Source organism: Tasmannia lanceolata, unplaced genomic scaffold (genome assembly GCF_043159265.1).
Source record: "Tasmannia lanceolata isolate RefF3 unplaced genomic scaffold, GAP_Taslan_0.1 ptg000006l, whole genome shotgun sequence".
Lineage (NCBI taxonomy): Eukaryota > Viridiplantae > Streptophyta > Magnoliopsida > Canellales > Winteraceae > Tasmannia > Tasmannia lanceolata.
In genome coordinates, this window is record NW_027518683.1 from 20,297,066 (window position 1) to 20,369,154 (window position 72,089).

Genomic DNA, 72,089 nt, shown 5'->3' on the forward strand with positions numbered 1-72,089 from the left:
CAAATCAAATAACTCAAACCAAAGTGGAATTCATCCCAACATCCTCTATTATGGAAGGGAGTAGAATTGTTTCTATCCTAGATGAAGAGGATGAAAAAACTCAAAGAATTGGGACAATTGTCCTCCTCTATTATGGAAGGGAGAAGAATTGTTTCTATCCTAGATGCAGAGGATGAAAGAAACTTAGAGAATTGGGACACTTGCCTTATGGGCTCCTTTCCAGGGAAAAAGTCATACAGTTCTACTTTTACAACTAAAAAATCTTCTCTAGAAGAAAGATGGAAGCAAAGGATCCTTCTATTTATTCTCCCTTGACAGAGACTTTCTTCCTTTTCAAATTCTCTTAAACTTTTATGATTGTTCTCTGGTGATTGAAACAAACCACCACTTCAGTGGGCCCTTATCCTCTGTAGGTGGACACCTGATACCAGTCTAGAAAAACTCGTAACTCACCACCATCCCTATACGGATTGAACTTCCTTTTCATCACCTGAAATATTGGTCTACCAACTCTCTAAGAAGAATTGCAACGTCCATTGGAACCTCTCTATGCAAGGACTGACAAACTTCAGACCAAACTCATCTATCTCATGCTCATGTGTTCATTCATATCAATGCTTTTGATGGTCTCCCAATCCAAATTGATATAAACACTCAAAATATAATACAAACTCTGCCATTCAAAAAAAAAATGGAACAAAAACCCATAAAATTGAAAACTCGTGTCTTGTTCTGAATGCTGTGTTTGGCCACTCTAAAGATACTTGCCCAGCTTTTCTTGAGAAAAATGGAACCTTCTTACCAAGAATAGGTCGATACCAACAAGAAAGGATAAAAGAGCTCCCAAGATCAACCTACAATCAACAATTATTTGGGAAATACTACTACCCAGAGGCCTCCTACTAAAGTTTTGAACCATTTGGATCCTATGGTTGATGAAACTTTGGTCAAAACCTGAAGTGGACACTGCTCTAGATGAAAAACTTCTCTCAAATGTCCCAGCTGGAATCACTACCAATTAGCTTGCCTCCATAGATAGGGAGAAAGCTTCCTAAAAAATCGAGGAACAAGAGCCCCCCCAACCCAAAAGTCAACCGTTAGATGATAATGATGAACTCTGCTCATTGGAAAGTGAATATATGGAGATATATGAACAAACAAGCTTATCCCCTGACCTCCTTCATGTCTCTGCTTCAAAAGGCTCTGGCAGAAACCCAAAGATCAAGGTCCTTAATGAGCTGACAGATGACTCTGATGAGAAATCCAATGCATCAAATACCCATACTGTTGGGAATAGCAGAACCAAAATTCCAGCTCCAATTCAGTCTCATGATTATCCCCTTCAGTGCGTGGAACATTAGAGACCTTCAATCAAGCCTCAAATGTGATGAGGTGCAAATCCTTATGAACCAAAATCACTTCCTTCTTGTTTGTCTGTATGAAATGAGAATCAGGGCCCTAAACCTTCATAATTTGTTGCAAACAATTCAGGTTGACTAGAATGTTTTGTCAACTGTGATCAGGTTCCTAAAGGAAACATTAGGGTGATATGGGAACCTTCTGTCATTAACTTAGTAATTTCTTATTGAAACCAGTCATATGGTGCATAATCTAGTCTCTATTTGAGCAACCAACAACACCTACCTCACTGTTATCTGTGAGGTAAAAGGAGGCGAAAGAAGAATCACATGGAAGTATGGAACAATATCATACATCTATCTGACAGAATCTCAGACCTTGGATCATAGCAAGGGACCTCAATATGATTATATATAACAATGAAAAATGTAGTGGAGCTGCCCTCAATAGAATTGATGTCAATGATCTCAATCAATGCGTCGGAGACAGTTTCCTTTGGATCTTAGATTCATTGAGAATATGTACTCGTAGGCCAGCAAAGGGCTGCCCAACACCAAGATCTGCGCTAGAATTGACCGTGTCCTCATCAATCTCCCTTGGATCCAAGATTACCCCACACCTTTCATTGAATTTCAGAATCAAAACCTCTCTAATCACACATCCGTAGTGATAAAATCGGGTGCCTCTTGTAATAGGGACCTCAAGCCCTTTACCTGGCGGGAAGATGTTTCCCTTTTTGAAGTGATCGAGCGATCTTGGAGCCTCAGAGTTCATGGAAATACCAAGTTCTTCCTTGCTTAGAAACCCAATGAAACGAAGAACCAAATCAAGAAGGGGAACAAAAATGCTTTTGGGCCGATTGACATCCAACTTTGCCTCATCCTGTGCCAACTTGATGACATTGAAAAGAGTTCCTATTTCAGGAATGCACCTCGAAGAAATTGAGGCCTCTCAACATAAAAGAGTTCATATTTCAAGCATGGACCTCAACTTAAATGGATGAAGGAAATAGAAATTGAGAGAGAGAAACAAGCATTAAAAGAATAAGAAAGAAATTGTGAGAAGGGATGATTTGCTACTAAGAAGGGTGATGACAACTTTCAACTGGAAAATACGACGACCTTATAGATTGATTTTCTTTGATGTGGCTAAATCCAATGATAGAAAGCACTAGTTGTTTTTATTATGTATGTTTTGGCTAAATTTGGTTTCAACTTTGAGTGGAAGAAGATAATACTAAAAATGCTTGATAACAGCTAGTTCTTATCAATAGTGAGCTGAATGGTTAGTTTAGATATACGGATCTAGGTGACCCTCTATCGCCATACCTATTCATTTTGGTAGAAGTCTTAAGCAAAGGCATCCATAACGTTTTGAAAAAAAAAAAAAACTAATTTCTTCCACGTTGCTAGAGGTTGTGTTCACATCAGAAAAAAGGAAAGCTAATTTCTCCCACGTTGCTAGAGGGCGAGCCTTGGCGCAACGGTAAGATTGCTCCATTGTGACATGGTGGTCACGGGTTCGAGTCACGGAAACAGCCTCTCTGTAAAGCAGGGGTAAGGCTGAGTACATCTAGGCCTCCCCAGACCCTACAATAGCGGGAGCCTCGTGCACTGGGCCGTCTTTTTTTTTTTTTTTTTATTTGATGCTACCAACTGTTTTGGTTTCTCGAGGATGGGGTGCACTATTTGGGACCTATCAGAGATTCTTGCACTATCTTTTTAGCCTTTCAGGCTCCGTGTATCATTCCCCACACATCTAAAGAATTAACGATTTTCTCTAGACTCAAAAGAGGAATGCTATTTCCACCCCTTTCATTATTTGTCTTTACTTGGAAATGGCATGGCTTCATTAAGTGCTTCAAATTGTGAAACTGAAATTGTTGTAGTCACTTCTACTCTTGGATTTAGTTAAGTATCATAGAAAGATTGCATCAGCAACATACAAAGCAGAATCTATGATTTCCATGATGTTCATTTGCATCTGAGAATATCACAATTTAGATTAGAAATGAGTTGCCTATATAGCTATTGTAATTGCAATTGCAAACTCTTGAGGGTGTGGTGTGATGATAAAAGGGTGACACTCCTCTTAATTGTCTTTAGACTATTAAAGCCCTGAAATCATAGTTTCAAAATCCCTCATATCATCAGCGACTCGTCCAAGTCGACTCTCTTTTACCTTGGCTGCGTTATTGTTTCCACATTTCCCCCTACAAGGTCAATCAAAACTCCTTTGTCTCTCCTGAATTATGATCATGTCAATAGAGTACTTAACCGTGTCCACTGAGTACTCGATCACATTGTGACGAGTCAAATAGGGTTTGTTCTGGACATGTTTTGGCCCACAACCACATTTTGAAATGCTGCTTGAAATTATATGGGCACAAAAATAGCCTTCATAACATACTCTCTTCTCTCTCGAGGAGAAAACAAAATGTGGGATACAAAATATATCTCAATCATCGTTGATATAGATGGTTTCTTGCGTAAAGAGACCACCAAAGACCTTTCTCACCTCCGGCTTTGGCTTCGGCTCTGCTGGTGGTGTCTGTTTTGGTTTTGGCTTCGGTTTCGAGACTGGTTGTTTGATGACAGCCTTCAAGGACGGCAATGTTCGAGCCTTTGCTTGACCTCGTACTGTTGCAATCTCTGCTTTCGGTTTCTCGTCTGTCTTCTGAGAAACAGCAGTTGTAATCTGAGAACTAAACTTATCCCAAGAGAACCCTTCTCTCAATCCTTTAGCCTTACTCAACAGACTCTCCAGAGAAGTCCCAGCGGCCTCCGCTCTCTCGCGGGCTTCTTTGGCAAGGCTGGAAGCTAGCGCTTCTTGGTCTGATAGTTTCTTCACCTCTACTTCTAGCTTCTGCGTGGCATCTGCTGCTTCACGGGCTTTCTCGGAAGCTCTTAATGCTTCTTCCTCTGCTTTTGCCTGTGCTACAGATTCTGCGTATGCTTTCCTTCTACCGTCCTCAGGAATGGCACTGAAAATAGTGACATTAAACATCATTTAAAAAACACAGTAGCACTATGTTTTTAATGAATGCTTGAGGATAAATGACAATTTCAAAAGATTGATTACCTGAAAAGCTCGTTCATGGGCTTTGAAGGCGCCGATGGATCCGTAGAAACTTCAACAACCTGAAGAAAATTCATGATGCATACAAGTTGAGTACATTCACTTCTAAGAAGCCATGGACCCAGCTCATTATTAGGAATGCAGAATTTTAACTGCTATTTTCATATTTTGATCAACCTAAATACAAATTTGACTATTGGGTAGAAGGACAAGACCCAAGTGGGTTTTGGAAAATACTTCAGGTTTTAGACATCCTATTTTTTTACTGAGTTTTAGTATTTAGATACAAAAATACAAGAGTATTCCCTTGTCTAATGATATTTGCACTACCATGGTTTGATAATGAGACAAACTCACCATGTCTTTTCTTTTTTAATTGACTGCAGAGAGCTTTTTAGGAATTGTAATAACTTTTGACAGCTGGTTAAGTAATAAAAGACAAGGTGAGTTTGTCTCATTTATAAACATGGTAATGGGAATATTAGTAAACTCTTTCTTTTTCCTTTTCTTTTATCTTTTTTATTAGGAATTTGCTAGGGACCATGGAAGAAAGGCATTTCACAGCTGGTTGGTGCATGTGAGGGCAGCCACACAGGCTCACTTTTCAGCAGATGTTGTCTTATTCAATAATTCATTTGAGGTGGCTACTCTCACATGCAACAGCCAGCTACAAAATGCCTTTCTGCTGTGGTCCCTAGCAAATCCCTTTTTATTATTTATTTACCATACATCTTCAATGAATATCATATGGAAAATGCTAAAAAGAATGTGTTGTTATGCTCCTTCCTAAACGACAATTTTTGGAGCTACTTTTATTTTGTGTACATCATGATCAAATCCATTGATCAGAATGGCAACCCTAAATCCAGCCAAATGGCGCTGAAAGGAGCTTGGAGGATGACACTCGGCCCCTAAGCTATCAAGCATCATTTAGGGGCCGTTTGGATATGCGGATTTTAGAATCCAGGTTTTTAGTTTTTAAACAGTGTCAAAGAGGGTTCATGATCAAGCAGCTGATGTCCTGATAGCGTTTCTTGGATTTTAGGTGAGAGATTCAGGCTTTAAAGTTCTCTCCTGCATTCTGAGATTTCTAAAACCTAGAAATATGGGAGGATCTGCTACTCTATTGCTGATGGAAAGAAGGGCGCGAAGTAAAAAACCAGTCAAAAATCTCGGATTCTAAAATCCGCATATCTAAACGGCCCCTTAGTCTATCGGACCTAAAGATTGCCTTTTAGCATTAATTGATTATTAAGTGCATTCAATGGTAAAAAGCAATATCTAGGATATACAAGAAAACCTGTATGTAAAATCAAGACAGTAGATCTTGTAGAACATCACCACCAGGCGACCCCACATGGTTTTGGTCTCATTCAAAACAGACAACCTAAGCATAAGATTCATAGGGGCCTACAAAAATCTAAGGGTTTAGCATTTTTTGGTGGAATTGGATGCACGCCATAAGCTCGGAGAGAAGTCAAAAAGTAAGAAGTCAACAAGGAGGAGACAAGCATTGGATTTATCAACAACTAAAATTCTCTCATTATCAACAACTAAAATTCTCTCATTCCGGTAGAATTTGGTTTGAAAGTGAGGAGATAATATGAATGCCACTAAATAAAACAATTATTATGTAAGAAACATGTTGGGTGGGAGTCGAGTCTCCTGAAATTTCAATGCAATATTGGCAAACCCAAACACTGCCTAGGTTTGAAGGATCAAGGACTCAGATCATACCATCAAAGGTGATCCGATCTGGTAATGACTAATGAGGCAAAAGTGGGGCCCAAAATCAGAAAGAGAAAATACCTTGTTTTCCGCAATCGATGTGTTGGAAAAAACATCAGCAATCAGTGACGCTATCTGTGATTTCGACACCTGAATAACAGAAAGAAAATATCAGAAACTGAAATTCAAGAGAGACTCAAAAATAAATCCTCTCGAAGGACCCAAAAAAAAATAAATGACATAGGCACCGTCATATTTTAATAATTGCACAAACTAAACTTGTCTTTTCTTTTTTAAATAACTTATGAGAGCTGTTGGGAACTGGAATAACCTTAGACCCCTGTTTAAATAATAAAAGACAAGACGAGTTAGTGCAATTATCAAAACATGGCAGTGCCAATATCAGTTTCCTTTTTTCAAATTCTTTTAAAAAAGAAAGAAACACGCATTCAAAATCGCACCCCCATTTACATTACTTTGTAGTCGTAAACGGCGGAATTCCCTTCCGGCAATACCACGACGTTAGTGGAATATTCCGTCGAGAAATCCTCCGTCAAGCTTGCCTTTATCAGTGTGTACCTAACGTCCGTCTCAACCACTTTAGCCAAGAATTCCGTCAAAGTTAACGGCTGGGAACGGGAGAAGAGGTTTGAAAAGAATGAGGTGATTCCGCCAAGGACATTGTAGGTGGAGTTGCCAGAGATGAACCCGTTTTCGTAGATGACCGCCACGTGGCTCACGCCAGCCAGCTGTGCGGCCTGGATTACTTGGAGGGCGTCAGTGGTTGTTACTTCGGAAGTGGGCCCGTTCTCCGATGGCCCGATCGTCACGACCACTTTCCCGGCGTTTCCGATCGCTTTGGCGATGGATTCCGGGTCTTGGAATGTGGATTCCACGGCGTTTAGGCGCTTTGATTCTTGGGAAGAGATTATCTGTGTGTAAGAAATTGAATATTTGAAGACAGAAGATAATTTGATAAATGAGAAAAGAGTAGGTACTAACTTATCTACTCCCTAGGTTAAAATAACAGTTTGGGCCACATTATTTGAGTGATCCAAAGCATTCATTTGATGGCCCCTCACATAGATAGAGTGTGCCCAAAAAATCAACTCGATATGTCTTGTGGAGGCAAAAATAAACATGTATAAACGTACACAAATCTGTCCAGAGAAACGCGTTTATTTATCTTTTATACTTTAACACTCCCCCGCACGTATGGCCCATTTGGCAAACACGTGGCACATGTGAGTCCCACTTTGGGCTGATCATGGATTTTTGCTATCAGTGAGAAAGGCGTTATTTATCTTTTATACTTTAACAATCAATACTTTAATGAGGGAAAATCAAGAGGAAATTAATGACTTTTCAAAACAAATTGAAGATTTTGAAGGTGACAAGATTGCGCTAGTTGAGATTCTTTGAAATTATTGAAGAACCATTTATTACCAAAAATTAGTAATGAAAGTTGGAAAAAAAAAACACTGATATTGATCCAATGGACAAACTTGGGTCTAGCTTATGTGCCCAAATAATGTCCAACAACATTGGAATTCTTTGGACCCATGGGTCCATGGATAACCTATGCAGTGGGTCCCACTTAACGATGATCTGAGCAGTCTATCTGATAGGCCTTTCTTTGTATAACTTATGACCCAACAATGAATTCACTCATCCAACTTTTAACATAAAAACTGTACATATTCTGTTGTTGAATATGGATGGGCAAAAACTAATATAGCCAAATGATTCACATTTTTAGCATATTTTGTGTTATATGAGATCCAAGTCATGCTCTATCAGATGGACGGTTCTGATTAGTTTATTGTGGGACCCACAGTGTCGCCTCCTTGTTTTATGAAGCATTCCTCAGTAGAAAATGACCAAAATAACCTCAATAAACCCTGCATTGTGGTGACCAGTAAGGCCACTTTTGGATACACACAAGATTTAGATTTGGATTTCTCATATTTGCAGTTGAGATTTGGAACTGGTTCGGATCCTTCGATTTCCAAATCAGCTACAACAGTGAAAAAAATCCGATTTCCAAATCTTTTATGAGAGACATTAATTGGAAATCCATATTTGTGTGCAATTACCTTCACCTCGCTGCTCCTCGACCTTGCTGCAGTAACAGCAAGACATCCCTCCCTCTGTCGCTCCCTCTCTTGTACAACATGAGCGTGAGGATGATTGACGTATTTTGTATCCAAAACTCAAATCCAAGTGAAAAGCATGAGGTATCCAAACGTGGCCTAACAGCTGGTAAAAGGATTTTTAGGCAAAGGAGGAAAATTTTCCTCTTTGAATTCTACCACATTTGACCCACGTTGTATGTTAATTTTCCAAGCAATTCACCAAACCTGACCCACATTGTTTCAGATACTAACCTTGTATGCTACAGCAAGACGAGCCAGCTCTTGTGCGGCGCCAATTTCCGGCACACCGGCCCTGACGGAAAAACCTTGCCGGAGGAGCGTCTGGGCGATTCGAATTCCAGACAATCCAGAAGCCCCTGCCACAAATACTGTTTGAGGATCCTTTCGCCGAGGATTCGCAAACGATAAGGCCGAAGATGGCTGGCTTACGACCGGCACAAGAGAATTCACATCTGGGATCTTTCCAAAGTCGAAAAAGAAGCGATTTGGCTTGCTTGATTCATTGGATTGGTTTTCATCATCGCCTGAAGAGCTGACCCGTTTTGCATAAACAATCAAAGAGGGTTTTGGGTTTTTGAAGGCGCGTTTGGAAAGAGGTGGGGTGGTGTGGAGAATGGAATTGGAGGTGAGGATGGAAGCCATGAGAAGGAAACAGATGAGCTTCCTTCAAGTCTAGTCTAATACTCTTTGTTTTTAAGTTTTTGGAACGTTAGCAGGTGTGGAGGAAGGATGGATGGTTTTGCTTATCTGGATCGGGATCTTCACCATGTTGGACCAATGGCGTTGTGCCATGTCAAATCTGGTTATCTACAGAGAGGGCTTGGACACCAGACATTTTAGTGATACTTTTGGGGGCATTGGCCCCATTAGAGAATGAGACTCAGATGTTTATGACGATAGAGGGCGAGTGGCTCCCATTGGTGCAAATATTATGAAGCAAGCCTTGGAAATAATTGGAAAATGTCTGCGAAAACTTAAGAAAAATCTAGAGAAAAAGGAAGCATGTATTTATATTTACAGCATCTATACTGTGCAAATCTACATATCTTCTAAAAAAGACACACCAGAAAGTATAGAATCAAAGAATGATGGGCTAAGTACACATCTAATTTCAGTTTTCACTTTTCAATATGATGACTTCTTCAGTAAGTTTTTTTCTACAACTAACAAAATGAAAGAGAAATGGACAAATAATCCATGAAAAAACATGTTTAATATGAGAAATTGAGGTTTGATTCAGAAAAACCCACATTTGATTAAAAAAATTAGTTTTTTCGAGTTCTTGAGAAATTTAAAGAGTTGAGAACAAGACGCAATTTTGTAATTTTTATATTGATGGGAGAATCTTGAAAAAGCGATCCTTCTGACTCAACAACATTCTTCAATGGAAATGTTCTTTGTTGGCTTTCATACCACAACTCAGCTCCGCACTGTCATAAACCCAATTTGCTAGGAGGAGCCTTCTTTATGCCTTGCTCGAATTGCATGAGTTTTCTAAAAATGTTAGCGAAAGAATAACTTTTTTAGAAGTTAATAATTTTTTCCAATGTTTGATAATAAATAATTTTAACAGGCGGAAGGTTTTTCCAAGCAAAAACTTTAATTTATGATGATATCCCTGACGTTATAACCTTATCATCATCTTATAAATTCTGGAAAGCAAAAGAAAATCCTAGAAAAATAGTTACTCCTAGAAATATTTTTTCTGGCAATCCAAACATGGCCTTAGTTTGGTTTAATTTGCCATGTTGGTTCATTGTCCCACAGTTTATTTGTCAAACTTGGGGAAAACATGTTGGCACGGGTTTGGATTGCATGAATTTTTAGGAAAATTGTTAAAAAAGAAACCATCCCAAAAATTCCAATTCTCAACCATCTGTTCACCCACAAGATAGATAGGTTGAACCAACGCAGTTCAAGTTTTATTTAGAGGGAGGGTATACCATATCTCCAATTCCCTCTAAATTGTAGAGAGGAACACTTTTGTCACGATAAAAAAAATCGGCCATGAATGACTGTTTCAGCAAAATCCAAACAGGGCCATGTTGTCTAACATCTGAATGAGAAATAATGTCATAAGATAAAACCATTTCATAAAATAAAACCAGCACTAGCAATCATAACTAATAAGCCAGCAGAAGAAAACCACAGAACCAACTTCAGCTTTTCTTTTTGTTACCAAAGAACTGTTCAATTGATTTCATTATCGTATCAACACTGGTTTAATCTCTCCGGAAGGGCCCAATGCTTCCATTGAAACCCACAAAAGCGGCCGAGCCCTCGTAGACTAAACCCAACAAGAATTTTAGTTTTCTGGGTCCAAATCCCAGTTTATAGGTCTATCCATGATGAAGTTTTCTTCTACTATAGTTCGATTTTCCATAACTAGTACGAGTTGTAACCCAAAGCAAGCACTCAAGTAGGCTTTGATTAAGAAAGCTGATATTGCAACAAGAGAACATGCAAATCCGGCAAGATGAGAAAACATTGCAGCACTCACATCAGGACTAGGAAGCAATGCAAACTACATTTACATTATCCTTTCCTTCAGAAATAATGCTAGCCCAATTTACCAAACAATTTGGGGCTCAAACCCAACAGCCATAATGTAACCATCTTAGATTTTTTTTTTTTTTCCGGATGGCAATGTACGCATGTTAGATGTTAAAAGTCAAAAATTTAAAAACTTACAAACTACATCTGAATTGAAGTGGGATGTCAGATCAGCATGGGACCAATAATACCCCGTAACTCTGTGGTATTGATGGAGACTTGGGTTCCTCCGAAGGGAGACTGGTCATTGTACTTTCTTATACTTGATTACATTCTACTTCTTTATTGACTTTACTATTCCAGACATGTGCGACAACACATGTCACTAGGCGTTCGATGTATTAAGCCATCAATGATGGCTTTCTTGCTTATATGATGGTTTTCAGTTACATATTTGTGCTTATTCTAGCATTTCCCAAAATTTCATCATTTGCATATTTTTTTTAAAGATTAAATTTTTTTATCATCTGCATATGTTTCCATACGGTTCTGTGATTTTACAAGATTTCCACCGAAACCAAAATGTTTCCATTTGTGCCGGCCGAAACCGAAACCGAAATTTAAAACCTCGATGCCAAAAGTTCTGCTTCATTAGCATCGGTTCTTCTCATAGTTGTCAAAGTAGGAAGCGGGTGTGAGAAGGAATCAAAAGTAGGAAGCCTAATAAAAGAGAAACTGTGGGAAGCAAAAAGCAATAAAGAGAATAAAGACAATGTGGGAAGAATCAATGAAAGTCAGCATTAAGCATTTAATAAGCCTCATTAGAAGTAAACAAGAAGTAAATAGAAAGAAAAGGGTTGTAGTTGGTTGGGGAGGAAGCGTTAATAACAAGTAGAAAGAAATTTTCAAGACAGATTAGAATAACAAGTCTTAGGAATTTCATTTATACTAAAATGTAACTTTTTCAAAAAAGATAAACTTTCATTTGAAACTTCAGATGAGTGATCAATTTGAAACTTCAGATGGGTGATATATGCCCATCTAATAGGATACTAAGGGATAAAATGCCGGCTTCTTTTAGTTTATGTCCAAACACTAATGACCACACGACACCAAAACACACTCAATTTATGCTGGATGGAGCATATGGAACAGGATCACAACCACATCTATAGCGATCCATAGGTTATAATGGAGGATATGGACAGTTCCTTAACTAGTTTTCATAGAATGCCTACACACCATCTGGCTCCCATTTTTTTAATGGAAACATGATTTCAATAAAAGATAGACGCATGAATCACATATCTATGGAACTAGATGAACCAAAAAAGAAAATACTCCCCACTACAGACAACAAGTATATCTAGCTAGTAAAACCAAAAGACCATATCCACCCCATCTCTAGCAGAACAAACAAACAAAAAAGGCTAACAGACACTCCCTATGGAAAAACAACAGATTCAAAAAAGCACTGCAGGACAGAGATGATCTCTGCTATACATGATGCTCCAGAAACAGAAAAATGCCTCATAGCCCCTGTAGTGGGACTCAATTACTGCGAGGAGAGTGATTCTCCAATTTCTAGAAAGGAGCACTCCCATAATCACGCTGTCACGAGCCTCTCTGAAATATCATTTGCACATCTTCAAATGTGACCTCACTCGAGGATTCTGATATCCAATCCATCGATAAGGTGCTCCATCGCTTGACTTTCTCCATTCCGGGGAAGCTACCTACCGATGGGACCTTAAACCAGACATTACCCATGTCCTAAAAGATGCTGGAATAATTCCGCATAAGTCAACTCTTTTAACCATCATGCTTAGTCTCCAAGGATCTGGGGAAAGTCTCTTAGCCAAGCTGAACGCAAATCGCCCTCAACGATTAGATTGCCTGATACGTCTTCCTTGAAGATTTGAAGACCCACCAGCAGTGCCAAAAGTCACGCTTCATTAGCATCGTTTCTTCCTGCTGAACCAGGAAATACCTTAATACTCACCACCGCTGTGTTTCTAAAGACCACACCTAGGCCAGCAGGGCCCATGTTTCCTCTCGAGCTTCCGTCGGAGTTCAATTTTGAAGTGTTAGGGGGACAGGGAGACCATCAGGGTGCTCTAAGTCGTGGGGCTCTATTGTAGGCTCTCTTTTTTTTTTTGAAAATTGACAAAAAAATTCATTGATACTGTGAAAAGGTACATTGGGGACCAGAGGTCTCATCTACGATTACATAGTATCAATAAAGCATGGCCAGAAGCATACTTCTAAACCATGGAGATAAAAGATAGCAAATAAGCAAAAAAATGCAGCATTGCATCAATCAGCACTGTGCCCACTTCAATTCCCCTCTTTTCACTAATCTTCTCAACCAACAAACTTCTAACATCAACCATTTCACTCCTACTTGGTGTACAAAACCTCCAACACAACAAACAGCTATAAAAGGCTTCCAGGAAAAAATGCCTCACAAAGCGAAAGACAGTGGTCTCTCAAGCCATTATGGGTCTCTATCAAATGATTCTCCCCACCTGGAATACATTGAAGCTCACCGACTGGACCATTGTGCAGGAAAAACATAAAGGCATCCCGCCCAAGGTTACATGGAACGTGGTTCATTCCGGTACGCGGTACGGAACGGGTACAAGGTACGTTGGTAGCCCGGTACGCGGTACGATGAGGGTAGGCTAAGTCGGTTCGCTATTTCAGCTCGCGGGTCAATTTGGATCGCAAATATGGGTCGCTCCGGTACTCTATATATATAATTTCATATATTTTTACAAGAATATCATTCTATAGTCCACACTATATACAATTAATAAACAAAATCAAAAACCTCGCGTATGCCATTCATATATATATATTCAAAATGAAAATTTCAGTTTCAATCCAATCCATAATATATAAAATTTGAATATCTCCAGATATCACTAAATCTGGGTCAATTTGGATCGCAAACAATTTCAATCCAATCCATAATATATAAATTTTGAATATCTCCAGATAACTACCCAATTCTGAAATAAAAACATAAAAGCATGAACAAACTAATAAACTAATGTGCAGCTCTCTTTTCCTAATCCATCGAAGTGTTCCCTCTCTATGCATCTCTCTGTTTCCCACAGGTTGCCATTTTTGGCGATCTGGGTCGCAAACGACCCAAGTTTCGGGTCGGCGACCCCGAATTGCGGGTTTGAGGGTGGGAGGGGGATCCCGGTAACATTGATCCCGCCTAAGAAAACAACTTCTTAATATCAGATTCCCAACAATATAATTAAACTGCTTCAAGGAAACAATCGAAAGACCATGGTCTCTCAAGGCAATGTGGCCTCTTTCAATTGATCCACCTGGAAAGCAATGGAGATCACCAACTGGACCATTGTGATGGAAAACATACAGGCATCCCGCCTTAAAGAACAACTTCTGAACCTCAAAATTCCAAACTAGAACAGAAAACTACCACACACCATCAAGCACCAATTCTAGACAATTGTTACTTTATGATCCACCTGAAAGCAATGTGGCCTCTTTCAATTGATCCACCTGGAAAGCAATGGAGATCACCAACTGGACCATTGTGATGGAAAACATACAGGCATCCCACCAATTCTACAATCCTCTCCTTCTAGACAATTGTTACTTTATGAAACTGGCCACCACTAATTCTTCCACCCGAAATTCCGAAAAACCAAACTAACCAGAGGTCCAGAGCCCTCCAACAACCCTAAACACCTAAAGACAGACCTTCCAAAACCTAACTTTACAACCAAAGACATTACCCAACCAACCAGATATGGCAAAGTACAGAAAAACGGCACAAAAAGACCCCTAATAAAAAAACTATTTACATAGGGGGATTAGACTTTTTAATTAATGGGATCAGAAGGATCTCCCTTGCCCCCACGCCCGACATTTACTAACTTCCTCTTCCTTGCTCTGAACTTTAGCCCCCTCTTCCATGAGCCTCCTCTTTTCCTTTTCTGATTGCTCGTCAACTCCAGTTCCAAAGACATCGCCTATAGCAAGAATTTCCTGAGCAGTAATAATGTCTTCCTCAGCTTGAAGGCTCCCAGCCTCCCCTTTTTCTTCAGCTCAGATTCTCATCGCATTCTCCTTTCCTTCCTTTCTTCTTCTAAAGCCTTTTGAAAATGCGGGAGTTTATAAATTGGAATACAAGCTTTCTTAACATCTCTTTTTCGTGTTAGACGAAAAAATTCTTCTGCATTCTCTCTAGCCGTTTTTTTAAACTCGTTCCACTCTTGCTTTAGGATTTCTATCATAGGCTATTTCTTTCCATGTACTTAAGTCATTTCTTTGAAGCCCCCAAAATGTTGTGATTCTTCCAAGAGATTTTAGTCTTCATAATAATTATTCCAATCGATCTCTTCTTGTCTTTGAAAATCCTGCCAATTCATTCCTCATAAATATGCCAAATATATGGAGCCACCCTACAAAGAAGATCCCTTTTTAGACCAAGAGCTATGAGCTTCCAGCTTCTCCATATTTCTAGTAGTGAAGACTGGAAAACCAAAGAGACTCAAAAACATGAACCTTGTAACCAAGAGAGCATCTACTTCGAAAAGAAAACCATTTCTTTTCTATCATATCATTGGGATTAATCATCTCCCAATAGCTATACAACAAATTGTCTCTCTTCATGGAGGAACCGGAGCCTTCCAAACACAACATAGTGAAGACACCGACCCCACTTCTATTAAGAACCCAAGCAATGATTCGAAAGAAAATAATCCATTAGCATCTGGGGTCCAAATATGCCTATTGGGTTCTATGGGGGGAATGTGTACAATCTTACAGGATCCTAAGAAGGGGTAAAATTCCAGCTTCGTTTAGTTTATGTCCAGACACGAGTGACCACACAACAACAAAGCACACTCAACACCACCCCACCCCCAACCAAAAGCATTCCTTAATTCTCAAGTATCAATGGCTAACTAGACGGCATGGACTCAAGAAAGTATGGCAAAGACTTGACTTCCCACCCAAAGATCTTCGCATAATATTTTCCCACCTGAATTAAATGTTTGTCAGAGTGTTGAAAGACTCCACCATACTCTCGAGCCTTTTCCTATAAAGGGTTCATATACTCCCACTCGGCCCCCCCATCTCCATATTTGAAACCAATGATTATATGCCATAAAGCTTCTTCTTCACCAGATCTACAAAACTATTTTCCCATTAAGGCCAGCCCCGGCTGCATTAGCATACAGAAAGAGGCTATCTATCGGTGGAGAACTGCTAGCAGATCCAATAACCAAAACCGATCATTTAACAACTTTGCCGTCTTGTATGGAATTTTGAAAAAACTCAACGGCCGCCTTCTCCGCACCACCCTTAGCCAATAGATCAGCTTTATATTTTTGCTGATCTCCTCATATGCTGAATTTGGGGCCCAACTTTGCGCACAAGATCTCTAATTTTTGCATTGATGTCTTCTAGCTTCCACTGTCCCTTGACTTTGTTTGTGGCCCAAGCCAAAGCATCTGTGGAGCCGCCTCGATGATTAAAGGTCCCATCCTACGATTCACATACCATCGTAGACCCCAAAGTAAAAAGCTCTTCCTTCTGCCTCAGTCACATCACACATACCCGCAGGGCCCATATAGGGCATAAATACTCTTTCACTAGAGTCACGAATCAAACCTCCAATACCGGTTTGTCCTGGATTTCCTCCAGGGCTCCCGTCAAAGTTCACTTTTCCAATCCCACCGGAGGCGGAGACCACTTATGAGTAATTTTCTCCTTCATTTTGCTTTCAGACATAACTGTAGTTGTATGCCAATTCCTTAGTATGTCTCCTACACTATAGTTAGGATCCACCTTTTCTCTTCCCCAAGCTATCATATCTATTCTGACTTCAAGACCTACTCTTTTTTTTTAATGGTACTTCTCTTTCCCACCCTTTCTTTTTTTCTTTGAATATCCAATTGTTTCTTTCCTTCCATAAGTGTCAAATGAGTGCACAAGACTAATTTCCACATGGTCAAGCATGCACTACCAAAAGGTCCGCCCACCCACTGGAGTAGGACCATCTAGATAGATCTCTGAAACACCCATGAGAAACTGAAGAGTTTTATCACAGCCTGCCAAAGTCTAAGAGAGAATGGTGAATGTGGCAATGTAGCAATAAATGATCTAACCATTCAAAAAAAAAGCAATAAATGATCTAAAGAGTAAAGACTCCTCCCTCCTATAGAAGATGTACCAGCTCACTAACTGGAGTTTTCTTTTCTTGAGGCGATCACATGTGTTGATTCTCTTATGGACGACTACGCAAGCGAAAGCCACTACCCTTGGCGAGGCAATGAACTTACATATTCTAGCTCAACGGGATTCTTACCTCATGTCTTCGTTCAAACTGTAGAAAAATGATGTCACAGAAAAACACCTTGTGAATCCAAGGTCCACACTCTACGGTGCGACTCATTGGGGGAACCAATAACAAGAATTTACCCTTGGCGAGGCAATGAACTTACATATTCAAGCTCAACGGGATTCTTACCTCATGTCTTCGTTCAAGCTGTAGAAAAATGATGTCACAGAAAAACACCTTGCGAGTCCAGGGTGCACACTCTACGGTATGACTCATGGGGGGAACCAATAACAAGAATTAAGAAGACTCAAAAAGCTAGAGAGGCTGGCAATCTCATCATCATTGAGATTTCTTCTAAGCCTAATGTCCCATGACACATTCCCCTTTCCCCTCCCACTATACAGGTAGTCGCAAACTCAAGACTCCCAATTGGCCGCTAACCGGTATAAGTTCGGAAATGCATGGCACAAACGGGATTCACCAAACCATAGATCTACCCAAAACCCAGTCCCATCCCCTCCCCACTCTAAATCTAACAAGAGACCCAAGCTGGACACGAGGGACACAAATAGACTTCCATGCACCAAACCTTTTCCTATGACAGGGTTCCTACTTTCCCAATCCTGCCCCACCCCCCCAAAAAAAAAAAAAACACCCGCCCATATTTGTTGCCAATTATTTTATGCCATAAAGCTTCCTTTTCTTCGCCATATCTCCACAACCACTTCCCCAAGAATGCCTTGCTCCACAATCTTCCCAATTCCTAATCCATCGTGCTTGTTCAAATTACACACATTCTCCCATTTCATTAGATGCCTTGTTCCTTTATTGCCCCCAACCCCCTCCCCAAAGATTGTATCTTTGCAATTTCTCTATTCGCTCCGCCACCTTTACCTGTACTTTATAAGGGGACATAAAGTATACCGGCATATTTGACAGAGCCGCCTTGATCAGGGTAATTCTCCCACCAAACGATAGGTATTTCTTCTTCCATGACGCAAGCTTTCTCTCAACAATGGGGTACCAAAGGGCTGCCTTTGTTACATTGAAGTCCAAAGGTAAGCCTAAATAGTTATTGGCAGGTTTTCTTCCCTGCAACACAAAATCTTGGCACGGTTCCCCACAATTTCTGGTTCCAAATTAATACCAGCTCACACTCTTTTAGAAGTTTATCTTCAATCCCGATGATGCAGATATTAGGATTTATTTCCGCATTATTTAGTTTCTAGTATTTTTATTTCCATGTTATTAGTTTCTAGGATTTTATTTTCCATGTTATTTTTAGGAATTCTTATTTTAGTAGGTTTCTATCTTTAGGTTGTTTATTTGCCTATTTATAGGCCTCTTTATAGCTTAATTTGTGAACTTTGATGATTAATAAAAATTGATTGGCTTCTCCCCCTAAAGGTTTCTTTTCTTCCCTCTATTTCCCTCTAATTTCCCTCTAAAGACACATACTGGTTAACTAGGGTTAATTTAGGGCAGAATTAATTGGCAAACAGCAGCAATATTGAGGCTTAAATTTGCATTAAAAAATGAGAAATAACACAATTAGCATGAAATAAACCTTAAACAAATTAGTCGACAGTCCTTCGGGTAACTAGTTAAGGGCAAGATTGGGCTAAAACGGAGTTTTAAACATGCGACCAAGTAGAATAATTAAAACGGTACCAAAACCTATGAATTAAACCTTATTTTGATGAGAAATCAGCAATAATCCAATGAAAAACAGTAATAAACTTCTGCAGCAACAAAATGGGGTCAAATCGGTCCAATTTAGGCCAAAAGGGTATTTTGGTAATTTGGATAGATCTAGAAATTCTGGGTAAACTGCTGTGGGTTGAAAGATAATAGGTTTAAACGATGAAAGAAATTAGATTTAGGAGGCTGCTACGTTGGCCGATTACGCTGTCAATCTCCAAAAGCAAGTTTTGGGGCTTGAAAGGTGTGAAAAATTGATTGGCCTCGAAAGGGGTTGTAAAACTATGAATTTTGATTGCTATGGCTAAGGTTTAATCCCAAAATAAGTCCTTCAAAGTTTCAAGAAGAGATCTTAAACGATGTAGGAGATATTTGGATTTTGGGTTTTTGTATTTTAGGGTTCAAGAACACACAAAAATTGAAGAACTAATGACTTACTTGTTTATGGCTCATTTGAGAGGAGAATAGAAGTGAGAAGATGAGAGGGGATTGAGAAGAATGGCTCCAAGCCACCAAGAAGAGAGACGAAAAGAAGTTCCAAGCTTCAATAGCTTCTTTTGCAAAAAAAAAATTAATTTCTTATTCAATATTCAAAAGTCCATTACAATGCTTACATAACATATATTTATAAGAAAATAAACCCTAAAACTAACTTAATACCCAAGCAACTAATCATAGCCGTCCATCTAAAACAACATTAATAAAACCTTGACTAAAACTTACCTAAAATAGTAAATCCCGTAATAGACCCTTACCATATTCTAAAACTGCCTATAACTTAGCCAAATCAAGTCCAAATCGCGTAATCTTGGGCTCTTTAGATAGGTAATCGAAAAACCTTTCTAAAAATGCCAAAATCAACCCAAAAGAACAAAAGTTGATGCCCTTAAAAAGTACAGCAGATAAAATGACGAAAATATAAAGTAATTAAAAAAAACAACTAAAAAAAAAACGTCAACATAGAGTGGATGCGCCATGTGGCATGTGGCACAACACATGTGGTATATGTAGCATATGTGAACGTCCATCTCTCATGCAAAAATTAGTCATTCTCCTTCCCACGATTCTTTCTTCGCTTGTAAACTTTAAATCCTCCCCCGTTGATGTCCCAAACACATAGTATTAATTGACGAAACCAAAGCAGTAGTTAATGTTAAGTTAGAGTTATGGAGAACTACTTTGGAATCCAAAGGTTTTAGAGTGAGTAGGACTAAAACAGGTATATGGAGTGCAACTTTAGTAATGTAAGGAGGCTGGGCGAGGATGTAGTAAATATGACTGGACAGGAGGTACCTAAGAGGGATATCTTTCGCTATCTTGGTTCAATCCTACATAAGGAAGGATTGAAGAGGATGCTAACCACGGAATAAGAGCAGGTTGGTTGAAGTGGAAGCATGCTTCAGGAATTCTGTGCGACCGTAAAATACCTACCAAGTTGAAGGGAAAGTTTTATATGACAGTTGTGAGGCCAGCCATGTTGTACGGCTCAGAATGTTGGGCCACCAAGAAGCAGCATGTGCATAAGATGAGTGTAGCGGAGATGCGAATACTTAGAGATGGATGTGCGGCCATAAAAGGTTAGGTAGAATTAAAAATGAAGACATCCGTAAAAAGGTGGGGTGGCACCAATTGAGGAGAAGATGAGAGAGCACCGCTTAAGATGGTTTGGGCATATCCAATGTAGGCCTTTGAATGCTCCAATGAGAAGAAGTGACTCGTGCCAAGTTGATGTAGCAAAAAGAGGAAGGGGCAGACCGAAAACAACTTGGGTAGAAACAGTGAGGTAAGACTCGGCGGCTAGGAACATAACAAAGAACATGACCTTGGATAAGAGAGAATGGAAGAAAATGACCCATTTAGACGAACCCAACTAGTGCCAAGATTAAACTTAGTCAATTTGAGCCAGGTAGACTCTTTCACCTTCTTCATGAAAATTTTCTAAAGAATTCATTAGCCGGCCCCAGCTAGTTTGGGACAAAGGTTTAGTTGAGTTGAGTTGAATTGAGTTATTTAATTTTCAAGGATTCTTAATTCCATGTTATTTAGTTTCTAGGATTTTTTAGTTTTAGGGCTTTTATTTTCCATGGATTTTTATTTCCATTGCCTATATATAGGAATCATATATTAGGGATTTTTAGATTTGATGATTAATTGATTTGATTGAGATTTCTCCCCTCTGCATATTATTCTTCCTCTTTCTCCTCTACTCTCTTCCTCTATTCTTCACTTCTCTTATCATACTCTTCTTCTTCTTCTCTCTCCCGATCTCTTCTTCTAATTCTCTTTCCCAACCTACATCAAATTTGGAATTAGAGCGAAGGATCCATGTCTCTAAAGTCTCCGATCAAGCCACGAAGCCTCCAAAGATCTGTCCAAGTTTTGCCTAAGGATTTCCTTGCCAAAATCAGTTGCAAAGCCACCAACACATTACCTCTAACACAGCCCATCACCACCATCCAAAACTAATCCACTTTATTGAATCTGTTACGAAACCATAGACACCTCTTATTACCTTGTGCAGACATGAAGATTTACGGAAACCCAACAGTCCACACGACCCTTCTATCCTACTCAAATCCTCCACCATCCTACATCCCTAACCATAGCCCTAACCCAACCCTAGAAGAACCGAAATCCTCATCCCTTTCCACCACCATCTAACCCTAACAAAACCCTAAGCCCTATCTCATCTCCCTTCCACTTCAATCCATGCTACACTCTTCCATTGGCCAACCCACAACCTTCAGTTTCATGTCCAGAAACCCCTCTCCTAAATCTCTTTGCTTCTCAGTCCCTTTAACCATGTTTCTCCAGCCAAACTGATTTGCAAGCCCTTGGAAATCAACTTCCCGGTTGTTACCTGTGCCGCAAACCCTTGGAAAAGCAAGTTGCCTTCAGCAAATCTCCTCATTGGAAAATCCCCTGGAATCTCCTCTCCTTTTTCAGCACAGGACCCTATTCTCGTAGCCTTCCTCTTTGGCACTTCCGTAGGGAAGAGGGGACTCCACCGAGTTGTTCATAGCTTCCGGGAAAAAAAAAAGGCAAGTTGCCTAGGGCTTACCAACTTTTAGCTTCCTTGGAGACGAAACGTAACTCAACACATTTCCAATAATAAAAGCAGTCAAAGGTAAGCACGTTTCCACTAATAAAGGCTGTCAAAGGTGAGTGTTGTGAGACTTTTTTATAAAATAAAAGTTACTTATGGTGAAATAAAGCTGAAGTGCTGGTTGTTGGGGTAGGAGACGTGTCCGTCTCGTCTATATAAGCATAAGGTATAGTTTCTAGGTTACCTAACATTATTTTGCATATAAGATAAGAGATAAAGCTTGACTACCTTATCTCTATTTAAACGGGTAACCCAGTGTAGTAGGTCACAAAGGCAAGAGTTAATAATTACCCCCCCCGCCCCACCTTATATTATTTGGGCAATATAGATTCTGACCTCTCTTTTTTCTCCCCTTGGGCACCTCCTTTCATTAGGTATTCACTTTGGTGAATACTCTCCACCCCCTTCACTTAAGTGACTCACATTAGCAGCTCACGTGAGTGAGAAAAGAAACAAAAAAGAAAATGAGAAAAAGGGAGAAAAAGAAAAATAGGATTTCTCTCTCCACATTTTCCCATTCCTCTCTCCATCACATTTTCCCTATCTTCATTCGGGCCTTTTCTACTCGAAATTTAGCCTCATCGTTAACACAAAAGTTGTTCGGAACAACTTGAAGAGTCTATTTAGCCCACTTTCAGCAGACGACAATGAGCACAAGCACTACTTCGAGCAACTTTCATCGTCCGTCCGATTTGGTCCGATCGTTGATCCGAGCCATCCGGGAGTCCATTTAAGATCCGTGAAAAGCATTGAGTTTCTTTCGACATGACAGATCAGATGGTTGACTTCATTTTCTGACCCCGATCCCAATAGTTCTACCATTTGTTCCATATTTTGATAGGTACGACAAATGATATTTGCAAGGCCACACTCACTATAGCTATTATGAGGATGCATGTCTGCGGTGGATCTATGCTTCGGATGCATATTATGAGTGTTACGATTATGATCACCGAGCGCCCATCTGCCGAGCCAGAGAAACTGCAAGACGACAAGCCCAATCATTCTGGATATACATGGTGGCGCAGCACCGTAACTTAGGTGAACCCCCATTCCATTGACGGGAAGAGGTCATTTATGAGTTTATGAGAGCTTATGCGCCAATGGCTCTTCATCAGTATGAGCAAAGGTTGTTACGTGAGGAGGAAGTTCGTAAACGAAAAGCTGCAGCCCGACGTGAACGAGAAGTCGAAATTGATGCAGCAAATAGATATCTAGAGCGTCGCAAGCTTTAGTGGATTTGCAGATTTACTTAACTACTTCTTCTCCCCTACCACAAGTTGAAGATATTAGTTCTCAAGAAGGGAAGAATGAATTTGATAACACTACTGAGGAGCCGCATGATGATCCAGCTGACATTGTGAATGAGACCATTATAGTTGTTGAGCCCAAGATTATGTCAAATACAGAGTCCATGATGGCAAATACAGAATCAGAGATGGAAGATATAGAGCTAGAGTCCAATGACTGATGAGGCATTGCCAGAGGATGCAGAGCACAGGGAGTTCATTGAGGATGCTGATTCCATATCAGAACGTGAGCACAGTAATGAGTGATTTTACAGTCGATGTTCCGATTGAGATGATTGTGGAGGTTGAGACAGAGGGTTTCAGTGCACATGATGATCATCGGGAAGATTGTTAGACTCGCATCATTGAACCATATATGGATCCAGCGGATGACTTTATTGTTGATTTCATTGAGCCAGATGAGATACCAGCGGATGATGACTTTATTGAGGCTGGTTATGGATTGGTACTGCTCATAGCTATCATGCAGATCCAGGAGGAGTACGTTGCTATCTTCCCAGCCAGTTTATTTCTCCAAAGTGGTTTATGTTCTTATGATTCTACAAGGGCGATTCCTTCCCTCTTGCTCCGCCGACATTTCAGACGCTTCTCACGGTTGTTACGAGCATTAGACATCAAGAGTGCCTCCATCGGATTACGACTTCTACTTCTTCAGTGGATCGTCTACATATTTGATCCAGGCGGACTAGAACTCGATGCCGAATTATTTTCAAGAGGGGGAGAATGATGCAGATTGTAGGCCCAATAAGAGGCATATTTGCCCATTAGGATTTATTTCCATGTTATTTAGTTTCTAGGATTCTTATTTCCATGTTATTTATTTTCTAGGATTTTATTTTCATGTTTTTAGTTTTAGGGCTTTTATTTTCCATAGATTTTTATTTCCATTGCCGATATATAGGCATCATGTATTAGGGATTTTTAGTTTTGATGATTAATTGAATTGACTGATATTTCTCCCCTCTACATATTATTCTTCCTCTTTCTCCCCTATTCTCTTCTTCCCCAATTCTTCACTTCTCTTTTTATACTCTTCTTCTTCTCTCTTCCATTCTCTTCTTCTTCCTCTTCTAATTCTCTTTCCCAGAGGAGAAAGAGGAACAATAATATGCAGAGGGGAGAAATCTCATTCTGAATTTTCTAGTTTGGTTCTAGTTTCTGCTAGGGTATTTTTCTTTCGATTCATTCGGCTTTTCCATTCCCCAATCCTGGATGGCTTTGGGAGTTGCGTTCTCCAACAACGTTGAAAGGGAGGACATCTACACACAAGAGCTCAATACTATTCAGCAAGGCATCCTGCGTGGTGGAATTAGTTTGACACTTTGACCACTACTGAATAAAACAAACTAAAAAAATGGCCCCTGGCATGTTCCTCTCAAGCCCACTTCAACCTTAGTATGTTGCAGATCATGTACTATAGCTAGGATCTTCTTGTTGTCTTTTTATTTTAATGGTAAGGATCTTCTTGTTGTCTCACACAAGAATATTAGAAAAGGCTTGTACCAGATTGAGATATTTTGAATGACATCTTATGATGCAGCCTGATAAAATGTCGGTCGTGGCTAGCTCTATGCCACAGTTTGGAGCAAAGACCTCAGTGGTATCGTCTTCTAGTAGTTAAACCCCAAAAAAGCCTCCAAACCACAACTTAATTAATGCTATCCCCTATCAAAGATTCTTGAAAGGATTTCAAATACATCTTGCTCACATTCATTCTATAGAAAACATCAAAACCATTTGACAAATGTATCTCATCACCAATTGAATCTATAAAGATCTAAAGCATGATCAAAGATTACCTACAAGGAGCTTGGTTTGAGAAGTACCCACTTAGATATAAAAGCAACTTCAATTTAACCCCCACCCCACCCCCACGGGCGCCTTCCTTTCGCCAAATGTAAGATAACCACTACAATTGTAAATACCTCTACAAGTTAAGCTAGGAATCAAGGTCTACAAGATTAAGTGACGTAGTCTAAAAAGTCAAAACCCTAGATCCTAACCAGATGAACGTGATTGGGAGAAAAATTCTTGGAAGGACAAACTTTCCAGTTAGCCCTAACTTTCTCTAGTTGCTGCTAACTATAAAGATCGCATTGACCTTATGAAGTATATGGCACCCACTCACGAATGATATTCATCATTCAAGCATCGCAACTGTAGTCCAGTTTGAAAGCTCTTTTCTTTTAAAGTTTTCGAGCCACCCTCAAACAAGGGACCCATTCCATACCTCGCTAAATGCTTATAAAAATACGGAGTAAAGTTCATGTCTTAGATCTTTCTTTTAAGATATGAAAATTTCAATAAAAACGTGTTGAGCATATCTGCAGATGTAATGGACTTTGGATTGAACAAAGATGTGATGGTCATATCAACCCCACAAAATGTAAACAACTCTAATCTTTCCTTTCGGCTCGGTGATCTAAGCGCAATTTATGTTGCTACTGTGAGCTCATATTTGGTTAATTAGTTTCAAACAATAATTGGGCTTGGGTTATGTGGCCAGCGGTGAACAAAGCTCCAGACACAAAATGTTGGGAAATGTATTTGTCAATTTCCTCTAATGATATGGAATATGTTAATTCACATCGGGGGTGATAACTAGGCACCCATAGACGAGGAAGGGTATAGCAAGCGATAAAATGCTTCGGGAAGTTGAAAATAAGTACAGATTCGAAGATTCCGAAAAGGGCAACCTTTCGAACTGCTGTTGAATCCATGGGTAGGCAAGAGACAATGAATCCTTTCAAGGAGGTTGACTCAGAGAGAGGAGGGAGGGGCTGATGTAGCCAAGTGGATCAAGTTGGGGAATTTTGAATCCATAAAGCACAGGTTGAATTCCCGTCGTTCGCTCACCAATTACGTATTCAAATTTCAATATTCCTGAAGTCAATAATATGCACATTTGAACAAAGATTTGCATGGTAGTTATAATTAACTAATTAAGTAACCTAGAATTAATGTCACCTCTTACAAGCGGAGTCTAATGTGTCTGTGCATCCACTTGGTGCAAACAATTATTGCACAAAACTATTCAGCGGAGATCAAAACAGACTTTTAGGGACGCATGGTGTATAGGAAGGGTACTCTTATTTGGATTGGATATCTCACAAGAAAATAATGAGTTAGACATCCACAAAGCATGACTTTTCAGCAAGGCTCTATTAGAGAAATTGTAGTGACCAAAGGAAAAGGTTATAAACAATGAAAAACAAAATACTGCAGCCATTGCAAATATAGAATTGGTGTTGCACGTGTGAAAGGATACGACACATGCAGGTGGTCACATCTCTAATTGAAGGGTTAAAATGACAGGTACAATAACAGCATCCCGAGTCTTAAGTAGACGAAAACAATAACAAACATCTCAGGCATGGCCAAGAGATAAATTACAAGAGGTTAAAATGACAGGTACATTCTAGTTTTGCATCTTCCTAAATCTTAAACAGCATCCCGAGTCTTACTCTACTAAAGAGGAAATTGAATTTGGAATCCCAACATTGGAGTCTTGAGAGTTCCCCTTGAGTTTAACGAGAGCATCTCCAATAAGATTGATGCCATGCAATGAATGAGCAATGGACCAATAGATATAAAATATATGTTGCAGCTCTAATTCTGATTCGATAAGTTTCCCTAAGGCTGAGTTTGGATGTTTGATATAGTGTGGTCTTCCCGCATAGAGGCAAAAAACTCCATTGCATCTGTTTAATTCATTTGAGTCAGCGACGGCTCCAATCTCGTGGTCAGAGAGCCCTCATCGTTGTAAGCACTCCGTGCCTAAAAGCAATCTAAGCAACGTAAGGAACTCTCCAAGAGAAATTGTGGTGCGCATGGAGGTGAAGAGCTTGGCACAAGAGTATGGAATGAAGCCCCGGTTCAGGAGGATGGAATGAACCAGCAAACTAATGGAGAAAGTAGCTTTTCTATATAGAGAGCTATGTCACAAATATCCCTGATATTTTCAAAATATCATGTTTTTATGGCGACATTTTGATAAAATGACAAAATCCCGAAGTAATCCTGAGATTTTAAAAATATAGCGATATTTTCATTTTTATCATAAATATCGTGATAATATCACGATATTATCCCGATATTTATATTTTATATTTTTCCTTAAATTTTATAATATATATAGAGAAAAAAAAAAGATTTATATACCCCGAAATTTTCTCTTGCCAAGAAATTCTGGAGAATGATATTTGTGACAGAGATAGAGAGGATAGGACAAGAATGGCTGTGAATGGGCATCTGCTAATGAAAAAAAGAATGAATTGGTGGAAGCTATTGTACATAAAGTCACAAAGGAGAATCAAAATTCTAAGCTTCTTGGAAAGGAGATGGAAGATATGCAAATCAATAGTCTGATACAGAGTAGTAAAAGAAGGAATATTAGGGGGGTAAAGCCCAGGTGGGCAATTCTTTTGGGTATGTTTCTCAATGAATAAAGTTCTGATATAGAATATAAGAGTGAAAAAACAAGCTCTTTGCGCAAAGACTCAAGTTCATGGTCAAGACTCAAAATATCTCTTTAGAAGTTGTTTGACTTGTTTCTAAACCTATGACAAGTACGGAGGGTATCAATGAAATTGCCACTACGATTGGTATGGACAACTCGGTGGTTGACGATGAGTGTCGTAAGATTTGGATAATGTGAAAAGGCTACATATCTATCTCTTGTGTCAGTTTGATAGGCCGGGCAGTAATTTTCCCAGCTTATAATGGAGGCACAATCTTCTTTTTTTGAGAAAGGTGACAATTTATTGCTAAAGATCAAATTTACAAGGGGACAAGCAGTCCCCAAGAGGCGGAGGGCAGCCAGCCAACCATGATCAAAACAAGAAAAACAGAAATTACAGATTCAAATCACCATAAACAGAAATACATAACTCCTCCCGATCCACTCCCTCCTTCCCCAGAGAATCAGCACAGTCGTTCGCTGTTCGCCTCCTATGTTGGAGGTACAATCTCTCTAGTTTTCTCACCTTTGTTTATGCTAGCTGTGATGTTGTAGGAAGTAGACTACTTTCGGAATACCTTCCTGAGATTAGTATTAGAATCAATGACAAATAGATTCTAGGAGTCGAGGATACTTCACAGCTATCCTTAATCGAGATGAGAAGTCTGGAGGGAGAGCTCCCTCCCTCATTTCCATTCATGATTTTCAAGACGTTCTTGATGGAGAAAGACTAGTGGATGTCGGTTATATTGGCAATAAGTTCACTAGAAGCAACCATAGTTTCAAAACTCCCCCGAGTCATCAACAACTTGCCCGAGCCGACTCCCTTTTACCTTGGCTGAGTTCATGTCCTTGGTCGCATTCTTGTCCGAGTCCGCATTTTGCCCTACAAAGCCAATCAAACACCTTTGACTCTCCTGAGTTAAGACCGCGTCAACCAAGTACTCAGTCGCATTCTTGTATGAGAGCAACATTTATGTTCTTGCATTGAAACTGAAAAGGCTGCAATCTAAACTTAGGGTATGTTTACATGCGCAGCATAGGCTCAGAGAGTGATGAATAAGAAAGTCAAAAGGGAGGAGACAAGCATTGGATTTGTCTAGAATTACCTCTCAGAGAATAGTGGAATAGACTTGCAGTAGTGTTTGGTTGCGCGACATAGACTCGGAGAGTAGGGGAATAAGTAGGGGTGTCATTACCAATATAGAGAGTGAAGAGAGAGAGAGGGAGGAGAGAGAGAGAGAGAAGCACCATTCCCAAGATTTTTCAACCAAAATTCTACCATTTTTGTACAATATGATTTGAATGATAGAAGAAGGCGACATGACTACCACTTCAGCAGACATGCAATAATTACATAGGAAACATGTCTGGGAGTCTCCTAGAAATTCAATGCAATATTGGCAACCAAACAAGGAATGGCATTTGAAATTCCTTCAAAATGCCGACGGTTGCCGAGACAATGTGCAAGCAAACACTGCCTTAGAGCTTGGAACCTAGATCTTGGGAGATGTATATCAGAATGTTAGAGAGGCTAAAGATCTTATTACTTTAGCGGAAAATAGGCATGATGAGAGGGCTACTCTTCAATCATGTGAATCTCAAGCAGTTGCTAGACAGAAGCTTTCATCAAGCCCTCCTCGAGGAGATCTTGAGACAGAAATCAAGAGAAAATGGTTGAAGGTGATAGGAATACAAAATGCTTCCATGCTTCAGTTGTCCAAAGGATGATGGCTAATAATATAAATAGGGTTTGGCATAATGGAGCTTGGATGGAAGATCCTTTATCAATTCAATATGCCGTATGTTCAGAGTCATACAACCCTATGTTAACGTGCCAGCCATCTGAAGAAGAAATAAAAAATTCCATCTTTGGTAGAGGACAGTGCACCGGGTCAAGATGGTTTTGATGGGACTTTCTTTACTACTTGTTGGGAGATTGTTAAGCAAGATGTTATTGGATTGTTCACAAGTTCCCCTCTGGAAGGCCCCTTCCTAAATCTTATATGGGTACCTTTATCACTATCATACCTAAGAAGAGCCAGTCAAGAGGTATGTCTGATTATTGCCCAATTATCCTTTGCAAACAAGCGCTTCGATAATATATCCATTGTTCATAAAATATTTCTTAATATGGACAGGAAAGTGTATGGGAAAAGATTATGTTTAGATTGGATATGGCAAAAGCCTATGATCGAGTTGGATGGAATTTTATTTTATTTTATTTTATTTTGAATGATAGAAAATTTCATTAATACCAAGGGAGCGACCGAGATGGTTCATCCAAGAAATACCAAGGAAAAGAAAAACTAAACAAGCAAAGCGGAAAAACATAAAAAGCATTACAAGGATGAAAAGAAAAATTAAACAAATCAAAAAGGAGACGAGCAATCTGAACAAGTAAGGAGGTAGGAAATCAAATATCTCAATTCCCGCCTTAACTACACCATCCCTTGCTAACTTGTCCGCCACACTATTGGCCGATCTCCGAACATGCATCAAAGTAGTCGATGCTCCTTCAACAATGTCTTGGATCTCGTCAAAGTAGAGAACAAATCTCCAAAGAGGAACCGAAGAGCCCCTAAGCCAACGGATAACATTTAGAGAATCCCCTTCCACTATCACCTTATCCAAGAAATCTTTATCTAAGCGTTAAATCCCTTGATAGACAGCTCGAAACTCCGCCTCTGTAGCATCTGAGACTCTGATAGGCCCTGCAAAAGCCCAAATGACCTCACCATGTGAATTTCTAAGGACACCTCCAATACCAACCGGCCCCGGGTCCCAATCTTTTTAAAAAAAAAATTGACATATTTCATTAATATTGAGATAGCAATCAGGACCAATAGTCCCATCCTGCATTAAAAAATATTAAAGTGGATTGGACCAGCATACCGGCACCAGTCCAATTGAGCTAAACAGAACATTGACATTGGATTATAAACCTCCCTGCACAAACCAAAAGACTGTATTCTTTACATCTTCTTACAGCCATAATGTATGTACCACCTACGTGTGATAAGGCCACACTTTACTACTAGCCAACAACCTAGAATCTCAGAGACAACACCTTGAAAGACTAGGGCACAAAACAGATGGCTACTGCCTACTTACCCTCAACACTTCCGAACTAATCCACTCCTAAGAAAGAGAACATAGCTAAAGCACTCAGACAAAAAGAAGCGAAAGAACAAATCTTTCAAGCCAAGGCAGTAGAAAGCAAATTCTGGATATATAACATATCAATCGGCAAGCTATTTGGTCAGTAGATTCCTGAGGAAGTTCATCCTTCAAGTTCTTCAGCCTGAAATTGAAACTTTGGCAAGCATAGCCTCGCACAAAAACTTCAAAACCACACTAAACTAATCAAAAACTAATCCATACCTTCTGTCCCACTAGTGTGTCATATCTTTTCCTTTTTCCACTTTTTGTAACTTTCCTTATCATTCCTCATTTCCCATTCCTCTTTTCTCTTTTTCTTCCTCATTTTCTTTTTTCCTCTCATCCCCCTTCTCTTCTTTTCTTTTTTCTTGGGCCGGAAGGCTTTTATACAGGGTTACTACCCTCGGCCCCCTTGTCCTCAATCTCTTTTCCAGCTTCTCTAACCTCCTTCAAGGTCCTTATAGCCATAGACCGAAATAAGTTTTTTGTGGCTTCCAAGTTTTCATCGAAACCAATTCCAAAGAAATCACCTATTGCCAAGAGTTCGTCCATTTCCTCACGAGGGACAACTTCATTCTCTTTCGACTCCAGAAAGTCTATCAATCTAGAATTCTCCTCTTGTCTATCCTCGACCTCACCAATCCACTTTCGAATCTCTAAGCTAACTTCTCGGTCAAGAGAGTCTCTTGACACCTGGGAGTCACCATTTGAGGCCATATTCAGGATTCAAAGAGTACATGACTGGTCTGGCTTTTTTCGATTGTTCCTGATCAATCGAATAGAGTACCCATATGTTTCCCGAGAGCACATACAAAAATGTGTTGTTTTTCCGATCCGGGGGAAAGGAAAGAAGAAGGCTCCTCGCTTTTGTTCAATTATAAATTAATAACCACTTTGATGGAGATTTATAGCATCATTCAAGTAAATACAGATTGAGATCGTAGAAACATGAGCTTGCGATATAGCTACACGTAATTCCGGACCGGTTAATGCAAGAACTATAAATAAAGGACCAGGATCTCCTATGAAAAAAAAAAGATCATTCATACATAGCATAGTCCAAGCAGACCCACTTAAAATCTTTACTAAACTATGACCGACCATCATATTAGCAAATAAACGTATTCCTGAGCTTAATGCGCGAAAACAATGAGGGATTACCTCAAGGAGTACTAAAAAAGGTGTCGTTGGTCTTGTCAGAGCCTTGCACACCTCAAAGAGGCCAAGCATAAGGGAGTACTAATACCCGAATGGTACTAGCAGGATTAAAGCATCAGATATTAGACACTTGCCATATCACAACCCACATCAATCATGCATGTACATGTCTCAACAGGGGATAAGTTTTCCTTTTGTGCAACAGTGTACCGCGGGTGAACGTAACTCTCATATTTTCCAAAATCAATATAAGCCATGGTAAGAGATAGTAGTTATGATCACTAGGGATACTGGAAAAAGATTCCTAAGTTGGCGAGATGCAGTGGACGACGCTCCCAAGAGTAGAGAATTCCTAGGCCGTCGTTTACCTCCGCCCTCTAACGAGAAGCTCAACCGACCTAGAATGGTAAGCAACTGCATAACCCTAGGGTTAGGAAGCTTTGGTCCGACGTATTTCTCAAACTCTAAATCATAATTAGTATGAGAAGTATTGATATGATCAAAAGCGAAGCGCACTCTTTTAGCCCATAGCACGCCCGACAATCAACTTCTCTAAACAATCAATCTCTGTCGCCTTATTCTCTTCCCAATGTAGACGATGCGCAAGGCGCTCTTCTGCTAGGGCCTTCTGGAAAAAATCCATCTTATAAATCTGAACAAATGTATCCTTTGGATCAGACATACCTGAAATCTGAAGGAAACTTTCTTTGGTAGCCATAGCTTCCCGCTTGAATTGCTTCCATTGATTCTTCAACATAGCCATGTAGATTTCCTTGGGAGTAGGGCATTCTTCTGCCGCCATTTGTTGATCATACTTTACATCTCGGAGAAATTGAAGATCCTTAACCTCAAACAAGAGGGCCTTTCGCTTGCTCGGAAGAGATGGAGAAGCGAAAGCCGTAGAAGGGAGAAGAGGACGGAAAGGTTTGTCAAAGTCCTTTAGAAGAATGTTAAACTTGGAGGCTAATATGTGATTTTTTGTTTCCTCTAAGGTTTCTCTTAAAGAGAGACAAACCGCCCTTTGTAGCTAACAAATACTTTTTCTCGATTTGTGTCCCCCGCCCCTACAGACCTTTCTGTGATTTTTTGGTATCCTTCGTTGGATTTTTCGGGATTATTTTATTCTTTTTCCTTCTGGAAGAAACGATTTTTGATCTTTACTGACGCAGGGTGAAGGCTACCGTCATATATATCCTTCCTAGCACCTTTCCCCGCAGCAATGCTAGATTTGGCTTTGGATAGCTTCTGACCAGATATTTCGTTGGGACTGACCAAGATCCCTTTCGGTGATGGGACAGGACCTTTCGATGTATCTTTCTAAATAGCCATTCCCAAGGTAGACGAGAATTCAAAATCAGGGGAAGGTAAACCAAACGGCTCCTTCCCACTGGAATTGAGAAATATACCCCCAAAGACAACCTGAAGGGTCCCAAACGTTGGCGGATCTTCCACCGGAGATGAATCAATTGGAGCCACCGGATTCCTTCCTTCGAAAGAGTCATTAAGGGACTTTAATGGCTCATCCACCAACCTAACTCCGATTGGATAAATCATGGAATCTACCATAATGTTTATAAAGGATGGCAAACAATTCCATAGAGGAGTAAATACTTTAACAGATGCAAATTCCATATAGTGTTTATGAGTTATGACTACCCGACAATTGAGATTCCAATATTTGACCAATATGTTGACCCAGAGACTCCACCGTGGATAAGGACTAGGCATGAAGGAGAATATTAGAGAATCTAAGTCTCACCGATCTTGCACCCGTATTCAAAAATAGGAGACCAAGGTTGGAAGAACATAAGATAGCCTCCCAAAGCATCTCCCCCTTTCCGGAGAATAGAAGTAGCTAGACTCTGGGAATCAAAGGGGAAAAACACAGATAAAGGACTCAAACAAAAAGGTTTGCTAAGTTGTGGCAGGTCCCATTGTCTTTTAACCCAAAACCAAATTTCTTCCAGTAGAGTTCTATTTCTCAAGGTACCTATCAAGCAATTTTTCAGAAATTTCTTCCTACTGCTGGTCACTTCACTAAGAATAGATATTACAGGTTTACTTTCCTTAGAGGGTTCCGGAATGTTTGGATTAGGCATCTTCGGGATCCAAACTTTACCCAAAGTTGCCTTTCTGCCAATATCTGCAGTTTTTCTATTCTTTGGCTCCAAACATTTTCTACAGATGCGGCTAGTGCCAAAATTATTGTAGCTGCACTTCGAACACCTCCAATTGTGTGCATTATGAGTTGAAACAAACTGATTTCAGCAAGCAAAGCCATTTCTGAAGTCGAGACGGCGAGTCAGTAAATCCAAATCTTCTTGGCTTCCAATCGATCGAGGGAAAGATCTGGGGGGATGCCACGAGGTGTTATCTCTGTTTCCCCTTTGTCCTATTACTATCAAGGAATTCCGACAACAACTACTGAAAACCCCAATCGAAAAGAAAGCTTCCTGGGTAGAATATCCACTATCAAGCAAATCCAAGAAAGTTGGAGCTGCCCATTCCAGACTATAGCCACAAATACAGTGGTTAGAACTGGTCTCCAAAACCCCATTCCAGACTATAGCCACAAATACAGTGGTTAGAACTGGTCTCCAAACCCACCTGAGGGTTAAAGCGCTGACGATTAAAGAAGTCTCGAACCGACATTCCAGCTCCTATCAGAATCCTGTTTTTAAACCCACCTACCTTCCTCCATCTCCATCGGATCTAGATTATTCTCAATACTCCAAATTTCTCCTTGCCCTTCTTTTTTCTTTTTAAAATTCACCATAGTTCAAAAAATGCCTCGGGTCCCAATCTTGAACACTTGTAGTGCGCTGCTCGGAGCTATTGCATATAACCGACCAACCCTCATAAAGATCATAGGCCAATACGAACCTAAAGGAAGGGTGGATCCTAGCCTACGAAATGGAAAGGGTGATCACTTTAACGAACAAGAAGTTAGATGGAATTTTCTCCTGCCAGTTCTGGAAATTTTGGGTGTAATAATTCATTCATTAATTTGATTAAAGGAGCCATATCAAACTCTTGGTTTTCAATATGTATCAATGGTAAGCCTAAGTATTTCTTTAAGTCTTCTAGGGGTCTGCATCAAGGTGATCTCTTTCCCCCACTTTTTCAATATTGCAAAGTCAGTCCTTAGTAGAGGGCTAAAACAGTTTTTATATAGGGTAAGGCAGACTACTAAATTTGCTCAAAAGGGTGCATTCCCATCTCTCATTGTCTATTTGTTGATGATGCGATTATAGTTTCTAATGAAAAGAGACAAAAGATTTGATAATATAATGAAGTTCTTGAATGCTTATGGGGAGCTTATTAATAGAGAAAAAAGCTGTGTTTCCTTGATGAGCAGGATAATACATATGGGCACAGGGTTCACTAAAAAAGACTTCCTATGGACTACTTAGGAGCTCCTCCATATAAGGGTCGGTTAAAGATTATGTACTTTGAAAAGCTTATTGATAAAATTCGGATGGGGGTTAAATGATGGAAAAGAAAGATTTATCATTGGGAAGTAAGCTCATTCTCTTAACCACATTATGTCCACCACCCCTGTATACATCTTGTTTGCCTAAAAGTTGCCTATTGCTGCTATTAGACGCATTGAAAGTATTTTTGCTACACTTTGGCGGGGGTCCGTGGAGCACGGCAAGAAGGACCATTGGGTTGCATGGGAGAACCTATGCATGCCAAAAGAGGAAGAAGGCCTTGGAATCAAAATCCTAGAGGGTGCGTTTGGATTGCCGGAATCAGGAATGGGTATTGCCATTACATTCCAATCCAATTCCAATACCCTCTTCAAACAGAATGGAAATTCATATTCTCTTGTTTGGGTGAATAATGGAATTGATGAGGGAATGACATTAACATCATCTTCTTCAACCAACGAAACCCTAATTGATTCCTGCTTTATGACTTATTATTCCATCACTAGATCCATCGGGTCGAAGTAACTAAGAACTCCAAATTGAAGTGATGATATTACTGAGCTGGATCCTCCGGAACCGCAAGAATCTTTAGAATAGGATTCCAACTCAGAACCTTTTGAATGAGATTTTGAAAGGTAACTATCTCGGTTTCATTTTCATATAGAATCTTTGAAAAAGATTTTCTTTCCTCCAAAAGAAAGAAAGGACTTACTATCTTTGGGATCTGGTGCTACACCGCTGCTCAATACCATCCCGGATCTAATGAAATAGGATGAATTGAAACGGTGTTTTGTAAATACGTAATTATCTTCATATCTATTGGAGGACCATTCCATTAATTGGTCCAATCAGAAATGATTCTATCATTGATGTATCTGCAATCCACTCGGTTTCCGACTTGGTGCAAACCAAAGTCATCGTTCCCTTTGGTTCGCACAACCAAAAGTTATTCCAGGCCTTTTTTTCGTATCTCCCATCTATCCATTTTATTTAGTTATTTACTAGAGCAATTATGATATGGAAGTCGATCCGGGGCAAGTGTTCAGATCTATTATGACATAGTCATGAGGTGCTTAACGGGAGAAGGCTGGAATGCCAACAAACGTCTATTATCTAATTCACCCGACCCGATAGTACCCATTTTGGGAATGTCCAGTGCCAGAGTCACCAGGAACGGGAAAAAAAATTCTAAGGAATCAAAAAAATTAAAAAAATGGATCTATGCCATTTATGGGTATTTCAATCGAGATACCAGAACGAGGCATTAGTTCTTTCTCTCGTTCTTGATCATATTGGAATGGGATGATGAATCTATTTCTTCGCCTTTTTGCCAACTTCTAAGCAATACCAATCCTTGGCAGGAAAAGGATCAGAGAGCTATCATGTGGGATCATGGAATATCCATCTCGACAATAAATTCTCTAGATGTTAAGATATCTATGACAAGGGCTATAGCTCAGTTAGGGTGATCTACCTACGAAGTCCCCCTGCAGTAAATCCATGCTCCACCTCCTCCATTTCGACATCGACCAGGGCTTCCAATTCACGCTATCATCTATGCCCTCGCCAAGCTCGGATTTGTGATGAATTGAAGAAGATACAGACACTATCCTAAAATGAAGTTCAATATGGTACTTTGAGAGAGATTTTAGTAACAGAGACGAAAGCAAAAAGGAGGATTTTTAGAGAGGGAGAGAGATCTAGGGCGTCTTGGGCCTCTTTTTCATAACGAAACGGTCAATGAAAAAACAATATCAGCACTACAACAATGGAAATCTCCGAAAATCTGTGGTACTAAGCCCAAATCTCCAGTTAGAATCTCAATTTTCTTTGATACAATTCTTATGGGTGCAGAAATACAAGATACCTAAAATTTAGGTGTCTGAATTCCATTAAAACTCTATGGAAGGCACAGATCTGTCAAATGAGAGAGGAAAAAGAAAAGGGTCATTTGGCAAATGGGTTGACAGTGAATCCTAGAAAATTTCTTTTCTTTTCTTTTCTTTTCTTTTCTTGAGAGAGAGAGGGGGGGGAGCTTTTCTTAGGAGAGGCGAGTAGAGCTTTTCTTGAGAGAGGCGATTTTTTGTTTTTGAGACAGAGAGACCAACGGAATCAGAATACCACCTCTTTGGGTGGGTATTGAATGCCATCAAATATTCCGGAGTTTTCTCCGCCGGGTGTCCCCATTCCGTTACCCAGAGTGGATCCAAACATATGAATTTAAGAAAAAAGAATCAGATTCCGATTCTTGTTTCCCAAACCGGCGATCCAAACGCACCCAGAGGGATTTTAGTAATGCTTTTAGAATCAAGAGTATTCATAACTTGCACACAAAGCCAGATCTTTGAAGGAATTCATGAAGTATAGATACTTAAAAGGAAAAAGTTTTTACTTGGTTGAAGGAAAAGGAGGGGATTCCAAAAAATATTGCTTTCTGGACCGATAATTGGTTTGGTAGGTCTCTCAAAAATTTTATTACTAATGTGGCTGGTTTAAATGTGCTCACCCAAGTGAAGGATGTGATTAATAGCACAGGTGAATGGAATATTTCTATTAAGGTGAATAATGTTCAACAAGCACTCATAGAGGCCATTAATACATCCACAGTGAAGCTTCCTGATCGAGAAGATGAATTGTTTTGGTCACTCAATAACTCAGCTAATTTTTCCATCAAGTCGGCATGGAATTTGGTGAGGAATAAGGAGCCAAAAAAGGTGGGCAAGCCTCATTTGGAAAGAACTTCCGACTAAAATCTGTTGTTTTGTTTAAAAAATTGTTCCTTGAACCATATTTTTATCTCTATTTCATCCATGTGTACTTATTGTGCTAGGCCGAAGGAAGAGGATCTTCATCATGTTTTTGTGGATACTGGATAGTGATATGACTTGAGCTATATGGGGTTATTTCGTTTCATACTTACATGTTCCTATGATTGAGAATCAAGCCATAAATGCTAGGCTTATTCAAAGGTTTAACACATCTAGGATGAAAAGTAAAACATCTTTTGGGTTCGCTTTGAAAGCCATCCCATCCATCATCACTTGGGAGATTTGGAAAGAAAGATGCTCTCGCTACATGGAAGGTAAAGCAAAATCTATTAAATATTATTATCAAGCCAGTTATGGTATGGGTAAAAGCTCTATGAAGCCTCCATTAGATTGCTTGCCAACCGAAGTTTGGACCCTTGGGGTAATTGATAAACATCAAACCCAGAGAAAATTTCGAGGGGTGTCAAGTGAAGTGGATTAAACCCTACAAGAATGAGTTCAAATTGAATACGGATGGTGCTTCCAAAGGCAATCCCGGCATATCAGGTAGAGGAGGAATCATAAGAAACAATAAATGTGAGATATTATTTGCTTTGTCTCATTTTTAAGACAATGGCACTGCAGAGACTAGAAGTATGTTAGATAGGCTGAGGTACTCTAAATCTATAGTATTTGGTCTATCTAACATTTGGCTCGAAGCGGATAGTAAAATCTTGATCGATATGGTCATTGACGAGGACCCGCCATGGTCCATTGAATACTATTGGCCGGTATTTCAATCTTTGGTTTTTGAGTTGATCCGAAAGTTATTTTCAAAAAATAAGAGTTGAGCCGAAAGTGTCGCATCAATTCAGAGAAGCTAAACGAGAAGCAAACCAGGTCGCTGACTCTTTGGCTAATTAGAAGAGAACGATAAAAACTGGCAGTGGAAGGACCTTCCTAGAATGGCTAGGGGCACCTTAAGATGTGACTCTTTGCGCAACCTTTTTTTTTTAACGATATTGGGCCATCCCTAGTATCCATTGTAAGTAATTTCCCTTTTATTTTGGTTTTGAGGTAAGGTGGTATGGCCCCCTCTAGTACTTATTTTATTCATCAATAAAAATTTATTTCATGTGCGTCCAAGTTCCTAGATAAATTATGGGTAAAAAAACTAAATATATACAGCAATCCAAAGGTTCACATTTTATACTTGCTATATGCTAAAACTAAATTCAGTTATGATTACTAAAAGACCACACTTTGCCTCATTCATCTTTGTAAGAGCTTGGAAAAGCTTGACATAAGGTGTTTACATATATATACATACAGCAATCCCTCAGGTTCATATTTTGCACTTCTTCTATGCCAAAGGCCCAAAACAAGTGTCAATTATGGTTGCTAAAAAGACCACATGTTTCTTCATTCAACTTTGAATTGTATAGCTTACTTGAGTTCAAATGCAACTGCAGTATACTTCAAACCATGAAGCACAGAAAAACTACACAGAATATAGAGAAGAAAAAAAACACCAATCAAAATGTCACTATAGATGAACACATAACAAACCGATGGAAGTAACAAAATTATAATTGAACTTTCCTAAAAATCAAATTAGGGAAATGATATTTCCGCCCTTTGCTTGTCATTTCCTGAAAGTAACTTTATTTTCAAAAAAGGGCAAACAAAAGAGAGGGAGGACAGGTGTTAATGCAGGGGAAGAGGTGGAGATATCATTTTTGATCAAATTAATGTCATACACATCAACTGACTAGATTTCATGAGCCACAATCTATATGAACAAATAAAAAATGAGCAAATTTACTAACAAACCCTAGTGATGAAAATTTCTCAGCTCAACACAAACGGATCCCATGAATAGGAAAATGAAAGATACGCCAACATCGAGCCTCCACTTAGAGGTCATGATTTGCAGACAACAAGGTACAGGAAATCACATAACCATTAGCAATTCACTATTAATACCACTGAATATGATCTATTCAAATAGCTAGGAGGAATACAAAATGCTGTTCTCTTATAAAGAATCCAACACCTACATACATACATGCAGGCGACTTACACAGAATTTTCAGATGATCAACATGAACACAGGATTGAGGAGGAAGCTTATGTCACCCTGAAGTACATAAAAAATAAAGTCGCCGGAAAAACTGTCAAGCTGCCAACCAACCAGAGGTTAAACCAAAGTACAATATAGCCGGAAACAACTACTTAGATTCAGAAAATCTTTAGCCAATAGACACTCGAAGCTTCCTTTAAAAAACCCGTAAAGTATGTGTAACATTTCACCTGATTTGATGTTCAAAAAGTGGTTCTGCAAAAGGCCTGATCAACCAAGTCACCTACTTGAGAGTATTCTCATCTATCAATCAACCACAAAGCTGATTTAGTAACAACCTCAGATTAGACAAAAGTGCCTAGACCTTTAGGCTTTAAAGCAACAGCATTTGATTTGTTTGTTCCCATAAACCTGGTTACGGTTTCTACCAGCTACATAACTTTATTCGCATCACACTGCATAATTCAATGCTAAAGCATGTCCAGAGTCCATCATTAATAACTAAGCATCAGTTTTGGACCAGGTAAACAAAATCAGAGAGAACATTTCTAAAAGATGTAGCCATTCAAAAAAAAAAACATTTCTAAAAGAAGTTAAATTTACTACAAACAATAAAATCAATCCCTGACAAAGGCAAACATTACCAGAAAATCTAGCAGCAAGGTCTGAACAAAGTTGTATCAAGCAAATAGCACAGGAAATCCTCAGTTATCCACTTCAGCTGCCAGCAGTAAACACAAACTACATCAAACAGCTATGATATAAAAGTGGAGACAATCACGCTTTATGGTGACTGTCTCATTCTTCCAAACATAAAACTACTTTGTAACATGAAAGTTGCAAACAGAGATTGTTTTACAGAAAAAAGAGGGAAATCAGCTAAAATTTTTCAAGGACAAGATAACAAATTCAATGACTGATGGCCTTCTTTGCTCGGAGAGATTCAAGAGCCTTCTTTCGCAGCTCGATTTCAAGTTTTTTCTGCTCTGACTCTGGATCATCTGAATCACTTGGATGTGAGCCCCTCTTTACATCAACATCACCATCAGAATCAACACCATCATTCTGATTTTTTTCAAAATCTGAAGGTGGGGTCACCGTATCCACACATTTGTTCTTTAGCTTGCCTGCACGCCGCTCTTCCTTTTTATGGTGCCTTTCTTCACGCCTTCGACGTCTCTCCTCCTTCCGCAATTTCTTCTCCTCTTTCCTTCTTCTCTTCGCTTCCTTCCTCTCATCTCTTTGTGAATCATACTCGGCATCATCATCTAAATGGATCTCTGGCCGCTTATACTTTCTCTTTTCCATGTGCTGAACCTTTAACGACCCATTTTTGTCAGAATCTGAATCATCGGTACCCACGTGATTATTCCGATCTACCTTTTTAATGGATTTTCGCACAGCTTCGGTTTTGGGATCAGGGTCACTGTAGTCATTTCTCGAAAGTGAGTGTTGCTTCTCATCAACTCTGCAGTATTCGCTTGAGGGATCTCTCTTCGGGACAGTCTGCTCATTACTTAACCTTTCATCTGGAGAAAAAGAATCTCTAGCACGTCGTCTAGCAGAGAGTTTTTCAACATGGACACGATCTCGTGAAAAGCTTTCCCCTTCCAGCCTACCAGGCCCGTACTCTATTTCTTCCAATATTCTTGATGATTGTTGAGTACGCCTTTCAGTATAATCAGTTCTTGGAGAAGCATTGTCACTGGAAGAAAAGAATCCATATCATTATGCCTTTCAAAAACTATAATGTGTGTGTGCGCGCACACGTGTGTGAGGAAAGCGTTCCTGAGCTCGAGCTCAGATAAGCTTATCTGAGCTCGAGCTCAAAAACTCATGCTGGCCCACATTTTTCGGGTGATTCAAAGCGTTCATTTGAAACGCCCTTACATGGACAGGGTGCCTACAAAAAATCAGGTCCATATGATCATCCTAACCCTTCCATTTGTGGAGGGAAAAAATGGGCAGATCTGTGGAGAAACAGTATCTGTCCATTTTTCTCTCCACTTTTGGATGGGTTACGATGATCCAATAGACCTGATTTTTTATACAAACCAAATCCATGTAAGGGCCATTCAAATGAATGCTTTGGATCACCCAAAAAATGTGGGCCCACATGAGTTTTTGACACTCGAGCTCAGAAACACTTTACTCTCTCTCTCTCTCTCTCTCTCTCTCTCTCTCTCTCTCTCTCTCTCTCTCTCTCTCTCTCTCTCTCTCTCTCTCTATATATATATATATATATATATATATATATACTAGCAAAAAACCCCGTGCGATGCACGGGCCGACAAAGAATTGTATAAACCACATCATAGGTTGATCTAAACCGTCCATGTGATGGAACACAACATAAATAGGTTGTGCCTGAAAAATCATTTCCATAGGCTGATCCTAGCCCTCCAATCTATAGAGGTTTCCATAATTCCTCTTCAATCGGATGGTTAAGATCACCCTATAGATTTTTTATTTAAAAAGCATAAAGGAGGGGGGTAAGATTGAAATTATGTGGCTTTAATGGGTGCCTCTGTTAAAAAGCATAAAGGAGGGGGTAGGATTGAAAATATGTGGGTAGAATGGGTGCATTTGTTAAAAAAAGTCAAAAAAATGATGTGTAATTCTCATAGAATTTTCAAAAAAATCAAAAAATTCTCTTCTTTTCTCTTCTCCTATATAGTATATAGATATAGTTGTTCCTGCACAAGGTGCAGGTAGGCTTACCTGCACACGAGGTGGAGAAACATCGTGGGGCCCCACATTTTTGGGGGTCCAAAGCATTCACTTGGAAGTCCCTTCCATGGATAGGTGTGTGTCCATGTTTCTGCCCATTTTTCCCCTCCACAAATGGCAGGGTTAGGACGATCCAACGGGGCTGATTTTTGGGCCACACCCTAAAGGGCCTTCGAAATGAATGGTTTTGATCCCCCCAAAAATGTGGGCCCCCACCCTGTTTCTGCACTCGTGTGCAAGTAACTTACCTGCACACTTGTGCAGGAACAGTTCTCTCTCTCTCTCTCTCTCTCTCTCTCTCTCTCTCTCTCTCTCTCTCTCTCTCTCTCTCTCTCTCTCTATATATATATATATATATATATATATAGAGAGAGAGAGAGAGGAGTTCCTACTCCATAGAGTAGATAACTTATCTACTTTGTCGACCAAAAACATAGTGAGCCCACATTGTTTGGATGATCCAAAGCATTAATTTGGTAGGCCCTCACATAGATAAGGGGGATCATCCCAACCCTTCGAATTGAGGAGGTAAAAATGGACAGATTTGTGAGGGTGGGGCAAGCTCTTCTATTCTGGTTCATGGTTTCTCTTGGCTATATGGTTCATCCGGGGGAGAAATTGAGCTTCAAGAAATAGTGAAAGGTTCGAAGGGTTGGGATGATCCTATGGAGCTGATTTTTTGGGCACACCCTATCTATGTGAGGGCCCATCAAATGAATGGTTTGCATCACCCAAACAATGTGGGCCCCCACTCTATTTTAAGCAAACGGAGTAGATAAGTTATCTACTCAATGGAGTAGGAACTCTTTTCACACACACACACACACACACACACACACACACACACACACACACATGTATATATACACACACATATAATATATGGGTTCACATTAGCTAGTCGAACGACGAGATAAGTTATCTGGTCCGTCGACCAGAAATAGAGTGGGGCCCGCATTGTTTGGGTGATCCAAACCATTCATTTGATGGGCCTGACATAGATAGGATGTGCCCAAAAAATCATCTCCATAGGATCATCCTAACCCACTCTATTTCTGGTTGATGGACCAGATAAGATATCTGATTGGTCGAATAGAAACACTTTTCTGACACGTGCGCACACACATGAATATAAATATGTACTATCTCTCTCTCTCTCTCTCTCTCTCTCTCTCTCTCTCTCTCTCTCTCTCTCTCTCTCTCAAACACAGCCAATTATCAAAGATTACTGAGCACCTTTTCTGGGCACGGTCTTTCTTTCTTAACTCTACATAATTTGGATTGACTGGGCCTTCACTAGACCAATCGGCTGCAGGTCTCTGACCCTCTTCATGATCTGAACCTTTGGAGGTTGGTTTATTCCTACTCTCAAGTATGGGTGAATGTCTATTTCTCTTTCGTGAAGAATCAGCTCTACGATCCACATCATCCCTGGATTTTAAAATTACAGGGGGCAATAAATATTAAAAAAACAGTGATATTGTACAGGACAATAGACAGGAAAAGGCTTAAAAGATCAAGAAGAGAGAGAAAAACTCCAACCTTGCATGAGTAATTTCTCGTTCCACTCTACTTCTTTCTGGAGTGTCATGACGAATTGACCGTTGTCTAGTTTGCCTTGCAGGACTCTCAGAGTGGCTGACCATCCATCATAAATAAGTGAAAATAAATATGTAAACCTGACAGTGACCAAAACTAATTAAGATAAATCAGTATTAACACAATGAACATTAAACATTACTAAAGATACAGACATGCTATCTTCAATTGGATTCATTTTCTGCATGAGGGGTGGAGATTCTGATGCGCTTGGATATTTTCCTGGAGGTGACAAAAGTGGCACTTTATGGCGCCCATCACCACGATCCCTTGGAACACGCTGTGGAGACCTTAATGTAATTGGTGGTTGGAGCGGCACAGAATCTGGCCTCTTTCGTGCAACCTCCTCTTTCTCAAGAGAATGGTGAAGAGGAGACCTCTTCCCACGTGTCCTGAAAAGTTATCGAAAGAAGATAAAAGATGCATTTAGTAAGTTGGGAGTAGTGCAAACAGGGATTATTGACTTCAAAAAAAAAAAAATGCAAACTAGGGTTACCTTTGAGAGGCAAGATCATCATGATTTCTTCTGGATTCCACACCATTAGCATGGCTATTATGCTCCCTACTTGAGCTCCTACGACTCCGATATGGAGGGCTGCGACCTCTATATGGACTACGACTCCTGCACAAAATTACTTTGCCATATATGCATTATGGCCAAAATGAAAAATAGCCCACACAACCCTGAGGGAGAAAAAACAAATGGCATTCAGATACCTATTTCTTTGTCGAGGAGAAATTTGAGAATCCACAACACGCCTTCTAGCCGACCGCACTGGTGATCTCCTATGATGTCTTGGCGATGTAGGCAGAGGTGATCTTCTCCTCAAAGGAGATGGCGACCGACGGCGCAGTAGAGATGGAGACCTCCACCGGGGAGAAGGAGACCTACGTCTAGAAGGAGATGGCGACCTCCGACGAACAGGAATAGGGGACCTCCGTCGAACAGGGGTAGGAGATCTACGTCGCGAAGGTGATGGGGGAGATGGCGATCTCCTACGAACAGGATTAGGGGACCTCCGTCGAACAGGAATAGGAGATGTACGTCGCGGAGGTGATGGAGGAGATGGTGATCTCCTACGAACAGGAATAGGGGACCTCCGTCGAATAGGGGCAGGCGATCTACGCCGCATAGGTGATGGAGACCTTCGTCGCATGGGAGGGGGGGATCTACGACGCATAGGCGAGGGAGACCTGTGACGGATAGGAGAGGGAGATCTACGACGTGAGCGTGATATTGAACTTCGCCTTGAATGCGGTGATCTCCTTCTTAAGGGAGATCGAGGGTTCCGAGGTGAATACTTCCGAGGAGGAGAAACAGAGCGCTTGCGTGGGGAACGGAACCTCCGCTCAATAGAAAGAGAACGTCTCCGTGGCTGAGGTGATCCAGATATGCTCCTTGACTTGTGTCTGTCACTAAAAAAGAGAGACAGTGCCAATTAAGATAATAAGAACAAGTCAATATCCATCAGAATGAATATGTGAAGAAAAACGTTAATGCATCCATACTGGCAACGGAAAACCTAAGAGATAATGTCCAATATTAAATCCAACATATAAATTCTCTCATATAATGGAAAGCTTCACATCATAGGATAAGGAATAATGATTATCACTCAACAGGTAAACTCACTAATACAAGTTACAACCCCTAAAAAGAAACATACTCAGAGTAGCTCCTGGAATTGGAAAATGACTTGCTGCTCGATCTAGTTGCCGAAGGTGTGCTTCTTTGGAAGAAAACCAAAAAAAAAAGCTTAGTGGCTAAAATGCTAACAGGAGAACCCAATATGCAACAAAGTTACCAGTGTTAGAAGTTTGTTAGCCAAGTGACATGATAAAGAACATTAGGAATTAAGGCAAGGACAACACATACCGGCGATTGGTAGGTGAATGATTGGGAGAATGTGGAGATTTAGAAATCCTGTAAAAGAGACAAAAGCCACTTAGTGCTTTGAAGCTTAATAGGCAATCTGAAGATGGATTCCACTCAGAAATTTTACTACACATCATTTGATCGCCTCTCACTTGAACAAACCAATACCAACTACCAACACAACCTTTACCTTACAACACCAGGGGCAAAAAGCAAAAGCTTAAATTATCAATGATTGAAAACCCTACATGCTGAAAGAAACACTATTAGGACTACTTTCGGTAAATCATGACACATACAAAGAGATAAGCTATAGAATGGACAAAAAAAACTCAGGTAACAACTTCAAATTTATGGTAGTTGATAAAGGCATGCAAAAGTAAATGTGGTGCTTGAAAATATTAATCGACAGCTAAACATTAAAACAGCACAGATTTAAACGATAAAGCATATAATAGAAGTGGCAAAGAAACAAGGCAACAACGGGGGGGGGGGGGGGGGGGGGGGGGGGGGCGGGATCAAAACCAGAATCCAGAGTCAAAATATGTAAAGAAGCTCATTATTGTAGTGCACAACACAATGCCGGTAAAGATGAACATAACTAAGGATATATCCACGCCATGTTGAAATAATATGATATGAAAATGCTCGAGCAAATACCTCAATCAATTTACTTTTTCTTTGTTGTTACCAGTAATACTTTTGTTGATATTGAAAAGACCAATCAGAAGATGATTGAGATGATCACACAAAAAAGAAGGAAAAGAATAGGACAAGAGAGAACATCTATGTGAACTCGTCTACAATTGGAAAAAATTCCTTTTTAGTTCCAACTAAGTTTCTCAATTTACAGCCTTTAGTAAGCAATAATATGAAGAATATAAGGTAACATCTAATTGACATCAGCACATTACAATATAAGTTAAATACATGCAAATGTATACATCTATATGCATGTAATAGGTCCTAAACAATTACATCATGTTTCTACTTAACAAAGTACAGGCCAAGCAGACCATGGTTTTAAATTTCGGTTTCCGTACTGGTTTCAGACCTCACCGAAACCGAAATTTCAGGAAAATAATAAAAAATTAAAAAACGATATTTTTGGTCGAATTTCCTAAATTTTCGGACAAAGTTTAGGAAAAACATGAAATTTCGTCAGAAAAGGAGTACCATTTCGGGTATGTTTGATTTCGGTTTCGGTCTCGACCAAAACCCGAAATTTCGGAATTCGGTCAAAATTTAAAACCATGAAGCAGACTACCTTGAGAGAGATGATGCAGAAGAATAGAAATAACATGATTTGAAATGACAGAGAAAATCTCTGTATCCAATTATACATAAGTTCCGGAAATGAATTGTCAGGCTTAACATGCAGTATTTTCTTTTGACAAGTGATGAGATTCATTAACTATGAAATCAGAACAAAACATATGGAGTGCAGAGACCAAAGGAGAGCAGGATACACTCGTAAATGTCATGAGTGGGTCCACCTTGCTTGTGGCCCCCTTTCTTGGACTTGTGGGCCATACTTCAACACGCCTCCCATTCTTGGCTTTCATAAATAATGGCTCCCATCACTGATTCACAAAAGAAAATAGCCACAACCAACTTGATTACAAGCTTACTACACCCGCTCACCCTCACTTCTAGGATTCATGGTCACAACTTTACAATTCGTAAATTTTTGTCAGATCCCCCTTATGACTATTTATGAATGACTAATACCCCCCTTCCCAGTAACCATAGCTTCGTTTTATCTAATTAGATGAGTCAATAGCAACAAATCTACCAAGACATGCGAATCTGCAATTTAGACTACCCATTTCAACAAATGTATCAAAATCAAAGCAAATGTGCCAACTCATGCAAAAAGATTTCCAGATCAGTAAAATGTGTAAAATGTGCCAACCCGTACAAATTTTAATATGTTGAAGGCAAAACAGTTAAATTTGCCATTGTCACCCCTTTTTTCTTATTATATTCAGGAGTTGATGTGGGACAATCTATGGGTTCTTTTTTGGAGCAATTTTGGAGCTGCAACACCTCCCTCCCAGGTAGAGACGAATCAACTTTGACAAATTGATAACTCCATGAGATCATCTTCAAGTTTTAGACAAAGATATTGTGGAAACCCATCCATCCAAATGAGATATTTGCAAAAGAGTTTGATACATTTCATGTGGGTACTTATGAAATTCTTATAACATATTCTCTAGATGGGCATATCAACTTCTCGACGGAAGTTTGTAGGATTTCCATGAACATGAGAAAATCCCCAATGTTCTTTGAAAAAACCATTCAAAAATTCTGATTTGTGCAGCCCTAATACTTGATATTGGATGTTCCATGAAAATTTAGTAATAAACTTCTCCATCATCAATGTAGACTTCCTCCTCAATACTTTCTTTGATGTTTTCATCATAAATTGGCTCATCAAGGCTTCCCTGTAGACCCTCCACTCATTGTAACTAATTTCATAAAGACAAGCTCTTCATAAAATTTTGATTAATCACCATCCACTCCTTTTGGATACTCATCTTAGACTTCGGATTATCAATGCCTTCCAAAAATTCTTCAAACTTTTCACCGACTCTAGAAGCATGTTGGTTTAATGGAAAGTTTTCTCCTTTATTAAAGGAGAAAAGACTTTGAATGATCACCATCCACTCCTTTTGGATACTCATTGAAGACTTAGGATTATCAATGCCTTCCAAAAATTCTTCATACTTTTCATCGTCTCTAGAAGCATGTTGGTTTAATGGAAACTTTTCACCTTTATTGAAGGAAAAAAGACTTTGAATGATCACCATCCACTCCTTTTGGATACTCATCGTGGTTAGGACTATCAATGCCTTCCAACAAGTCTTCAAACTTTTCATCATCTCTAGAAGCATGTCGGTTTAATGGAAACTTTTCTCCTTTATTGAGGGCCTCAACTTCCACTTAAATATGTTCAACTAAGTTCCCCATATCATAAACATGAGGACTTGGCGACTATCACACCTCAACCTCCAATACCACCTTTCGATTGAGTAGGAGGTGGATTTTTACCAAGCAAGCTTCGGATTGATTGATAAACCCATTCAGAGGATTATTAGCTTCTACCGGAAGAACTCCAGTTCATTCTTGCACCAAGACTTGTATGTCTTAGAGCCATCCCATCTATAAAACAATCCATGCTTTCTAGTTGCCTCATCATAGCTTGATAATCAACATATGTAATGTATGTAGGGCTGTTCCTACACATACCATTTTGGTACCGTAGTACCCACTACAAGCATGTTTCTTCGTCATTGTGGTTATCAAAACAAGACATAGGAAGGAACTTACCCCTCATACCAAATATGATAGACTCCAACCGAAAGAAAACCAAATCAAACTTAATGCAATGAACCAAAATACATACCTTTATTGAATGCCAAAATAAAGAGAACAATGGAACCAAGACTAATTTCACAAAGGCTTTTCCTCAGCCTGATCTACAAGACTATGATTTTTTTTATACATCCTACAAGATTAAGATTATCACACCCACTCACCCTCTCTTCTTAGTTTCAATCTCACGAATTCACAACTCTTAAACTAGTTGAAAAACGAACACTGTTACAATTATGGGCAAGTTGTTTAGAGATTGATGCCAAAACAGACTTACCGTACCTCGACTCGATGCAACATATATCTCCTCTCAGCAATCTGTGAGCTGTTGAAAGAGCTCGCAAACTATGATATGCTTTACCTATACCTCCTTTCTTAGTAAGTAAATCATAATTTTACCAAAGACAATAAGTCGATCATCATCTGTAACAAATCTGCCAACTCGTGCAAATTTACATGCTAGGATTTCCATTTCAACAAATATTATACAAAATCTGCAAGATATGCTTTAAGGAAAATGTGCCAAACTTTCGAATTTTCATATGCTGACATCATCTAGACAGGAGAGTAAAAGTTGCTACGCTAGCCCCTGCTTCCTATTATGTTTAGGAGCTGATGTGGGACCATCCATGGACCCTGGTATGGACTGTTTTCGGGCTGCATCAAAGAGCTTGGGAATCCAATATAAGAACCTATCTTCTAATTATGCTTGTTGATATAAGTTGCAACTTTGAAAAATCCATGGCATGTTATCAAGAGTCATCACTGGATGTAAAGCACTCTTTCAAAACACATTTTAACAATCAGATTCAAACAAGCTAAATGTTACCTGGCTGACAACACAAATTGATGTTGGCATCTCACCAAGTAATTCAGTTTCCTCTTTTCGACTTGTTGTCACCAGGGTCCGGCCCAAGATGACATGACTCAGCATGAACAACAAGCTACATCAAATTAGACGACATATGAAACCAATCTTCTAATTCTCAACTTTGCTTTCGCATGGGAAAGAGTTAAACACAAAGCTAACTTGTGTATGTGTTGGAATTTTATCTGGATTAAATGAACATGACTTTCTTGAATTGTTAGTTATTATTCACAACTTCATTAAATTTATCCCCGCGCAACAAACAGGTCCCCTCATCGATGTTAGGTCCGTGTGCACAAATATCTCCGATATTTTCAAAATATAGCATTTTTATTGCGAGATTTTGATAAAACGACAAAATCCCGACTTAATCCTGAGATTTTAAAAATATAGCGATATTTTCATTTCTATCATAAAATATCCCGATAATATTGGGATATTATCCCAATATTATTTTTTTTTTAATGGTATTATCCCAATATTTTTATGATATTTTTATTTTATTTTATTTTCTTAAATTTAATATTTTTATATATTTTTAAAATAATTTTAATTTTACCGTTTATTTCCCGATATAAACCTGAAAAAATTAATAAAAGTTAATATATCCCGAGATTTTCCCTTGCCAAGAAATTCCCGAGAACGACACTTGTGACATAGCGTGTGCTTCGTAGCATGCAGGTTCTTTGCCCGCTCAGTAAAATTAAGAGTAGCACCATTGCCAATTCGTTCACACAATCGAGTAGTTCATGGTGATTGGGGTTAAATTGGTAATTATGGATGCATCAAAGTCAATGACCTCAATATAAAGGATTAGAGATAAAGAGAATCACAGTGAGAAGAGATACTTATGTAACCAGGTTACATATATCCTTCAAGTGCAGCTTTCGTTAAGACGACAGATCTCAAAGTTCAACATAAAGTGGTTAGCACTCAGTGCCTTATCATTAAAATGCATTAAAAATCCTAGCAATTGAAAACACGCAATCCTAGCAAATGAAAACACACATGAGGTCCCCTCAAACCACATCACAGTGTATGGACTTCTTTTGGCCTTTTCTACCAAGTCACCATTGGAGCTCTATGACTATATTGTTAAGACCAACCAAAAAAGCAAAGGATTAGGGTTTCAACGTTAGGGGATGAGCATCACAGACTTGCACAAAAATGCAAGTGGGTAAGATGCAACAACGAGAATTGAAAATTGGCCGGGGAGCTTATATAGAAAAACTTTGGTACCGCTGATTCAAGTCCACATTTGCCATTTGGTGACAACAAGGTAACATGTTACAGTAGTCTTTTGTTCCCCAATACAATGGCCTACAGTGGAAAGTTTGTGGCCAAGAAAATTAACGATAACAATCATGACACCAAGTCGCCAACTGTTTGCAAAATCAGAAAGCAAAACTGTGGGATAAGCATCAAGGTCGAAACACTAAACTTTAACCATTTCACATTTTCCGCACTTCCAAAAGCTCACTAACAAACCCAACTCCACTGTTTAAAGACATTTTATATTTTATTAGTAAGCTGGGATCAAACTTGTTTAGAGACATATTAACAAGCTTAGAAATATTTCTCAAGTGAAAAGAAAAAACATGGATATAACCTACCAAACATAACATACAGCCGAAATATATAAAAACAGATAAACGTAAAAGGGTATCATGCTAAAAAAAAAAAATGGTTCTGAATGCTAACCCAGTCTTTCCTCGCGAAACATGCCTCTTGTCAGCTTCCTCCTCTTCATCAGGGTGGACACTAGAAGCCCTCGGCAGCGGATGCTTCGAGTTTGCGTCAGAAACAGCATTCTTGGCTCTCAACATATCTGCCTCGTCGTCCTACAGTAGTTTGAGGTAAAGAAGGACATGAACCCAAATAATTGCAGAAGCAAGCTGAATACCAGAACAAAGACAAACAAAAGTCAAAACCAAAAGAACAGCAACCTAAAAAAGGTAACTCTGGCATAAATGAATCAGTTACCATCTTTTTCTGCTTTTCTAGTTCGAATTCTCTTCTCTCTTTCTCTTTCTTCTTCTGAATTTCATGAGTAATTCGATCAGCCTCCTCCTACAATGATGATAATACAAAACATATTTAGAAAGAAAGTTCACAGAAAACGACAACATCTACAATAATAAATGATTAATAATATCAGTAGTGATAACCAGTGTTTTAAAATGCGGATGCGGGCCAAAACATGGCCAAAGTAAACCCTAATCGACTCAGCGTGGCACGGCCTAGTACTCAGTTGGCACGGATGAGTACTCAGTTGGCACGGATGAGTACTCAGCTGATGCGGCCATAACTAGGTAGGGTCAGAGGAATTTTGATTTATTTGTAGGGCAAAACGCGGACTCGAACCAGAATGCGGCCAAGGTAAAAGGGAGTCAACTCGGGCTACCCGACTATGACTCGGGGGCATTTTGAAACTTTGACAATAACAACAGCCACAATAGAAACTAATGATATCAATTATTGCGAGTAGTTAAGTAAAAGTAAACCTTCTTCTTCCTAGTTTCCTCTTCTTTGGCGTCTAAGAATTGCTGAGGGACTCCACTGACATTTTTCTGCGCACTAAGCAAAAGAACCCAAAGCTCTTTCATAAACCTCCCAGTATTCTTTTCCATGAATCCAGTCAGCTGGATCTGAATTTGTTTCCCGTCCACCTCCTGCTATTAGCGAAAAATTAAAAAATCCAATATACAAAACAAATAAAAATCAGAAAAAACAAAAAATATGCACTGATCTATAAGTGTAAGAAAAAGGAAACGATAAAAAGCATGCCTTTCCATCAAGAAGACCATATATGAAATTGATAAGCACTTCGTCTTCGAACCCTAGAAGCTCTGTAACCCTATTCGCGATCCAGGGTCTGATTACGTCCATCTTCACCTTCCTCATATCCACCTAATATATAGTACCCAAAAAATCTATAATCAGAGAAAAAAACATTTTTGTTAGTGGAAATTTCTCTAAAATATGACCAAACCCCCAAACAGTTAAAGAAACCCTAACAAATTGTTCGAGCAATATGACCAAACCCTAGGCATAAAGCGCAAGAATCAAATCACGAAAGCACGATTAATTACAAAACCAAACAGTTAAAGAAACCCTAACCAATTGTTCGAGCAATATGACCAAACCCTAATCATCAAGCGCAACAATCAGATCACAAAACCACGATTAATTACAAAACCAAACAGTTAAAGCAAACCCTAACCAATTGTTCGAGCTCGGGAGGGAATTTCTGAGATTTCAGCAGCTTTGCCTGTTTATTCGAGAATCGAGTGTCTTGATCGGCAGATGTGCCCTAGATATCCAAAAAAAAAGGAGAAACTATTACCGTTTAAAGAACAAAAATTTTGCAGGAAAATGGATATTGGTAGGGTTTCGAATTCATAAATAGAGATCTGAAAAATCCGGACCCGGAAGAAACCGCCCGACATCTTCTAGGGTTCTGATCGAGACCTGTAACTCCTTTTTTTTCTCCTTTTCTGCGAACTGTTAGGGTTTAGAGAGTAGGGAGAGCTCTCGAGAATACGGAATTTTTCTTCTGATTGAGGGCTTGGGAATGAAGAGGTAGAGGTGTGTGTGGGGTTATCCAATGAAAAGCGTTCAAGTCTGCCCCCAATTCATGTTAAGAGGGGGGGCGTACTATCCTACAGTGGGGCGAAAAAATCATTCTCCACTTAAAACTATGTCTTTTTATCTGAACCCTTCGCATAAAAGTGAAAGGCCGATTTGTAGGCCACGTAGTTAGTCGCAACGAAGGTTTACCAAAGCTCCTCTATATTTGCGGGTTGGGGTCTTGCCTAACCCCTGCTTACTCATCAAAAAAAAAAGCTCCTCTATTAATATGCTGTGATTGAGATTTTTGCTAGGGACCATCGCAGTAGGCATTACACGGGAGGCTGTTGCAGAGAGAAGAGCCACATAGGCTCAGATTTTGTCTTATTCGTTTATTCATCCTATCTGGCTGCTCTCTCATGAAACAGCCAACGCGAAATGGCTTCTACGATTGTCCCTAGCAGATCCTGCTGTAATGATATGGAAGATAACAGAGGGTATTTTTGTCTTCTCGACGGTGAAACCTAAGCGCTACGGTTGGAATAAAGGTTGGAGCATCAGGGTATGTATGGATAAAATTTAGGGTTCGTACCCCCGCCCCCAGGATGATTCGCACCACTTGTACACGTCAAGACATGTTAAAGGCTGCCACAATTCATGTCAATAGTGATGCGAATCATCTCACAGTGGGTGCGAATTTATCAACTCAACTCAACAAAGCCTTTGTCCCAAACTAGTTGGGGTCGGCTAAATGAATCCAAATTCATGAAGAAGGTAAAAGGAATCTACCCGGCTCTAATCCTAGTTCTAGTTGGATTCTTCTACATCGATCATTTTCTTCCATTCTATCCTATCCAAGGTCATGTTCTCTGTTATGTTCCTAACTATCAAGTCTTTTCTCACTGGGTGCGAATTTATCATCACCTTAAAATTTATTTGAATTTTTTTCCATCAAAAAAAGTTTTCCAGCATTCAGTAAACTCATTTCCATAAAAAAATAGAGAAAAGGGTTCCTGCGCTCAAGCACAGATAGCTTATTTGCACTCAAGTACAGGAAACAAGGGTGGGGCCACATTGTTAGGGTGATCCTAAACCTTTATTTGGAAGGCTCCATCATGGATGGGGTGTGTACCAAAAATCAGCTTAATTTGATCATCATAGGGTGTCCATTTATGGGGGTGAAAATGGACAGATATTGTTTCTCCACTAATCTGCCCATTTTTTCACCCCACAAATGGACACCTTAAGATGGTCCAATGGAGCTGATTTTTTGTAGACATCCATGAAAGGGCCTTTCAAATGAATGCATTGGATTCCCTCAACAATGTGGGCCCACTCCTGTTTTTCCACTCGAGGCAGATAAGCTTATCTGCGTTCGAGCACAAAAACCCTTTACTATAAAAAATATTTCACTATAAAAAAAACTCCCTATTTTTTAACATAACTTAGCAAACCTAGTCCTGGAATTTATTCTTAAATTTTTCCCTAGATACATGCATGGGAAGTGATATATCCGCCTCTTTTGGTTACTAGGGACACCTAGCGCCAGTGTATGTGGCAATCAGGCCCACTAAATTCTTCTGCCGTCAAGTACATCAGCCCCACTTCAGTCATTGATTCACAGGCTTTGGCTGTACCTAGTAATCACAAAGGGGCGGATATGTCACTTCCCATGCATAAGTGTCTCTTTGAAAATTTGATTCCGCGTGACTGCAAAAGATTTGCTAGGCATTTTTGCATAAAGCCATTTTGGGGCTCACTTTTTGGCTGATTTTGTCTTATTTATTTAATTCATAATATAAGGTAGCTTGGAAGTGAGCTGTAAAATGGCTTTATGAGATATTGCCTAGCAAATTCCATTTCCAAATAAGATTATTTTAAGTACATTATTTTAAAATGGGATGTTAAGGCCTCTTTGGAACTCATAAACTATGCCAATTTTAAAACTATAATTTTAAAAATATCATTCCCAATAATAAGATGATTAGTTATATCAAATACGTGGATCGCACTCCCGAGCATAGTTCAAGTTAAATTTTGATGGATCTTCTCTTAGCAATCCTTGGCATGTTGGAGTATGAGGTATCACTCTAGAAAATGTGATATTTGATCCAACAGCAGCTCACTTTTTTTTAAGTACCTTTATCGTACTACCTATGTGTTCACATGGCCCCGTCTACAGGATGGAGGGCTACATTCAAGCGGTAAAATAGCCGCTTGAGTGTACTTGAGTCGCTATTCGTTGTTTCGTCATGACATGGCTCTAGGGTGGCAGGGCATTCAAACATTTTACAAACTCCTATGACTTGCTAGAAAACCCTCATATGTGGTTTCTATCTCTTGAATCGGCCCCGTAAGATCTAGCGGCCGCTCCTTAATGGTACATGTCAATAAAAATTTAGCATCCATTAATTTGTTTGAGCGAATTTTTTCTTCCTATAAACATAGCCCATTCGCAACAGGAAAATACTTACAAGAGAGTTATTTTTGCCCTCCTTCCTCGAAGACATTAATTGGGGTTTACTTCTGCCACCATTTTCATGATCAAAATCTGTTCATCAGAGTAACAATCACATGACTGGCCAAATGTTGTTTTGAACACCTTGATTCATGAAGCTTTGGCTGGGATGTTGTTAATCCAGAGCAGGTCCCACAAAACAATTTAGATCACTTGTTAATTTGGAGGGACACAACTGAAATACCTAAAAGTGCCCCTAAGCAAATTTAGTCCCCCTCTCTTATTAGAGGGCGTTTTGGTCTTTTCAGTTTAATTGTGATTAGGGCTTCTTGAAAAGGGGTTATCAATACCATTTTTGGAATTTCTGCAGAGATTAGCTGTAACCCCAATGTGCAGAACGCCCAGTGAGGATGTCTCCTTGGGAAAGAAGAGGAAAACCAAGCTTGAAGATCAGAAATTGCAATCTGAGGTTAGATCCATGTCCCTATATGACTATTTGATCCTTAAAATTCCTAAAAGATGAGTTTTGCGAATGTGAAAATACGTTTTGGGCATATTTTTGTGTTTGGGAGTGTTCCATGGTTGATCTTGTATTTCCTTGGGGTTCATCCTATTCTTGAATACCCATCAGAACCAAGGTCATCTTACTTGGACCCTTGAATTGGAAAAGTATATGACTTTGACCTAGATCTTATTTTTGCCTTCGATCGACGTCTGGCGAGTTTCCGGTGACCGGATTGGATGATGGATTCCTCTCATCGTATGGAGTCCATCGGATCCTACCACGGTCAAACCGGATGAGTAGTGATCATCTTTGGACCTCCCAAAGTGTAGAAAACTCGGGAAAAATGTGTTTCGGGTGCTGGATAGTCGACCAAGGGGGTTCGGTCGACTATTCAGCACCCTGCATCAAGGTTGTACTCTCCGGATAGTCGACCGAACCCGCTTGGTCAACTATGAGGTTGACCAAGTGGGGGTAGTCAACCGAGCAGTGAGTAAAACCTCCGTTTTGATTTCGGGGGGAATAAATATTTGCATGGTAGATGCTCTCTACTCCTACTTCAAATTGAAGTCCTTTCCATCGAACCAAGTATTTCCATCATCCAAGCACTCGTGCATGTTTGGGTAGGCGACGAGACTTGATTCGATTTGAAATTATACCTTTGAGAAACTCTTCGATTTGGGGTAGCTGAGGTAGAAAATATCCATTTCAACACTCGGTAAGAATGGCGGGATCTTCGAGGTGAGGCAAATATTGGTTAGCCTTCGGAATGAACATGGCATCACTTGCGTTTTCTTTATCATCTACTGCTTTATCAACTGGTGCAAGTGTTTCCTCGCTTTCGATAGGCTCATCATCCTCTTGATATTCCTCTTCGCGTGATAACTCCAGGGAGACTTTCTCTTCATGATCGAAGAGAGTCTTGCCTTGCCTCAAGCAGAGATTATTAAACTGTTGATTGAGCCCATGAAACTCTCGAATTATCTCTTGGCTTTCCTTACTCGTCTCTTGTAGTCTCTTAAGTATAATATTCATCATCTCCACTGAATCTAATCCCTTCGGAAGATCTAGGGGCGGTTCGACAATTTTTGCGGCTTTCGGGGCTCGTCGTAGTGGTACATAGGAGTAGATCTGGCGAGTTTCGGTTCGACGGGCTTTCTCAAAGTCTCTCCGTCAATATTCATCTAGTGCGAACCTCTTTAAGAAAACATCACGTACCTCGTCCCATCTACTAAAAGAGGATTTTCCAACTGGCGTCGATCTATTCTGTGCATCGCCACACGTACTCAGCATCATCAACTACGGTACTTATGGCATATTGGATCGTCTCTCAGTGGCTTAGACCATAACGTATGTGACAAGCTTCGATGGCATTGACCCAATCAACACAATTTCGTGCGTTGCCGCCATACAGGTTTGGTATTCCAAGATGTTGCACCATACGTTAGAGAATCATCAAACAAGTGGGCTCCGTGTGTTCCCAAGATTACAAAAAATATAATTCTTGTTTTCCTAGGCTCTGATGGATCTTTGTGTTCGTGCCCAAGATTAAAAGAGAGATGGAATCTCTTGTATCCCGTAGCTCTGATACCAAATGACGCAGGGGGCACTTGTGGATTGCTTTGATACCAAATGATGCAGGGGGCGCTCGTGGATTGCTTTGATACCAAATGATGCGCGGACCGGATAGCGGAAGTTTCGATGTCTAATTTACAAGGAAGCAAAGTAAGAAAAATGGATGTACAAGGTAGTTATGGAATTAAGAAGGATAGTTGATAAAGGACTAGAGGAGTTAATGGTGGCTAAAGGATGTGATAGGTATGGGTTGAGGGTAGGGCTGCACATTTAACCGCCTAAACCGATAAACCGAACCGAACCGGGCCTTTCGGTTTGGTTCGGTTCGGGTTTTAGTGGCATTGGTTCGGTCACAGTTTCGGTTTTCCATAAACCGTTTGGATCGGTTCGGTCACGATCTAGGAAAAATTTCAACCGGAAAAACCGAACCGAACCGATGGACCGATGGTATTTTTGCCATTTTTTTATTTTTTGTTATAAATCATATATATATCAATTTTCTTTACTTGGCACACCCAAATCTAATGTATTTAACTGGAAAGAGAAGAGACCGACCAAAATGGGTGGTTCCAAGTAAATAAATGGGCGGAAATATAACACCAAAGACCAAAAGAATAACTTATTACACACTGAAAACTGAAAAGGGATAACCTCATAACCCTAGCTGACTGGTTTTTCTCTCAAATCTCTACTCTATCTCCACTCTCTCTCGACCAAAAAGGAAAAACCCTAGCCTAAGAAGGATTTTGTGCTTTTTGATTCGCGAAAGAAGGATTTTGTGCATTTGATTCGGTAGCTGCACATTCGATCTGCGAAACGGCAAAACCCTAGCATTTGATTCGGATTTTTCTCCCAAATCTCTACTCTTTGAGGTATGCTTGAATATGCATCCCTTTTTCTTTGAGGTATGCTTGAATATGCATCCCTTTTTCTGCATTCGATATGCTTGAATATATCATTGCCCCCGTGTAAACTGAAGTAAAATTTCGTCAAAAATGTTTTTTTCTTGTAATCCAAACAGGGCATAAAAGTAGCAGCAATCCAACTCAAGGAAATCGGATAAACCGTGAACCGATCCGGTCAAGATCGGTTTGGTTCGGTTCGGTTTGACCCCCAAACGGTTCGGTTACGGTTTGGAAATTTTCCAAACCGATGGCATCGGTTCGGTTCAAGACCAAACCATGTGCAGCCCTCGTTGAGGGCAAAGAAGAGGTTGTAGATAACAATTTTGGAGGCTTTGGGATTATGGACTGGACTATGTTGTCGGAAAATGAAAGTGGCTTGAGAAGGTTTTGTAAGTACTAATTAATAAAGGTAGAGAAGGAATCGGCTGGGCTAAATTGGGGTGTGAGGCTGAAGTTTGGATGTGTATTTAAAGGGTGGGGTAACATAAATTCTGCCTTCTTGCCCATTAATCTGTAAGGCTTCCTTGGGTGGTGATGGAAGTAAGAATTGGCTTTTTGATGGTGATAAACTTGTGGTGGAAAGGTGTTTGAAACCCGGAAAAGACTGATCTCAATGGAAGGGTGATGTTGGAATCCAAACAAACTAGGGGTGCAACTCGGGTCGGGTCGGGTTGAGGCCAACCCGACCCAACCCGGATGGGCTCAACCCGACCCAACCCGATTTCCAATTCGGGTTGGGTTGGGTCGGGTTGACCCGCCCATCATGCACATGTTGTTTCGATATGATTCAAAGATTTCAAACTTCTCACCCAATAATTGAAAGCTCTCTTTTCCCATTATCTTGAAAATGCTGCCAAATTGTACCCTCAAACAACAACCCTTTATAATATTTCCTTGTTGTATCCTCGTGCTTCACAGAAATACCCTGTTTTGAAGTGGGTTGTAAAAACTCCTACTCAATTAAAACAATTTCATGAGGATCAAGAAACAGAGACTGATAGCGAATTTCTATACTTGTCTGTATTAGTATTTAGTACAAAACATATCCACAGCCATGAGTGGAAGAACTGTCGGGTTTCGGGTAATTTGGTTACAAATTCCGGATTGGAATTTTGTAACACTTTTTTTTAATAAATAATGGCATTTAATTTGGTAAATGGTGAAAAATGAAATTTCGGTCCCCGCCGAAATCCGAAACCAAATTTAAAACCATGGTTATAAGTTATAACCAAGACCGATAAGAAAAACATTCTCGTTGTCCGTACCACAAAAGATTTGACTAAAGACCACTCTATTTGTATATGATTTTTCTCTTGTTGCTACTAATACTACCGCTAGAAAGTAGAAACATCAACTAAGAACTACATAACGTTAATATAATTCAAATAAAAAGGTTGGATTCATTGTCCGAGACAGGGCACTGCGGGTATACATCCAGGGCAAGCAGGTCCATGTGTGTTGTTGCAGTTGGAGGAAATCGTTATTCTTGGATCAACAGCTGTTAGTATAATATCACTGAGAACAATATCAGTGCAGGGAACAACGTGGCTGCATTGGAGCTTGATGGGCAGTCCTGTGGTTGAAGTCCCATGGATTCCAATGAACTTCACATCACTAACTCTAACGTCTGACCCCTTCACCATCAATAAAAATAAAATTAAAAAAAGTAAAAGGGAATCACATACATGCGAGATAGAGGGAGAATCACATACAAGTTTACACAATTTTCATTGTTTTGTCAAAATCCGAAACAAATATGTCATAAATCAAATAATCAGTTTTGACCTCAAAATCAGTTGTCAAATCCAAAACAAACAGGGACTTAATATATCTATAGGGCAGTGATAAATCGACTCCCCAAATGGATGAATTGACTCCCCATGTGTATTTCTCTCCTCTTTCTCTCTCTAATCTAGAGGAGAGAGAAAGACACATGGGGAGTCGATTTATCACTCCCCAATTTATAAATCTATGAAACATTTATTTGAATAAGTTGTGAACTTACTTTGCTCGGGCAATTATTGGCGCACAAGTAATTTTGGTCGATCATTATAGGGGTGTCGACGGAATTGATGGTAATGTGCTCAAATGAGATCCCCCTGGCATAGCCGGACCCACCCTGTAAAGAATACTCGTTAAAAAGAAGAAAAAAACCCATTAATGTTGGCTAGATAGAAGGTCTATTCCAAGTTTCAATCTTCTCCAGTCTAGGGTTGAAACTTGGGTCGGACTCAACATGAATCTGGCAGGTTCAATCCAATTTCACCTCGGGTTGGCTTGGAATTTCATCGGTGAGTTTTCGATAAGCCAAGCTGACCCGACCCGACCCGAATCCAACATCAGCCTCTAATTTCATCATGATTTTCACAATATTAGGGCTATGTTTAGGGAAATGATGTCAGTACAACCATCCTTTAATAATTGCACAAACCCAGCTTCTCGTCCTTTTTAATTGGTTTGCAAGAGCTTTCTGGAAACTTCAATAACTACAGACAGCTCTTCAAATAATAAAAAACAAAATGAGTCAGTGCAATTATCAAAACAAGGTTGTGCTGATATCATTTACCTATTGTATTTTTTTGTTTTTCTCTTTTGCAACCCAAACCCAAACCAAGTAAACCTGACCCAATTTAGAAAGAATGGGTCAAAGTGGTGGGGGCTATGGTAGAGATATTTAAAGGCCGGTTTAGTTATGGTTGACCCACCCTTCTCAACCCGAGGCTCGGGTAAGGAGAATACCACCTCGGTATGGGCTAGGGTCGGCTTCAATACATCTCACAAACCCAGCCTGAGTTGCACCCTCACTCTGGTTAGCTCTAAAGCCAAAATACAAACGATTTTTTTATTTTTTTTGACAGGTAAGCTAGGACTGAACCTCTGACCCTGAGGTAGAACAAAGTCTTGACCATTGAGCTAGAGGCTCAATCCCTGTCAAACAGACAAACTTAGTTTCTTAGAAAGAGGAGATGTGTATCTTTCAAAAGAGCTAGAGGATACAGTAATGAACCCTGAATATCTAATTTCATGGTTGTTATGCATATCGATATTACCACTCATGTCTTGATCCTCGGTCCGTTTGTCGTACCGGAGAAGGTACAATGCTCCACGTGTATTTGTTCCACCATTGCTTGTGATCCATCCTGTCCTAAGCTTCCGATACTGTTAAGAGGAGGTTCCCATATGAGGATCAGATGAAGATTAGACCCTTTTAAGCAAAAAAAATTTTACACCCAATTTTAAGATCTAAAGAAAAGAAGCCTCATGAAAAATGTTGGTGTTCTCAAATGAATACAAACCTTATACCATGGCCAGGCCCACAGTTAATCCAGCTGATATTGACGTTGGAGGTGCCAGAAAGAATAGAAATACAATCATCTCCTATGCTAAGAGTAAGACATTATTTAGGCCATGGTAGATATTGGGAAATATAGCAGGATTTAATGTTGAGGAAATCTTACCCGTTCCTATGATACAGTTTCTGATGTCTACACGTTGGGAATTTCCGATGTTAATACCGTCAGTGTTTGGGCTATCTTTTGGTGCCGATATCACAATATTGTTGATTGAAACATCAGTACAAGAGTTTGTGTTGATATGATTTCTTGGGCTGTTCGTAAGTTTGAAATTTCTGAGAATAAGTCACTATTTGAAATGACATTGCCTAGGCCCCCATCAACAAACATATACAAATTCTGTGAGTATTTATGAAGGTCTCATTAATAAGTTCATGGAGAAGTATCTCAAAGTAAGAAAATGATCGGAGTATTGACATTTTCCACTTAGGCTTGTTACTTTCTCAGGAAAGCAAGTGAACACCAGAATTCTGTCTTGTCAAGGAAAAAAGAGGCTATTTTCCAGGGATTTGCTTTCCCGGTAACGCAAGTGAACAGAGCCTAGAGGAATGATCGCCTATGTATCATGATTTGATGGTGATTGGAGGGGCCAAAAATGAATGGTGGACCACCCGGTCTTCTCCCATTTTGTTTAGTTCCACTCTATATTAGCCATCAAATCATGATTAGATTCTGAATTTTATTTGGTATTTATATGTCTTTCTCGTGCTTGAAAATGAGAGCCGTAGGGGGCGTTATGATATAATGCTCCCAAGAAAAATCTCATAAGAACATCCCATTGAGGATTTCTAAATTTACGAATTAGTTTTTGTTACCAGAAGTTGTTGAATTCAAAATCTTGAAAATGTCATCTCGTTCTTACCGTTGGCGCCAATGTACATTTCTGGAAACAAAAGAAAAAGAAATGTGAGAAATGAAAAATTAGAGGAATATTAAGCGGTTACTACTAACAGAAGCAGTTAACATAAAAAAATTGGCTAGGATTTAGTTATAAATTTCTTGGGTTGGATTGGATTAGGGTTGGAAAAATGCCAACCCTATTTTAATTTCTGGTTGGGATACGGTTCGAGCCTTGGGCAACTTGACCCGCCCTGGAGCCGAACCCGACCCAAGCCCTAACTTATGGGCCTGAGTTGCATCGTTAATAAGAGTGAACTGGTCAGAGAACGTCATGGCCCATAAAGAATGTTTGATTGGGTGAAATAGGCTCGACACATTCCTTAACTATATAAGAATGGCAATCGCTAAATGGGAATTACAAGATACCTGAGATGGGTTTACTCTGCAATTCAGGGGCCACCAGACAGAACCTTGGCCATTCATCTGTCCCGAACCATCAATGGTGAGCAGGTTTATGTGGGAGAAAGCGAGCCACGCAAATGCATCTTTCCATTCCAACATGCCCGGAGGGGCCAACAGATTACCTACGACCTGAAGTTTTAGATAGTATGATTCTAGCAAGAAATCTATAAAAAAGACAAGGGTTTTGTTAACGAGTGCTAATTGATAGTTAATGGGAAATGATATCAGTGCTACCATGTTTTAATAGTTACGCGGTCCTAGCTTTGTCTTTTCTTCCCTAATTGGCATGTAAGAACTTGGGTGCTGTACTAACCTTTTGACGGCTCTTTAAATGCTAGTACAAGAAAAGACAAACAAGCCAATTGGAAAAGAAAAGACAAAGCTAGGATCGTGTAACTATTAAAACATGGTAGCGCTGATATCATTCCCTAGATAATCCTATATATATAAGTAAAGCGGAATCTTCTAAGCTGAGGTGGTGCCATGTGTCAGTCCCTCCTCTATCACATAATTTTAAGAAGCCATCTTTTATATGGAAGAAAGCTATTAAATCTCCTATTGAAAGCTATTAATTCTCCTATTATATCTATTTCTCTCTCCTAACTCATCAATTAAATCTCCTATAATATCTCTCCCTCTATCAAGTTTCCCTTCAAATTTGCAAAAGAAGTCATCTCAGGAGCATCTCCTTAAATCCTGTATCTTTTGATTTTCGTAAATGGCATGATTATCAGTTTCCAAAACAATTCATATTTAGAAAACGATTCGGATCCTATAAAAAATCTTGCCCTATATATCTCACCCAGTAAAGCAGAATCCTCTAAGCCGAGGTGGTGCCACGTGTCAGTCCTTTCTCTATCACGTAATTTTAAGAAGCCATCTTTTATATGGAAGAAAGCTATTAAATCTCCTATTAAAAGCTATTAATTCTCCTATTATATCTCTTTCTCTCTCCTAACTCAGCAATTAAATCTCCTATAATATCTCTCCCTTTATCAAGTTTCCTTTCAAATTTGCAAAAGAAGGCATCTCAGGAACATCTCCTTAAATCCCGTATCTTTTGATTTTCGTAAATGGCATGATTATCAGTTTCCAAAATGATTCATATTTAGAAAACGATTCGGACCCTATAAAAAATCTTACCCTATATATCTCACCCTACTGCCCTATATATCTATATCCCGTAATTAACAATATCTCTTCGAATTCTAATATTGATTATGTCTCCAAAGAAACCCAATTAACAACGTTTCTAATAATAAATGTATAAAATTATCTTTGACTATATCCTAACGTTACGAATACTAATCATCAAATCAAAGGCTTTCGTCTTTTCAATGCCAAACGGCATGAACCATACTGCTGTTTAAGAGTTGGCTTCACTGGCAACATCTTTACACACAACCCCTCTTCAACAGGTCAGTTGGCTTATTCATCTGTTTTTTTTTTCCCTATTTGTTCTTTCACTGCTTTATTTGCCTTCTATTACATTGTTTTGTTTTGTTTTTCTCTTTGTCTGTCTATTGGTGTGATGTGGAACTGTCTAGGGATGTTGAAAGGAAAATTAATATTTTTTTGGTATGCTTAAACTCAAGAATGATTCCTACCGCTTTATGTTTTTTTTTTTTTTCACTGAATGCATTTGTAAAGCTTTCATGTAAGCGTTGAAATCAATGGCATCCATGGTTTACATTTCCTTATTTTATAGTTAATGTATTGTTCATTGTTTGATGAAGAAAGGGAATTTTTCTACTCTTTTTTTTTATTTATTCATTTTTTTAAAGTTTTGTAAAATCTACAAATTTGACTGTTTCAGATCATATATCACTTTTTATTGTGTTTTGGCTTTTGGGTTATTTTTGTTTATTCTTTTGTGTTTTGGTACTAAAATATCAATTTTCTACTTTAGATCTTCTCATGTTTCTGAGCACTCAATTCCCTTTTATCTTTCCACTGTGAGGCTTTATTATTTTTTTCAGGATGGTTGCCTCATTGTGATTATTCGCATTTTTTTATCTTCACAATGGTCACTTGGGTCGTTTGGGTGTTAAAATAAACTTTTAAGAGATTTCAAATTGTTTTATGGTAGATAATTGGTACGTGTTCATAAATTTGCAAATTTTATAGTGGATAGCTGGTTTTATGATTGATCAGAGTCCAAAAATAAGTAGGCATTCATTTTTTTCCTTGAAATTTCAAGACCATCTTAAAACACTACTATTGTCTAAAATTTTAGAGAATTTCACATTTTGCAACTATTAGCTTTCCGGCATCTATATCCAATGGTTTTCGATGCAACTGAGATAGATAACTTTATCAGGTTTCGAATTAGCAGATTTTATTAGGTTTCTATAGATCTTACTTACTTCAATTATAGTTAGGTTTCTAATTATTAGATCTTACTTACCTCCATGATAGACTCTAATGCTACTCGAATAGATGACCTCTCACATTATCTTCATTCTTTATCAACTGGAGGGACATGAAGGAAAGAGAGAAGGTCAGTTTGATCCTACGTTTTGTAGGTGATTTGGGTGTTCCGAGTTGTCATTATTCCACAAAACGAAAAGAGTTTTATGGTTGTAAGTTTCAGATCATGTATTTCTTTTCTTTATTTAGAACATGAAAATAAGAGTGCTACCAGGAACTTTAGGCCATTATATGGTTGATTTGAGTATTTTTTTTCACTATTCCATTGTTCGTTTCTTCTCTAATCAAATTTTTTTCGTTGCCCCGTGGTCTGCAACTAGTATATGTTGAAGCTACAAATGATTTTCTTGTCATTTCTTTTTTTGTCAGGTTTAGATTATTTACGCTATATTTAAACCACGAGAGATTATGTCAGAGATTTTTTTTGTTTTGAAAATTAAGTCAAATATGATCTACTGCAATGCAATGGTGTCATTTGAGGTATTTAATACTTACAAAGTAATTTATGCTTACAACGTATTTAATAACAGAAGGTAACAACAGGCGTTGGCTCTTCGGCATAAAGTCACGGGTTTGCTCCCTGTTGACGAGTGTTCGAATCCCGCCCCCAATTTACCTGATTCACGGGGTGAGTGGGTCGTTGCGTGTATCCGTAGGGACTAGTCCTACTCCCGAAGGGCGTGGGGACATCCTACGTCATCAAAAAAAAAGAAAAAGAAGAAGAAGGTAACAACAGGTTCATTAGCGTTAAAATGACTTTGGGTCTTGTCCATATATGGGTGGAACTTGGGTCAAGTTGGATAGCGTTGAGGCCAACCCTAGCCCAACCCGAGGTACCATAACCTCAATGCTAACCCGACCCAACTCGACCCTCAGGTCGAGGATGGTTGACCCTAACCCAACCCGTCTAACCTGTTTTTTCAAAATTGAGTCGGGCTGAGTTGATTTAGGTTTGGATTAACCTAGGGCCAAACAAGTTGCAAGTTGATATTTTCACCCTAACCCAAAGCAAGTTGCAAGCCTATGTTCATGGCCAGTCAAGTTTCCTCGTTTTCAAAAGTATAAATGCATAATTTAACTTCTCGTAATAACAAATAAAAAATGGAGGGCACCCATCTTCATAACATGCCATCTTTTTGACTCGACCCAAGTAGGTTTGACTAGCTGACCCACCAAGTCACCTAGTCAAATGAACTTAGTTACTGAGTCTTGAAATAGGGAATCTAAAGTACAGTAAAAACAGAAGATGCTGAAATTAGTTCATTTGCTCACCTGGATGTGAATACTAGACTTGCAGGGCCCATGGAACTGTATTGGCGTCAATAGATATGTCCCCACCGGAATATATATGGTGGGCCCTCCAACGTTTTCGCCCACGCAGCTCTCCAGGCATCTGAGAAGGCCTAAATTTCCGCACCACAGAATGTGAAATCAGATCTTTTGAAAATGATTTTAAGGGAGGTTTTAGGGAGATGATATTTTCACCCCCTCTAGAGTACGCATTCGCCCCCTTATAACGTGAACAGTGGCAACTTTAACGCTTTTTGACGTCAAATAATCTTAATAGGAGCCGATGATCTAAGAGCCAATCATCATACCCTATATTTAAGAAGGGAAGTGATATATTCGCCCGCTTTTCTTACTTCAGGATCGTGTGGATAATAAAAACGTGAGTGATTTGATCCTTTTCAAGATTTATTTAGGGCCTTCTTCTTTTACCATATTCACCCCCTATATTTCGAAATAGATTGTGCAGCCCACACCATAAGATGATCCAAACCGTCCATTTGATGGGCCACAATGTAAATAGGTTGTGCCCCAAAAATCATTACCATAGGATGATACTACCCGTCTAATCTATAGAGGTTTGTTTATATGGATATCTCTATATATAGATCGGAGGGCTAGGATCATCCTATGGAAATGATTTTTCGGACTCAACCTATTTACATTGTGGCCCATCAAATGGACAGTTTGGATCATCCAATGGTGTGGGCTGTACGGTCAATTTTGAAAAATAGGGGGTGAATTTATCACCTTCCTTTATTTATTCGTTATGGGGATTATATTTGAGCTCCTTCCTCTGTCTTTTAGTAGACGTGCCCAAAAAATCATGCCAGTTTTTTCTTTTTTGGTTTTTTTTGTTGACAAAACCGGATCCGGTGTACTGGGCCCAAGAGTTTCCTCATCTAGCTATATGTAACACCTATTTTGGTTATAAACAAGGGTGGTGATTTCTTCGCCCCCCCCCCCCCCCCCCACCCAAGCTTAGGATAATGCACCCCCCCTCTTTTCATAAATTGTGGGCAGACATATTGGGGTGAAAAAATCATTGCCCATAAACAAAAGAAGATGGAAGATAAAACGTTCATGCAACGCAGTACGTACTTTGGAATCATCAGTTTCTCCGTTTCCAAGTGCTCCAAACGTAACAACATTGAAAATATTAGGAGAGGCTGCGTCCAAGTGATTCCATCCCAAGGAAGCTACACATAAGCCAACGAGAAGCTTAACAACCTCCTGCAGAAAAAAAAATTACATAAATAAGAAAGCCATTGGAAGGGCACTGATTTATCAATACTAACTCGTAACAGAGAGAGAGAGAGAGAGAGAGAGAGAGAGAGAGAGAGAGAGAGAGAGAGAGAGAGAGAGAGAGAGAGAGAGAGAGAGAGAGAGAGAGAGAGAGAGAGTTGTGTCACCATTCTTCTACACACGAGACTGAACTGTAAATTGGCTTCACCCATATCATTCTTATATATGATTTTTTAGGTTTATGCATTCAAATTAGGTATACAGGTATTATTGGAAACAGTCTGTTTGAGTAGAGTGGCAAGGGATGATTTTTTGGAAATCTTATTATTAGGAACAACCGTATTAGCAAGCTATGCAATATGGTGTAGCTGTTTCCAATAATAATAGGATTTAAAAGAATTCGGGAAATTAATTATGTAAATTTTTGGGTTCACAGGATCCTATTCTAATACATGCTTAGCGTTGAAAAAGCGAAAACGCATCTACACAAGGAGAGGAGAAATCCACATATAAAGGGTGGGGAGCCCAACAATATTGCTGGTTGTAACCATGAGAAAGTCTAAAGGGTCCTTTCTAGTGTAATCTGCTACTTTCCTATTATAACAGGTTGTTCAAAAGGATCTCCAGTTCTTCCATCAAATATTCTGCTTTTCCCCGGATACTCGGGTTCTAATACCCACGGATTTGTTGTTTGCTTACTGGCTTCATATAATTCAAGAAACACTAGAATTCTGAAAATTTTCATATAAATAATAAAAAAATCCGGATTCAGGTCGTGATTAATCATTTGATATTTAAGTACGTCTATGTACTTAAATAAGGTCATCCTTTCTGGAGTTTTGATAGAAGGATTCCTCTACCAATGGTTCTTTTCACCTTTCCCTCACGGTACTACTTCACTATCGGTCACCCAGGAGTATTTAGCCTTGCAAGGTGGTCCTTGCTGATTCACACGGGATTCCACGTGGGAAATCCCATATGACCCAATATGTCCGACAGTCGCACTATACGTCAACCCAAACTGCATCTTCCTCTCCAGGACTCCAAAAATGTACTTTTGGAACACCAATAGGCATAAAATGAAAGAAAAATTAAGTTTTTCCTGGATGAAATGAAACATTTGATTCATGTAAGAGGAGAAAGATTTCCCATTCCTTCGCCGGAAAGATATGTGGCCATGAAAGAGGGATCAAGTGGAACAGAATTGACCGGGTGGTAGAGTCATGGAAACACTTGTTTATTCCTTTGGACCTTAGCTCCATGGAACATCTCCATTTTCTCTGAGCTTTCTGTATTAGAGACTAGTCTAATTTGCATCAGGAAGGGAAAGTTACCATTTTTTGAAGTTGTCTTCAACCTTAGACAAGGTTGGTGGTGGTGGAGGGTTAGGATGAACCAGAGGGCTCTTTTATTTGGTTGCCCTTTTGTTTTGATTTCTTCTTACTTCTTGGTGATTCATCTGATTTTTGAGATACCATCTTCACTTGGAGACAACGACTTATCATGAAAAAAAAATGCATGGAAGCCAAACATGCCCTAAGTGATGCAATTGAATAGGCCCTTAAGGAAAAGACGAATGAGCATGAACGCTGAAAGAGGGAGTGGAAATCATCAATAGTCAATCCAAAATATGGTTGGTTAATCTTCCTGGGAATGGTCCTGTATAAATACAGTTCCCACCTACGGTGAATTCTTTGAGTTAAAGACTTAGAGCTAAGGGTTCGATATCCATATACCATATTTTAGGGGGCAGCTAGCAAAACGAAAATCCACTTCGAAAAACATTAAAAAAAACCTAAGGTGCCATTTGGATACGTGGATTTATAATCAGGGATTTCTTCAAAATTGTAGATGAGAGGCAAGAGAAGAAGCGGACCAGCCGTCTTTTTTAACTTCTCGCTCTTCTTTCCGTCAGCAAGAGAGTAGCATATCCTCCCATATTTCCAGGTTTTAGAAATCTCATGATGCGGGAGAGATTTTTAAAACCTGAATTTCTCACTTAAAATCCAAGAAACGCTGCTAGGACAGCATACAACAGCTTAATCATGAACCCTCTTTTGCACTGTTTTCAAACTAAAAACCTTAATTCTAAAATCAGCTGAATTTCTCACTTAAAATCCAAGAAACACTGCCAGGACAGCATACAACAGCTTGATCATGAACCCTCTTTTACACTGTTTTCAAACTAAAAACCTTGATTCTAAAATCAGCATATCCAAACCGCCCCTGACCTTCTTACACATGCACAAGAAGGTAATAATGTGAACCCGTATCCACGAAATTCAAAAGAAGAGAAAACCTGTGAAAATGACCAAATGGTTGGTCAATTTCAATCTAGTCTTCGTTTATCCAGACTGATTCACATCGAAGTTTTTTTCCTTTTTTTTATAACGGCACTACTCCCTTTGTTTTGTTTAAATTAAATTTTAAGGGAAGTGACTACTTTTTTGGCTGTTCAGCTATTCCAAGTAAGTAGGAGGGAACAAAGCGAGTAAACAAAGCGAGTAGTGACATTATCAGCATATGGGAGTGCAAATATCAGCCGACTTAACCTATACGCAAAGCTTATGATTGTTAAGTGTAACCCTGGTTCACGTCATTTAATAAATAAACGAAGTCCCGCGTACGTGTGAAAGCTCTGAGACGCAATTAGTTATGGTCTTGGAAGAAAACGGGAAGACTCGTGCAATTATTAATTCCAACTTG

The 72,089-nt window shown here is 39.4% G+C and overlaps 3 protein-coding genes across 6 annotated transcripts; all 3 read right to left on the reverse strand.

The window, feature by feature from the left end:
- Positions 1–3,714: 3,714 nt before the first annotated feature.
- Positions 3,715–9,107, reverse strand: PTAC16 (plastid transcriptionally active 16). The gene is made up of 5 exons (XM_077382820.1): positions 8,553–9,107; positions 6,642–7,097; positions 6,247–6,315; positions 4,441–4,499; positions 3,715–4,342 (listed from the first exon to the last, which is right to left on the reverse strand). The coding sequence occupies exons 1-5, from the start codon at positions 8,961–8,963 to the stop codon at positions 3,817–3,819; spliced, it is 1,521 nt and encodes a 506-aa protein (XP_077238935.1). The 5' UTR covers positions 8,964–9,107; the 3' UTR covers positions 3,715–3,816.
- A 31,057-nt stretch (positions 9,108–40,164) lies between these two features.
- On the reverse strand, positions 40,165–54,372 carry LOC143880051 (splicing factor PWI domain-containing protein). 4 transcript variants are annotated; one of them, XM_077382824.1, is made up of 16 exons: positions 54,185–54,372; positions 53,980–54,069; positions 53,544–53,666; positions 53,261–53,428; positions 52,740–52,826; positions 52,458–52,597; positions 46,508–46,555; positions 46,299–46,358; positions 45,349–46,047; positions 45,128–45,253; positions 44,787–45,023; positions 44,575–44,670; positions 44,269–44,463; positions 40,947–42,007; positions 40,533–40,605; positions 40,165–40,401 (listed from the first exon to the last, which is right to left on the reverse strand). In XM_077382824.1, the coding sequence occupies exons 1-14, from the start codon at positions 54,203–54,205 to the stop codon at positions 41,212–41,214; spliced, it is 2,886 nt and encodes a 961-aa protein (XP_077238939.1). In that variant the 5' UTR covers positions 54,206–54,372; the 3' UTR covers positions 40,165–40,401; positions 40,533–40,605; positions 40,947–41,211. The 4 variants fall into 4 exon arrangements, with proteins under 4 accessions (XP_077238939.1, XP_077238938.1, XP_077238937.1 ...); XM_077382823.1 differs by having other exon boundaries at positions 40,165–40,359; positions 46,299–46,361; XM_077382822.1 differs by having other exon boundaries at positions 46,299–46,361.
- A 6,794-nt stretch (positions 54,373–61,166) lies between these two features.
- On the reverse strand, positions 61,167–70,658 carry LOC143878802 (putative polygalacturonase At2g43860). Its single transcript, XM_077381035.1, has 5 exons — positions 70,635–70,658; positions 69,240–69,371; positions 64,386–64,550; positions 61,772–61,885; positions 61,167–61,400 (listed from the first exon to the last, which is right to left on the reverse strand). Exons 1-5 carry the CDS (start codon positions 70,656–70,658, stop codon positions 61,167–61,169), a joined length of 669 nt encoding a protein of 222 aa, XP_077237150.1.
- Positions 70,659–72,089: the final 1,431 nt, after the last annotated feature.

Bases quoted from the DNA above. Each gene is read 5' to 3' on its own strand.
- PTAC16 (XM_077382820.1), bottom strand. From the start codon at position 8,963: ATGGCTTCCATCCTCACCTCCAATTCCATTCTCCACACCACCCCACCT. The intron at 7,098-8,552 runs GTTAGTATCTGA...TCTTACACACAG, and splicing joins GTCTTGCTGTAGCATACAAG to ATAATCTCTTCCCAAGAATC. The intron at 4,500-6,246 runs GTATTTTCTCTT...AATTTTCTTCAG, and splicing joins CATCGATTGCGGAAAACAAG to GTTGTTGAAGTTTCTACGGA.
- LOC143880051 (XM_077382823.1), bottom strand. From the start codon at position 54,205: ATGTCGGGCGGTTTCTTCCGG. The intron at 44,464-44,574 runs GTTGGAGTTTTT...TTTAAAATCCAG, and splicing joins CGAGAAATTACTCATGCAAG to GGATGATGTGGATCGTAGAG. The intron at 42,008-44,268 runs GTGCTCAGTAAT...CTTTTCTTCCAG, and splicing joins AAAGACCGTGCCCAGAAAAG to TGACAATGCTTCTCCAAGAA.
- LOC143878802 (XM_077381035.1), bottom strand. From the start codon at position 70,658: ATGGAGATGTTCCATGGAGCTAAG. The intron at 69,372-70,634 runs GTCCAAAGGAAT...TTTTTTCTGCAG, and splicing joins AGATGTTCCATGGAGCTAAG to GAGGTTGTTAAGCTTCTCGT. The intron at 61,401-61,771 runs GTAAGTTCACAA...TTGATGGTGAAG, and splicing joins CCAATAATTGCCCGAGCAAA to GGGTCAGACGTTAGAGTTAG.